We start from the raw sequence: 60,948 nt of genomic DNA on the forward strand, positions 1-60,948 counted from the left end.
GTACTGGTTTATACTGGTCTATACCAGTCTATACCAGTCCATGCTGGTCTATACTGGTTTATACTGGTCTGTACTGGTCTGACCTTGACGGAGATGATGAAGCGCCCCCAACCCCCTTAACTGGTCCTTACTGATCCCACCACCCCATTCCCTGTTTCAGTGACCTGTACTGGTTTATATCGGTTTATACTGCTCTACCCTGGTTTATACTGGTCTATACTGGTCCATACTGGTTTGTACCGGTCTGTACTGGTCTGACCTTGATGGAGATGCTGAAGTGCCCCCAACCCCCTTAACTGGTCCTTACTGGTCCCACCACCCTGCTCGCTGTTCTAGTGACCTGTACTGGTCCATACTGGTCCATACTGGTCCGTACTGTTTTTTTACTGGTCTATACTGGTCTATACTGGTCTATACTGGTCTACACTGGTCTATACTGGTCTATAATGGTCTGACCTTGATGGAGATGCTGAAGTGCCCCCAAGCCCCTTAACTGGTCCTTATCGGTCCCACTGCCCCATTCCCCATTCCAGTGACCCATATTGGTCTATACTGGTCCATACTGGTTTATACTGGTCTATACCGATCTATACTGGTCTATGCTGCTCTGTACTGGTCTGACCTTGATGGAGATGCTGAAGTGCCCCCAACCCCCTTAACTGGTCATTACTGGTCCCACCGCCCTGCTCCCCATTCCATTGACCCATACTGGGTCGTGGTGGCAAGAACCCCAGCAGGAGCCAGGTGGGGTCTTCCTGCCATTGGATGAGTGCTCTGGGAGGTCAGGGCTGATCACAGATCCAGATCACAGCAGCACATTTCCAAGAGCACTGTCAAATGGGAAGGACAAAGCACAATTATTAGGAAGGAATGGAGCTTTTCTCAGTCAGTGTTTCCAGTTTCCTACTCCTGAAGAATCTGGGGGTTGAGAAATGGAAAAGAAACTCTCATGTTGGACAAGTCACTGAGACTCCTGAGCTGTAACTTGGAATGCACAAGTGCTTCTGTAAGCAACTTCCTAAAGTGCTTTCGGCCTCTGCTCTGCTTTTGACAGAAGCAGCATCACTTCTGCTGGACCCATCTGTTTTTTCTTTATCTGCCCTTTTCCACCTGCCTGAGGTTTCTCTCAGGTCAAAGTGAGAGCACAGACATTTGGATGGAGTGCTGACAGGGAAGTCATGAATGGATTTCTGATGTTGAATCTACTGTTTTGAAATCAGAAAATTTGGTGCTGAAGTCATCGTTAGCCTTTGAGAGGGAAACAGGAGAAAAATCGGATAAACTTGTTGCTAAAAATGAGCTGCTTCAAACTGAGGTTGACCACCTTCAAAGTCTTGTTGCGCCAGAGTGCAGAGAGAAAACTGTTGCTAAAAAAACAGGTTCCTGGTTTGGTCAGGCAACTTCATAAACCAGTGTCTTACCCTGGCATTGAGACTTGGGAAACCACAGAGAACCCTGATTCTAAGTCTCAGGAGAGAAAGAAACAAGGAGAATTTGAAGTTCAACTGATGTTTCTAGAGTCTCCCAGCTTTCCTCACATTAATGAAAATAGACTGAGTGATCCCTGTGATAATGAACAAAGGGAAGATTATTCTTTACCTCCCTCAATTTCCTTTGTGCCTGATACTGAATCCACTAAAAAACCTTGGATTCAAAAAGAGAACCCGACCCAGAAAACAACTCAATTCATTCTGATTCAAGTGGTTAAAGAGCAGAAGCATTATGGCGATAAACCTGGACAAATTAAAAGCCAACCAGTGAAATCCTATCAATATATCACATACCTTGGGATTCCACTTTGTTCTCATCAACAGTTAATACAATTTCCAATGGATATGGGGACAAAATGTTGGCAGCAAAATGCCAAAGATGGGATTAAAACCCAGACGAAAAAGAATTAAAATCCCTGGAGAAAAAGAAGAAACCAGTCTTCAACCAAGAGCTTCACCCTGTTACTGTTTTGTTGATATTACCTTTTTGCTTTTTATTCTAATAATCATATTGTATGTTAAAATTTGGATGATTATGAAACAGTCAGCTCACTGATTACCCCCATCAATACTAGACGATGCCCGCAGTATACACCCGTCCCAGACCCTCCAGGAGCCCTCAGATCCCATCCTGGTCCCACAGGACACTCCCAACTTCCCCTCAAACACTCCGAGGCCCCCAGATTGACTCCCAGATCCAGAAAACTCTTGCTGCCTGCCCATAGAGTGCCCAGTGTGGCCCACCAACTGCACCACAAAGCCAAAGCTTCCAGACTTTCTTTCCTGGGAATTAGGGCTGTTGTTTCCTGTTTTCAGCCATGCCTCCCAACTGATAGCCCAACTCCCAAACTGCTAGCATGCCTGTTGATACAGAATTGTTAAAATAAACCTTGCCAGTATATGTTTTCAGACACCGATTATTTAGTGTCGTTTCACTTTAATGTGCCCCAGGGGGATTATTAATAAAAACCTGAGTTACCCCCTCTCCCCTTTTCCTGGGGCGGGTTGTAACACCAATCAGCACTGACTCCGCCCAGTAGGCATAGCAAAGGAAGTTTCCTTTTGGTTTAGGGTTTAGTGTTAGGGTTAGGCTTAGGGTTAGGGTTTAGGGTTAGGTTTTGAGTTAGGGTTAGGGTTAGAAAGGGTTAGGGTTAGGGTTAGGAAATTTAGGGTTAGGGTTAGAGTTAGAGTTAGCAAAAGTTAGGGTTAGTGTTAGGGTTAAGTTTAGGGTTAGCAAAAGACAGGGTTACTGTTAGGGTTAGGGTTAGGGTTAGGGTTAGGGTTAGGGTTAGGGTTAGGGGTATGGGTAAGGGTTAGGGTTAGGAAGAATTTGTCTCAGTGCGCGATCTAACAATCGCGGTTTTAGCCCATTCTGGACATGCAACTGTGCCCAATAAGCCCCTCTCAGGCTATAAGCCCGATTCATTGCCCACCGCTGTCAGAATCTTTTGCTTTTTCTCTTGGGTCTCTGCTTTTGCTGTTGCTGTTCAGTTGCGTGTCTGGCAGAATACCCACCGCCGTCCAGTATGTACTCTGCTTCTATAGAGCACTGTCCCCTAACCCCAACATTAAAAGAGAGACTGGAAGCTATGCGCAAACCCTGTTCCCTAACCCTAACCCTAACCAAGAGACTGCAAGCTATACGCAAACCCTTTTCCCTAACCCTAACCCTAAAAACGAGACTGCAAGTTATGCGCAAACCCTCTTCCCTAACCCTAACCTTAAAAAAGAGACTGCAAACTAGGCGCAAACCCTGTTACCTAACCCTAACCTTAAAAAAGAGACTGCAAGCTATACGCAAACCCTTTTCTCTGAACCTAACCTTAAAAAAGAGACTGCAAGCTATGCACAAACCCGATTCCTTGACCCTAATCCTAAAAAAGCGAATGCAAGCTATGTGCAAACCCTGTTCCCTAACCTTAACCTTAAAAAAGAGACTGCAAGCTATGCACAAAACCAGTTCCCTAACCCTAACTTTAAAAAAGAGACTGCAAGCTACTAGGGTTAGGGTTAGGGTTAGGGTAAGGGTTAGGGTCAGAGTTAGGGTTAGGGTTAGAGTTCGGGTTAGGGTTAGGGTAAGGGTTAGGGGTTAGGGTTGGGGTTAGGGTTAGGGTTAGTCAGAATCTGCCTCAATGCGCGATCTAACTATCGCGGGTTTACCCCATTCCAGGAATGCAGTGGTGCCCAGTAAACCCCTCTCGGGCTATAAGCCTGATTCAGTGCCCACCGCTGTCAGAATCTTTTGCTTTTTCTCTTGGGTCTCTGCTTTTGCTGTTGCTGTTCTGTTGCGTGTCTGGCAGAATACCCACCGCCGTCCGGTATGTACTCTGCTTCTATAGAGCACTTGCCCCACCCACTGGGTGGATTCAAGAGGTGGAGTCCGTGTTGATTGTTCTGCGTCACTGGCTCCGCCTACTGGGCGGAGTCAGTGCTGATTGGTGTTACAACCCGTCCCAGGAAAAGGGGAGAGGGGGTAACTCAGGGTTTTATTATTAATTCCCTTGGGGTGGATTAAAGTGAAACGACACTAAATAATCGGTATCTGAAAACATATACTGGCAAGGTTTATTTTAACAATTCTGTATCAACAGGCATGCGAGCAGTTTGGGTGCTGTCATACCACAATGTGACACAGAGATAACCTTTGGGGGGGGGAAAGAAAAGGCATAAGGGAGAGAAAGGCAGGATAAGAGCAAGGGAGAGAAAGAGAAAGAAAAGTTGAGAGTGGACAGATGTATATAGTCACCGCCCACGGGGTCCAGCGATGCTTCCATGTCTGTCAGTTGAAGTGGTGACCTTGATCTGCCAGGGGTGAAGGAGGGAAGTCCCCATACTCCAAGAAGTTATGAGTTATAGCCATGATTAGTGTCACGGACCATGCCTCGAGCCTCCAACATCTCGAGGGTTGCAGTCTCTCTTCTAAGGTTAGGGAACAGGCTTTGGGCATAGCTTGCAGTTACTGTGTGGACCAATTGTCAGAGACTGAAATGGTTAATGATTTATGCATTCTAGGAGACTTTTCAGGCTTTTGACTTGCATGATACCTCTGATGAGCAGTCGGGCCCCTCCCTCCCTCCAGTGCTGACGGTGTGAAGCCCTGAAAAGGCAAGAGTTGAGCTTACAGGTTTTTTAGGGTTTACAGTTTGTGTTCCTGGAATGGGGTAAACCCACGATGGTTAGATCGCACATTGAGACAGATTCTGACTAACCCTAACCCTAACCCCAACCCTAACCCCTAACCCTTACCCTAACCCTAACCTTAACCCTAACCCGAACCCTAACCCTAACCCTTACCCTAACCCTAACCCTAAACCCTAACCCCAACCCTAACCCTTACCCTAACCCTAACCCTAACCCTAGTAGCTTGCAGTCACTTTTTTTAGAGTTAGGGTTAGGGAACTGGTTTTGTGCATAGTTTGCAGTCCCTTTTTTAAGGTTAAGGTTAGGGAACAGGGTTTGCACATAGCTTGTATTCACTTTTTTAGGATTAGGGTCAGGGAATCGTGTTTGCGCAGAGCAACACTAACCCTAAAAAAGAGACTGCAAGCTATGCGCAAACCCGGCTCCCTAACCCTAAAATAAACCCTAACCCTAACCCTAACCCTAAACCCTAACCCCAACCCTAAACCTAACCCTAACCCTAACCCTAACCCTAACCCTAACCCTGATTCTAAGTCTGAGGAGAGACAGAAACCAGGAGACTTTGAAGTTCAACTGATGTTTCTACAGTCTCTCAGCTTTCCTCACATTAATGAAAATTGGCTCATTGAGCATAATGAGGATGCAACTTCTGCTATGGGGAATTCTAAGCATTCTGGGGTCGGTAAGACAACCTGGTAAGTAACACTTGAGTGAATGGGGGGTTGTCTTGGGGACTTGTTTCCCTTCTCTTTTCTGTCTCTCGGTTTCTCATTTTGTTTGCTACTTTCTTTGGAATAAATGTTGTTTTGTTCAGCTTTCAACTGTGTACTGGTTTCAGTTTTGGCAATCTCCCTGCTGCCACGGTCCAGGGGGATGGGAAATAGGACTGAGCACTGCAATAACGGTTCTTGGCACAGTTGAGGGTTCGTGCAGCAATGCCACTTTATTCAGGGACAACAGGGGTTTAAATAAGGGGTTTAAAGTCTGAGGGGAGGATTCTGAACTGGGGAGGAGCATGGGACTGACAACTCAGGGAAAAGTGTGATAGGGAGACAGGGAAAAGGTGGGTGGAACTTCGGAGTTCCTCTTTACCTCTTTACTCCTGACGGGGTACTGCGATCCCCCTACACCGCTGACTCTGATGTTAGTGGTCTGGGCTGGCCAGCCGTACGGCCAGTCCTTAAAGGCAATTATAGTGACATCCGCCCCCATGTCGAGTAACCCTTCCACCTTGACTTTCTGAGGATGCCTAGGTTGAGAAAAGTAGATGAGACATGTTAGAAGAGGGCGAGAGGTCTTCACCGAGGTTGTCCAGTGGACTTCCCTCAGTGATCCCTCCCTCCGCTCCTCATCTGGGGACACCACGCAGAGCAGCTCGTCGGTGGAGACCATCTTCGCCACGGGGAAGCGGTCCTCCAACTGCACGGGAGGGAGATGCACAGTTAGGCATATAGCTATATTTGTGTTCGTCAGTCCCGTCAGGAGAGTAGGCACTACAATTATTCCCTTAGCCACTGCTGAAAAGTGCGATATCACAGGTAAGTCTTATCTGGATCGACCGGGGCAGATGGTCTAACCCTGGCCTGCTCATAGGAGCTTAGGTGAGTAGACGGGTGAGTAACGGAAAGGATTATCCAATTTAGGGGAACACACTGGTTTTTAACTGAGATAGGGTCTGCTGAATTTAAAGGATCACACTGAACGGGAATGAGGTCTGTCGGAGGCTCTTGGGTAATGGGGTAGCTGGGCGCAGTGTTGGGCGCAGGATGGAGCGGAGAGCAGGGGTTATTTGTGTCGTCGCGCCCCCCTGGGCGCTCTGCTCCCCGTTTCCCTGATGTTCACAGGAGCAAGGGCGAAGATCGGGCAAAGATTGGAAGGTTACCCTTTTCCTCAGCTCTGGGGACCTCCTGGGGGGAAGGGGCTCACCATTGATATTGGTCATTGACCTACAACTAGAAGACCAATGGCGGCCCTTCCCACACCTCCGACATAGGGTCTTAGGCAAATTTGGTTCGGGGACTAACTTAGGACAATGTTTTTTGAAGTGTCCCTTTTCACCACAATTGAAACATGATTGGGGACCCATGAAAGTGGCAGCCAATAGACGTGCTTTATGGGAATTGGAACCTATATTTTTACAAGCGTCTATCATTTCGAGTAGGGAGGGATCCTTTAACATCTTCAAAGCTTTCTGACAGTCCTCATTCGCCTTTTTGAGAACCAATTTATTGAATAAAATTTCCTGGCTCTCTTTTTGGTGGACCTGCCTACTGATTGCCTCTTTTAGCCTGGGTATGAATTCTACAAAAGGTTCTTTTGGGCCTTGGTTAATAAGTGTGAAAGAAGGCGTCTGCACATAGGCATCTGTCACCCTTTTCACGACCTCTAATGCCAATTCTTTAGTCGCTTCTAAAAATTTGGGGTCAATTCGAGCTTGATCCCCCCTACACGAATAGTTCCCCTCCCCATAGAGCATGTCTATTGCCTGCTGAATTGGGATTCCCCTTCTTTCCATTTTGTCATTGACATATGCAGTGATTAATTTTTTCCATTCTACCTCAAATACTGAGGACTGTACTGTTGTAAAGAGTCCTCCTATCACTGCTCTTATGTTGTAACGTATCAGCTTATAGGCCAGGAAGAAGGATTCTAGCAACTCGATGGTGAAGGGTGCCCCCAACCCATACTCGACGATGGCCTTTTTCATATCTTGTAGCATGGGGTACGATATTGGTCTCCACTTGTCGTGACGAGGGAAGAATGAGACGCTCAATATGAGAATCAGCAAGCTTCGTTTATTGATCATTGCTAACAGCTTAATATATGCTTTATAATTAGTTCATACATATTGCAAAAGCTAAGCTCATTATTGGTTCTGCTTAAGTGTTATCTCACCTCTTACTCATTTCTTTGTTGACACAGGTGGTACTCAGTTGCTTTTTGTTTTGCTAATCACAATGTCCTGTTTACCAGCCATCTAACAGGGTACAAGGGCACTGTAACCTCGCTATCTAAGATGTTCCCAAGGCCTAGGCAAGCTGTGTTCTATAGCCAATTCCCTACAAATACCCCCCTTTTTTTATTCTGGGCTAATAATGTTTTCTGTGTTATAGCACTTGCACATTTAACAACACAAGAAAAAGCAATATGAACTATTACTAAAATTACAACAATTGTCAACAACCATCGTAGGTTTTTCTTTAACAAAACTTAAAACCCATTCAGACATAGAACCAAAAATAGATTGAAGCCACAAGTCTATAGGACTAGTTGTTACTGTTACTTTCTTTGTGTGTTCTACTGTTTCACTCAGGTTCTACAGTTCTTTTGTGTACAGGCTAGGCAGTTTGTGCCAGCTGGACAAGTCGTGGTTTTAATAAACACTTAATCTAGATTGAAATAATCTCAACATAAAACAGGTTTGAGTCCCATTACCACTTGTGTTATGTATATACAGTGATCCCATTAAATCTAACTCTTGGGGATCTTTTGCCAGAGTAAGACCTCGAGGGTTAGTACTAAAATAGACAGTACAAGCACGACGACAATCCGGACAAGAGACAACAACTGAGCGAGTAATGGAATGAATTAAGTTAAATCGACATCTGAAGGCTTCTGTATGCTGTGCTCTCAGTTTCTCACCAGTACCCTCCTCCTTGCTCTCAGCCCTGTCACAAAGCTCAGGCAACATGGCCGAGGTGGGTGCTGAGGCCAGGCTGAAGGGCGAACTGACATGCCCCGTCTGGCTGGACATTTACAGGAACCCTATGTCTCTGGGGTGCGGTCACAGCTTCTGCAAGGAGTGCATGCATACAGAAGGAACAGAAATATGCCAGCAGGGCCCTTCCCAGTGCCCACTCTGCCTTTACCCCACAGGCCCCCGTTCAGCCATGAAGACTTGCCTGACCCGCAAGGTCTCCCTGTGCCAAGCCCACCTGAGTAAGCATAGCACAAAGAACACTCAGAAAAAACTACGTCCTGGTGGGGCTCTGTGGTGCCCAGGTTTTGGCTGAGAGAAAATCCCCCAGTACAGTAAACTGCTGGAATGCTACTGTGAGAAGGACAAGGTCCACACCTGCACGCTGCGCTCCGCCCCCAGCTCCCACAGGGACCACAAGACCATCAGCTTAAAGGAGGCTTTTGGCCAAGCACAGCGTGTTTTTCTCAAAACTGTAAAAGAGGTAAAAAACTATGAAACTGCACTGGATCGAAGCATAGGAAACTTGCTGGAACAATCCTCTGCAAAGGAGTTCTTTAGAGTACAAACAACGCTTGAAAATTAAGACTTGGCATAACTGGTTGAGAAATGACTGCTTTTTGTGTACATGAACCCTAAATATTTCCAGGGTACTTTTCACTGCACCGTGTCAGGAGCAACTACTAGGCCAAAGAATTGTAGACTCTTTCTGGTTTCAGCGTCCAACACACCCAGCTAATCCTCAGTGGTTACAGCTAGCAGAAATATCATCTATATAATGACAACAAAGACAGTCAGAAAATTGCATTGGAAACAGAAACCACTGACAAATTATAGAAAAGCCTTTCATTCTATGGGAGAGGGTTTTCTATGGATAACACTCATAAGGTTCTGCACGAATAATAGATGGAACTAAAAATGCACATTTTTTCTCTATCACTGGGATCTAACTGGATTGTGAGAAGATAACCTGTCAAATCAATAATAACAATGGGTTATTCAGCAGAAAGCACAGAAGGGGTCAGTAAGCCAATGCTTACTAACCATGATTGCACCAACCTGTCTGAGATCATGCAAAGGTTTTCATTTCATAGATTTTTTCTTTATCACAAACACAGGGGTAATTAAAGGATTCTGAGATGGTTCAATGTAATCAGAATCAAGCTGCCTTCTGACAAGCTGTTGCAGGGCCAACAGCTGTTCTGTAGGTAGGAGCCATTGTTTAAGTCACACAGGATCTGTATGTTCTATCGAAGCAGTACCTCCTAATATCACAACCTTAACTCTTGGAATGACTATAGAAGTTTGTTTGTTTGTTTGTTTGTTTGGACAATTAACAGCAAGCTTTGAGCATCACAAAGAATACACGTTGCCTTCGTACAACCCTAAACATTCACTAGTCAAATTATGCAAGCAATACATCTGGTATAAAACAAGGATTAATCACAATTAGTGAGGCTATTTTGCTGAGAACACAGCTACAATGGGTAGGGCATGTTTTAAGGAGGAGAGACTAGCCGTTTTACAATTAATATTGCTACCAACTGTTGCACGGGAGGGGTTTTGAAGACAATATATAAGGATTCTTTAAAACAACACTTCAGCTCTGGTCACACTGATCAACATAATTGGTCTGCTCTGGCCTCCAGCCAGGAGGCCTGAAGACACACTATCCACAACACTACAAATGTTTTTGAGAAGGCACGCAGGATGGCCTTGACAGTCTGCCCCTGCAACGAGCTGAGCAAACAAGGCAGCAACATCGACAACTCCTGATTTAAATCCTGGAAAACACAGAAAAGCTCAAAACGACTCTCACTACTGCCATAGCAGATGCAAATGCAATTATTTGATGGTCTAAGGACCTCACCCTGGCACAAACCTGCATTGTCTCTAGCTAGTTATGTAACTAGCAACTTCTGTATCTGTCACAAAACTTGTTTCTCTACAGCATCTTGCAGCTTTTCCACGAATTGTAAGAATGGTTCCCGGGCACCTGGATGCATAGTGGTGTATTTTGTTTCGGGCTCTGCCAACCTTGCAGTCTGCACTAATGTTTGCGGACTTATGGTTTTTACTTGCTCTAAAACTAGTGGTCTCCTGCGCAGCTTACACAGCTAAGGAACAACAGCAGTGGAAAAACTCCACCTGAGACTTAACTTGCATAAATTTCATACAAGGCTGTAATAGAATATTAAATTTTTGTAAGAACTTCTTATTTAACTTCAGTTCAGATCATACAGCTAGCCGGACAGGGCTAGTCTAGAAATAACTAAAACCTCATCACTCACGGTGGGAATTTGAAGAATTCATATACCATTCAGAATAAGGATTCACTATGGTTCAACAGAATCATGTTACACATCTCCAAAATCTTAACACCGGCAGAAGGTATTTTTAAGTTTACACAGTCACACATTCATGTAGCTTTTCTCTTTCACACCACATTCAGGTGGCCACCTCAAACATGCTCCTCAATCACACACATTTTCATGTAGTCATTGACTGTGCACTTCTTATCAGTTTCATAATTCAAAGGAAATTTATGGCATAGCTGTCATCAACAATCTGCAAATCCTGCATAACTCTCTACGTAAAAGACAGATACAGCAGGAAAGAACAGAATATTATCTTGGAAATCTTCAACCCTTCTCATAGAGCAATGATATTCTGTCATAAAGGCAATAAAACTACTTTTGCAGGGGACAAGACTATGTCCCCTTCTGTCTCATCGTTCCGTCTCCAAATCTTCTACCTGCACCCTGCCCCTGGGGGAAACAGCCAAATTTCATGTAAGAGATGCGAAATAGCAAGCTATAGGAAATTCTCAATAACCTTCTGTAATATGCAAAAGGCTAAGCACGGATGTTGCATTATTTCTAATCTTGCTTCAAAGGATTTTTCATCAGTCTCCCTTTCTGTTTTTGAAGAAAACATTTGAGAATGCCATGAGCACGCTGCATGCGTAACACCTCTTGCTGTAAAAACAATGCAATCTTATCTGATTTATAAGTTGGGATATTGTTAATTTTAAGTTGTTTTTTCTCTTTTCCCTTTTTTCTGTGTTTTATCGTCTTTGCCTCCCCCACGCCCCTCATTGCCGAAGGACGAAGGAGGGGGAGGAGGGACCGGGCTCACCCAAAGAAAATCAGCAGAAGGAACTTAATCACAGAGTCTGCTTAAGAAAAGACAAAAACATAGGAGAGGGAGAGAACAACTGCAAACAGTTTCAGAGAGGGGGTGATTGGTCTAACAGGGAAAAGGAGAAACAGCTTTCCCCCTCCTCCAGCTGCACCCCTCAAGGCTTTTGCTACCATCATTAACTCGCCGCTCTAGGAAGAGGAGCGGCACCAGGGAAAAAACACTCGCTGCAAAGAAGGGAAGGGGAACGCACACCCCCCAGGACCATGGCTGACAGCAGTGCGGGGGACACAGAGCCTCCCCATTGCTCGCCGCACCCGGAGACACCGGTGTGCACGCGTGTGGGCGCACCGCTCCGCACAGGCGCCGCGACCACTGCCACTGCTCCGCTGCCCGGCGCCGCCCCGTAGACACCCGCCACAGGCGGACAGACCCGGTGCCAGCACGGGTTCACTCGGCACGGCGGCATAAGCACACAGCGCCGTGAACACAGCCACAAACACGCAGCGCAGTCCCGCAGTACAGTTCAGATGAAAAGCTGGAAATGTCTTAAGGTGGAACTCAGTCATATTGCTTGTAAAGTTCATCTCTGGTCCATCAGCAGTACTTTCACACTGCAGCCGTCATCTCCGATCGTCCTGGATATGCACTGCCGAGATGCTAGCACCGCGCTCATGTTGGCGGGGCCGCTCGGTTGTCCCCGGCTCCGATCCGTGATTTCTTGTCCCACTCCATCTCCCTTCAACTCCGCTCGACTCCCTTTTTACACGATTTCTCTGTATGATGGTATCTAGTAGCATTCTAATGTCCTCATACTGTGCTCTAATGCCTTTTACTATTCCAGATAACAATTGCCAAGTTGTAAGGAGGGAAGCAGCAACTTTTTCTCCCTTAGAGGCAGCAGTAAAGAGCTTATCACTAAGTTCTTTCCAAGTAGAGATAGTAAAGGCAGTTACAGTGTTCGCTTCATATCCCTGGCCCTTACATGAAAGCAGCATCTGCCGCAAAGCCAGTTCGTCTAATTTTTCTTCCTTTTTTAAGCAGGATAGACTTCCATATAGATGCAACATTAGATCCCTTTTGTTCTCGGTGGCTCACCTGTCCAGGCGTCTTGTCTGGTTGGCCTGGCAGTTTCTCCACTTCTGTCATGTTACATTGAGCTCCGACTCCGCATCAACCTCCCACAACTTAACCTCATAACGTCTCCATTCTCTTTCATCAAAAACTGTATTAGGGACCACAAAACAACTTTTAGCAACCCTCGTCGTGAGCAATCTTGGTAATTCTCTTTTCAAAGCTATACCCTTAAGTCCCTACTTTTCTAAAAAGCACTGGAGTAATAAAAGCACCGCTTGTCTTTCCATACCTATAAATCTTCAGTGCGCTGTTGCAACCTTTTACAAGACGTTGGCGGTGTTGTCAGCCAGGACCCTTCTGTAAGGTCACCTGGGGCGTGGAGTCCAGCTCTTTCGCCTCTTGTGCTGCTTCAGGACCGACCGGCTACTGCGTCAGACTGTGGTTTCGGGGGATGCAGATTTAACTTACCCCCTGTTCAGGTTTCGGGGACCGCAGATTCAACTTAGTCCCTTGGGGCATACAGATTTAACTTAGCCCCTGGGGGATGCAGATTTAACTTACCCCCTGTTCAGGTTTTGGGGACCGCAGATTCAACTTAGTCCCTTGGAGCATACAGATTTAACTTAGCCCCTGGGGGATGCAGATTCAACTTACCCCCTGTTCAAGCGTCCGGGACTGCAGATTCAACTTAGTCCCTGTTAGGGCACCATTTGTCGTGACGAGGGAAGAATGAGACGCTCAATATGAGAATCAGCAAGCTCCGTTTATTGATCATTGCTAACAGCTTAATATATGCTTTATAATTAGTTCATACATATTGCAAAAGCTAAGCTCATTATTGGTTCTACTTAAGTGTTGATCTCACTTCTTACTCATTTCTTTGTTGACACAGGTGGTACTCAGTTGCTTTTTGTTTTGCTAATCACAATGTCCTGTTTACCAGCCAGCTAACAGGGTACAAGGGCACTGTAACCTCGCTATCTAAGATGTTCCCACGGCCTAGGCAAGCCGTGTTCTATAGCCAATTCCCTACAGCCACTCTGGGGCCCTTCCTTCCTCTACATAGATGGGAAATGCTTTTAGGAATTCAGTGTCTTTAGCGCTAGCAGCCTCCTCCCTGAAGGCTCTCCAGATATCTGGTAGCTTAAGCTGCCATTTAGGGGAGTGCTGCATTAAGTCTATGTCCGGTTCAGGGTGGCGGCAGGCGGGGTAGGCCTCGGTGGTGTGAGGCCTATGGGCGCAGCCATCTTGCCGGAAGGAGGCCCTGACCTTCGCCTTGACCCTGTCCTTTGCCACCCTTCCGCCCCTTGAAGGTGATGTATCCGGGGAAGAGGCAGGGCTGGAGGAAGTGGGTGTGCTCGTGGGCATGCCGGGGGAGGGATCTCTGATGCAATCAGGTGGAGGCGGAGGTGGCCTGGAGGGTGGGGCTAAGGGAGCCCGCCTCCTCCTTTCCTGCGCTGATTTTTCTCGCGGTGTCCCTTCCCACCTTTTCTCCGCGTGGTCCTTGGGTCCCTCCTCCTCGACGCCATTTTGAATTCGGCGCGATGGTTTCTTCCCCCTCCCGCCATCTTGTGTGTCTGTCTGCTCAGTGTCCGTCTCTGTCTTCTCAGTGTCCCTCTCTGTCCGCTCAATGTCTGTCTTGGGGAGGCTGATATTCTTGTTCATCATCTGGTGCTGTAGCACCATCAGAACTAACCTCCATGCGATGAGCGCCTCTTTAGCTATACGGTCCCCCTTATCGCTGTCCCGCCAGAGGTTGTAGCCTATGGCTTGCCACTGCTCTACGCTGGTGTCCTCGGCAAGCTGGTGACCCTTGTGGTCGAACCATCTGGCGAGTGATTTTGCCAATAGCTTCCAGTCTCTCTTTTAATGTTGGGGTTAGGGGACAGTGCTCTATAGAAGTAGAGTACATACTGGACGGCGGTGGGTATTCTGCCAGACACGCAACAGAACAGTAACAGCAAAAGCAGAGACCCAAGAGAAAAAGCAAAAGATTCTGACAGCGGTGGGCAATGAATCGGGCTTATAGCCTGAGAGGGGTTTATTGGGCAGAGCTGCGTGTCCAGAATGGGCTAAAACCGGGATTGTTAAATCGCGCACTGAGACAAATTCTTCCTAACCCTAACCCTTACCCATACCCCTAACCCTAACCCTAACCCTAACCCTAACCCTAACCCTAACCCTAACCCTAACCCTAACCATAACCCGAACCCTAACCCTAACCCTAACTTTTGCTAACTCTAACTCTAACCCTAACCCTAAATTTCCTAACCCTAACCCTAACCCTTTCTAACCCTAACCCTAACTCAAAACCTAACCCTAAACCCGAACCCGAACCCGAACCATAACCCTAACCCTAAACCTAACCCTAAACCCTAACCCTAAGCCTAACCCTAACCCTAACACTAAACCCTAAACCAAAAGGAAACTTCCTTTGCTATGCCTACTGGGCGGAGTCAGTGCTGATTGGTGTTACAACCCGCCCCAGGAAAAGGGGAGAGGGGGTAACTCAGGTTTTTATTAATAATCCCCTTGGGGCACATTAAAGTGAAATGACACTAAATAATCGGTGTCTGAAAACATATACTGGCAAGGTTTATTTTAACAATTCTGTATCAACAGGCATGCTAGCAGTTTGGGAGTTGGGCTATCAGTTGGGAGGCATGGCTGAAAACAGGAAACAACAGCCCTAATTCCCAGGAAAGAAAGTCTGGAAGCCTTGGCTTTGTGGTGCAGTTGGTGGGCCACACTGGGCACTCTATGGGCAGGCAGCAAGAGTTTTCTGGATCTGGGAGTCAATCTGGGGGCCTCGGAGTGTTTGAGGGGAAGTTGGGAGTGTCCTGTGGGACCAGGATGGGATCTGAGGGCTCCTGGAGGGGCTGGGACGGGTGTATACTGCGGGCATCGTCTAGTATTGATGGGGGTAATCAGTGAGCTGACTGTTTCATAATCATCCAAATTTTAACATACAATATGATTATTAGAATAAAAAGCAAAAAGGTAATATCAACAAAACAGTAACAGGGTGAAGCTCTTGGTTGAAGACTGGTTTCTTCTTTTTCTCCAGGGATTTTAATTCTTTTTCGTCTGGGTTTTAATCCCATCTTTGGCATTTTGCTGCCAACATTTTGTCCCCATATCCATTGGAAATTGTATTAACTGTTGATGAGAACAAAGTGGAATCCCAAGGTATGTGATATATTGATAGGATTTCACTGGTTGGCTTTTAATTTGTCCAGGTTTATCGCCATAATGCTTCTGCTCTTTAACCACTTGAATCAGAATGAATTGAGTTGTTTTCTGGGTCGGGTTCTCTTTTTGAATCCAAGGTTTTTTAGTGGATTCAGTATCAGGCACAAAGGAAATTGAGGGAGGTGAAGAATAATCTTCCCTTTGTTCATTATCACAGGGATCACTCAGTCTATTTTCATTAATGTGAGGAAAGCTGGGAGACTCTAGAAACATCAGTTGAACTTCAAATTCTCCTTGTTTCTTTCTCTCCTGAGACTTAGAATCAGGGTTCTCTGTGGTTTCCCAAGTCTCAATGCCAGGGTAAGACACTGGTTTATGAAGTTGCCTGACCAAACCAGGAGCCTGTTGTTTTAGCAACAGTTTTCTCTCTGCACTCTGGCGCAACAAGACTTTGAAGGTGGTCAACCTCAGTTTGAAGCAGTTCATTTTTAGCAACAAGTTTATCCGATTTTTCTCCTGTTTCCCTCTCAAAGGCTAACGATGACTTCAGCACCACATTTTCTGATTTCAAACCAGTAGATTCAACATCAGAAATCCATTCATGACTTCCCTGTCAGCACTCCATCCAAATGTCTGTGCTCTCACTTTGACCTGAGAGAAACCTCAGGCAGGTGGAAAAGGGCAGATAAAGAAAAAACAGATGGGTCCAGCAGAAGTGATGCTGCTTCTGTCAAAAGCAGAGCAGAGACCGAAAGCACTTTAGGAAGCTGCTTACAGAAGCACTTGTGCATTCCAAGTTACAGCTCAGGAGTCTCAGTGACTTGTCCAACATGAGAGTTTCTTTCCCATTTCTCAACCCCCAGATTCTTCAGGAGTAGGAAACTGGAAACACTGACTGAGAAAAGCTCCATTCCTTCCTAATAATTGTGCTTTGCCCTTCCCATTTGACAGTGCTCTTGGAAATGTGCTGCTGTGATCTGGATCTGTGATCAGCCCTGACCTCCCAGAGCACTCATCCAATGGCAGGAAGACCCCACCTGGCTCCTGCTGGGGTTCTTGCCACCACGACCCAGTATGGGTCAATGGAATGGGGAGCAGGGCGGTGGGACCAGTAAGGACCAGTTAAGGGGGTTGGGGGCACTTCAGCATCTCCATCAAGGTCAGACCAGTACAGAGCAGCATAGACCAGTATAGATCGGTATAGACCAGTATAAACCAGTATGGACCAGTATAGACCAATATGGGTCACTGGAATGGGGAATGGGGCAGTGGGACCGATAAGGACCAGTTAAGGGGCTTGGGGGCACTTCAGCATCTCCATCAAGGTCAGACCATTATAGACCAGTATAGACCAGTGTAGACCAGTATAGACCAGTATAGACCAGTATAGACCAGTAAAAAACCAGTACGGACCAGTACGGACCAGTATGGACCAGTACAGGTCACTAGAACAGCGAGCAGGGTGGTGGGACCAGTAAGGACCAGTTAAGGGGGTTGGGGGCGCTTCAGCATCTCCGTCAAGGTCAGACCAGTACAGACCAGTATAAACCAGTATAGACCAGCATGGACTGGTATAGACTGGTATAGACCAGTATAAACCAGTACAGACCGGTACGAGTCATTGGAATGGGGAATGGGGCAGTGGGACCAGTAAGGGCCAGTTAAGGGGGTTGGGAGCACTTCAGCATCTCCATCAAGGTCAGACCAGTACAGACCAGTATAAACCAGGGTAGAGCAGTATAAACCAGTATAAACCAGTACGGGTCCCTGGAACAGGGAATGGGGTGGTGGGACCAGTAAGGACCAGTTAAGGGGGTTGGGGGTACTTCAGCATCTCCGTCAACGTCAGACCAATATAGACCAGTATAGACCAGTATAGATTAGTATAAACCAGTATGGACCAGTATAGATCAATATAAACCAGTACGGGTCACTGGAACACGGAATGGGGTGGTGGGACCAGTAAGGACCAGTTAAGGGTGTTGGGAGCACTTCAGCATCTCCATCAAGGTCAGACCAGTACAGACCAGTATAAACCAGGATAGACCAGTATAAACCAGTATGGACCAGTACGAGTCACTGGAACGCGGAATGGGGTGGTGGGACCAGTAAGGACCAGTTAAGGCAGAACTCCGCTGGGACTTAGTGGTTTGGGGCTGGGCGTGTCCCTTCTTTAGGTGGGCGTGGTCTCTCCCTGGTGGGCGTGTCCCATCCCAAGGTGGCCATAGCCTCTGCAAGTGGGCGTGTCTTTTGCATCCTCTCCCCCTCCCTGAACTGGGAGCTCAACTGGGACTTACAGGGTTTTGGGTGGGCGTGTCCCCTCCCAATGATGGACCCACTTTCAGCCCCTCCCCCCACCTTTAAGGGCCCCCCCAAAGCCCCTCCCCCCCCTTCCTGCACCTCCCCAACCCTCAGGGTCCCTCCTGTCCCTCCCCCACCCTCAGAGTCCCTTCCTTCCCCTCCCCCCAGTGAACCTGCTACCCCTCCCCCACTCTCAGGAGCCCTCCCTACCCCTCCCCCACCTTCAGGGGCCCTCAGGACCCCTCCCCCAACCTCAGAGACTCTCCTGCCCCTCCCCCACCCTCGGGGAACTTCCTACCCTTCCCCCACCCTCAGGGACCCTCAGGGCCCCTCCTTCACTTTCGGGGTCCCTCCCTGCCCCTCCCCAACCCTCAGGACCCTCCTGCCCCTCCCCCCACCTCGGGGTCCCTCCTGCCCCTCCCCCACCCTCAGGGACCCGCCTACCCCTCCCCCACCCTCAGGGACGGTCCTGCCCTTCCCCCACCCTCAGGGAACCTCCTGCCCTTCCCCCACACTCAAGGACCATCCTGCTCCATCCCCACCCTCAGTGTTCCCTCCTTCCCCTCCCCCCCCCACTGGGGCCCTAACTGGTCCCTTACTGGTCTGTACTGGGAAGGGAGAGGGGAGGGGCCGCCCCCTCGAGGCCCCTCCCCCCCAGTGACATCACCGGGTCCCAAAAATAGCCCCGGGGACCCAAACTGGAGGGGGGACCTGGAGCCGCTCCCAGTGTGACCAGTTCAGGTACTGGGAAGGACTGGGAGGGAACTGGGAGGGACTGGGAGGGACTGGGAGGGGGCAGGGCTTCCCCCCTCCCCCCCCTCTGTGTCCTTGGGGTGACCTTGGGGAGGGAGGGGGATGGGCCGCTCCCAGTGGCTCCCAGTAGCTCCCAGTAACCCCAGTGACCCCCCAGTAGCTCCCAGTAACCCCAGTGTCCATCCCAGTAACCCCAGTGACCCCCCCAGTAGCTCCCAGTAACTCCAGTGTCCATCCCAGTAACCCCAGTGACCTCCCCAGTAGCTTCCAGTAGCTCCCAGTAACTCCCAGTGTCCCCCCCAGTGCCTCCCAGTATGTCCCAGTTTAACCCAGTTCCCCCCCACCGTGGGCCCTGGGCCGGGTGGGGGAGGGGCGGGCTCACATTTCCATGGCAACATCCCTTTCCCTCTGGCCCAGTTTCTCCCAGTTCCTCCCCGTTTAACCCAGTTTTTCCACATTTTTCCACATTTTTCCACATTTCCCCCCATTTTCCCCATTTTTCCCAGATTTTTCCCCATTTTCCCAGTTTTTTCCCAATTTTTTCCCTATTTTCACAGATTTTTTCTCCATTTCCCCCCATTTTCCCAGATTTTCCCCCCATTTTTCCCACATTTTCCCAGATTTTCACACATTTTTCCCCATTTTCCCCCTTTTTTTCCTCATTTTTCCATATTTTCCCATATTTTTCCCCATTTTCCCCAGAATTTCCCACATTTTCCCCCATTTTTCCCCATTTCCCCGGATTTTTCTCACATTTTTCCCAGAATTTTCCGCAATTTCCCCATTTTCCCACATTTTCCCAGATTTTTCACCATTTTCCTGATTTCCCCCCCATTTTTCCCACATTTTCACAGATTTTTCTCCAGATTTTCCCCACATTTTTCCCCCATTTCCCCACATTTTCTTGGATTTTTGGGTCCCCAGTTTTCCAAATTTCCCAAATTTCCAGAAGTGGGAAAAAATGGGGGGAAAAAACCAGGAATTTTGGGGAAAATGGGGAAAACTTGGGGAAAAAAGTGGGAAATTTGGTGAACACGAATGAAAAATTGGGAAAAACGGGGGGAAATTTGAGAAAAAAGTGGGAAATTTAGGGAAAATTCATAAAAGTGTGGAAAAACGGGGGAAATTTAGGAAAACTGCGGGAAAATCCGGGAAAATGTGGACAAACGGGGGAAATTTTGGGGAAAAAGTCAGAAATTTGGGGAAATGGGGGATTTTGAGGGGAAATGGAGGGAAAACTGGGAAAAAAGTAAGAAATTTGGGGAAAAGGGGTGAAAAATCAGGAAAAATGGGGGATAATTGGGAAAAATTAGGGGAAATTTAGGAAAAAATTGGGAAAAAATGACGGAATTTGGGGAAAATGGGGTGAATTGAGAAAAAAATGGGGGAATTTGGGTAAAATTGGATGAAAAATTGGGGAAAGTTGGGGAGAATGGGGGGAAATTTGGGGAAAATGGGAAAAAATGGGGGAAATTTGGGAACAATGAAAGGAATTTGGAAAAAAATGGGGAAAAATTGAGAAAAATGGGGAAATTTGGGAAAAATGGGGGAAATGGGAGGAAAATTGGGGAAAGAGTGGGAAATTTGGGAGAAATGGATGAAAAATTGGGAAAAATGAGGGGAAATTTGGGAAAAACTTGGGTGTCCCCACCAGGTTCGGCCCCGCAATGGCCCCGATAGCCCCGGGATCAGGTGAGACCCCTACCCCATGCCCTGACCCCTCCCCCTCCCCGAGGTCACTGCCCTGACCCCCCGAGTCCAGGCTGTCACCCCTCCCCCACCCTGTGGCCCCTCCCACACTTTATGGCCCCTTCCCCATTCTGTGGCCCCTACCCCATTCTGTTGCCCCTACCCCACTCTGTGACCCCTCTCCCACTTCATGGCCCCTCCCCCACTCTCTGACCCCTCCCCCACTCTATGGTCCCTCATCCACTTTATGACCCCTCCCCTACTCTCAGACCCTTCCCCCACTTTATGGCCCCTCCCCCACTCTGTGGCTCCTCCCCCACTCTGTGACCCCTCCCCCACTTTACGGCCTCTCCCCCACTCTGTGACCCCTCCCCCACCGACACCTTCTCCCTGCAGAGAGAACAGACAACACACTATTTCACTTCTCACTTTAACAAAGCTCTTTTCTCCTTCAAGCCCTTCAAAGGCGCCAAGGCCACATAGGAGGCCACACACAAACAGTACTCCTCTTCCCACTTGACTACACCTTCTCCCTCACTGTTCTACAGGGAACACCAGGAATCTGCTCGCAGAGGCCTCTCCTTTCCCATCAGTAGCTCAGCACAAGGAGTTAAAGGAGCTCAAGCCTTAGGCCACAAGAGCTGACAGCGAGGAAACTTTGGGAGCAAACTAATGCTGCTAACACGGACCCAGCTGAATCCAGCACACAATCACAGAATCCAAGAGTCCTTCAGCTTGGAAAAGACCTCCAAGCTCACTGAGTCTTGTGCAGCCCCTCCCCGACCGCCTGCAGGGACTGGATGATGCTTTGCACAAGCACCAAAAGGAATGTTGTGAAAGCCATGGCCTGCAGGAGGACACAGAGAAGGGCTTGGTTGGGGCTGGGAAGGAGGGAGCTGACGCTGGGGGAGGGGGGATGGAGCCTCGGGGATGTGGCGCAGCAAGGACAGGGGCCCAGGCAGCTGGCAGGCGGCAAGGCCTCACCCCCTGCCCCAGCAGCAGCACCGGGCCCTGCCCAAGGCGCTCCTGCCAGGGGCTGGGCCCTGCAGGCAGGGGCAGAACCCACTCCCTGGGGCGGCCTTGCTGCCCTGGCCCTCGTCCGACCCAGCCTCTCCCTGCGTGCGTGCTCCCCACAGTACAGGCTGCACTGGGCCGCATCCCCTGATGGGCCCTGCAGAGCTGCCCCACGGGGACACTTCCCTTTTATGTCACAGGTGCCACAGCCTGTCCCAGCCAGCCCTGCCCATTGTCCCCACCCCGGCTCAGTGACTCACAGTGACCCCTGGCAACCAAAGAACCAAAGCCCCACACCCCCAGAGTGCAGCCCTACCCATGTGCAAGGGGCCCCCAAAGGGTTCCCTGCACAAAGCAGCCCCTCCAAACCCTTGTCAGATAGAAAACTGGGGGACGTGACCCTTGGATGCTTTTAGTACAGAGATACAAGCTTTTCTTGAATAATGGAGGGGGTCACTTTTTAATTATTAATATTTACAGTTATCCATTTGGGGACAGGATGTCCTACAGGCTAATGTGGTGTCACATTTGGAGTGAAAAGTACTTTTCAAAGAAACCCAGGGTGCATGGGTGATGCAGAGGAAGCTGCCAAGTCACCCAATGTGAAGCTCAACACTGCTTTGCAACAGCACTGCCCTTTCACACACATCTTTGGCAAAGACAAAGATGTCAGGCTTTAGTTTCTAAATCAGTAACACTTGACAAGACCTCTTTAGGAACTGACAGCAAGAGAACATAGGAGCAGCTTAGGGTTGGCAAGTGTAGGAGCCAAGAAGAGAAGGGCTGATGGGTATGTCATGAACACTGACAGTTGGATGGTCGTGGAGCCAACCAAGGACTGCCAGACACAAAAGACATCACCTGCTGGACTTGGCCCAAACACCAGCCCCCTCCTCTCCCTTCTCAACCACTCAACCACAGCCTGCACACACCCACACCTGCCAGGGCAAACTGGTTGTTTCTCTTCTCTTTTCTGCCTGGGGGCGAAGGAAGAAGGACAGGGAGGGCATTTGCCTTCGGGCCAGAGGGAAAGGGAAGGAGATCCCCCCAAATCCATCCCTGGCAGGATGGGGGCGGGAGAAGACATTGGGGGACCCCCAAGAATATTTTCGAGGGGAAGAAAGGATGGGGGCACCCACAGGGGGTTCGGGGGGGGAGGGACCCAGGAATCTTGTGGTGGGACACTGGGGAGTTCCCAGTAGTTTCTTTGGGGGGGGGACCCCCAGCAGTCCGGGGTGGAAAAATGGACGGAGGAATCCGCCATAAAGGGTTGGTGACACCCAAAAGACTCTAGGAGGGGGTCGGGAAGGACCCCGGAGTCCTGAAGAGTGTTTGGGGGTCCCCAGGAGGGAGTCTGGGGGTCTGAGGTGGTCCCAGGAGATTTTCAAGGGTTAAGGGGATGCACAGGAGATTTGGGGGAGAAGGGGGAAAGGCGGAGGGTCCCCAGGAGTCTTGAGGGGGATCTTGACAGTTCCCGAGAGTCTTGGGGGAGATTCAGAGGGGTCACCAGGAGCCCCCGGACCCCCTGAACTCACCCCACACCACCATGGCCTCGTTGGGGCTGCACGTGAAAAACAGCGCGGCGGGGGGAGACCCTGGGGCCGGGATCGATCGGGACCAATCGGGTTCAATCCCGATCCTCCCCTCCACCGCCATCACCGCCCCGCTCCCGGCAGCCCCCGCGGAAGTTTTGACGTTCTATTGGGTGACTCACCGGCACAAGGACAGGGGCCCAGCAGAATTTGGCAATGACGTCATTCCAGCAGAGCCGTTCTATTGGCTGCGACCCACGAGGGAGCCCCAAAACCTGTTCATGGCTTGCGGGGGAAGGACAGCCGGCACGGCCGGGAACGGGGGTGCAGAGGGTGTTCAAGTGCCCAGGAAAGGGGCAAAAAACCTTCCCCTCTCCCTCCCAGTGCCCCTTGAACCCATCCCAGTGTCTCCCCTCTCCCCCAGTGCCCCCTCAGCCCATCCCGGTCTCTCCCCTACTCTCCCAGTGCCCCCGTCCATCGAGGTCCCAGCCCGGCCCTGCCCCCTGCTCTGCTCCGGCCTGGATTTCTCCCCTGCAGGGGCAGCTGAGGTGGCTCCAGGGCAGGCGGGAGCTTTCGGGGCAGGGGGTGGCTCCTGACATGCTGCTGGAACCGCCCCTGTCTGGGCGGGCCCGTCAGCCTGGGGCACCTCCTCACCCGAGCCTGGGGGACGGGCCGGCAACTGGGAGGGGCTTTGGGAAGGAATGGGGAGGCTGAGAAGGGCTTGGAGGTCGTGGGGGTAACTGGGAAGGTGTTTGGGGGAGTTTGGGGGTTTGGGAGGGAGGTTGGGGAGATTGGGGCAGCTGTGAGGGGTTTTGGGGAATCGTCAGGGATGTGGGAAGGAACTGGGAGAGAGTTTGGGGGCATACTCAAGGGGAAGGGGGCAACTAGGAGAGGGTTTGAAAGGTCCTGGGAGGGTTGGAGGTAACTGGGAGAGGTTTGGGGGCATCTTGTGGGTTTTTGTGGGTCTGGGAGGCAGTCTGGGGGCCTCGGAGGGTTTAAGGGGAAGTTGGGAGTGTCCTGTGGGACCGGGATGGGATTTGAGGGTTCCTGGAGGGGCTGGGAGGGCTTTATGCCTTTATACTGCGGGCATTGTCTAGTATTGATGGGGGTAATCCGTGAGTTGACTGTTTCATAATCATCCAGATTTTTAACAAGACTTTGAAGGTGGTCAACCTCAGTTTGAAGCAGCTCATTTTTAGCAACAAATTTATCCGATTTTTCTCCTGTTTCCCTCTCAAAGGCTAACGATGACTTCAACACCACATTTTCTGATTTCAAAGCAGTAGACTCAACATCAGAAATCCATTCATGACTTCCCTGTCACCACTCCATCCGAATGTCTGTGCACTCACTGTGGCCTGAGAGAAACCTGCCTGTTTGCAGCGCACTGACTGGGCAACTTTTCTTTTTGCAGGTGGAAAAGGGCAGATAAAGAAAAAACAGATGGGTCCAGCAGAAGTGATGCTGCTTCTGTCAAAAGCAGAGCAGAGGCCAAAAGCACTTTAGGAAGTTGCTTACAGAAGCACTTGTGCATTCCAAGTTACAACTCAGGAGTCTCAGTGACTTGTCCAACATGGGAGCTCCTTTTCCATTTCTCAACCCCCAGATTCCTCAGGAGTAGGAAACTGAAAACACTGACTCAGAAAAGCTCCATTCCTTCCTAATAATTGTGCTTTGTCCTTCCCATTTGACAGTGCTCTTGGAAATGTGCTGGTGTGATCTGGATCTGGGAGCAGCCCTGACCTCCCACAGCCCTGACCACACACACCTCATGCAACGGCAGGAAGAACCTGCCTGGCTCCTGCTGGGGTTCTCACCACCCACCGACAGCTTCTCCCTGCAGAGGGGTGGGCAACTACCCAGGCAGGATGAGACGTGACCCCAGCCGGCAGCAAAGTCCCTGCCCTGGCACAAAGAACCCCGGAGCACAGGGACCCTGCTCTGCAGGACAGCCCCGGGCATCCCTGGCTGCACCCCCACCTTCCCACCCCGCAGCCATCCCTGGGAGAAGGAGCCCACCTGCGCTGTCCCTCTGACGGTGCTGCAGGGAAGGCCTGCCCTGGAGAACATCCTCCTCCGGCGCAACAGAGAAACTGGGAGAGTCCTGACAGATGTGCAAGGCTGTGGGATGTGGTAGCTTTAGGAGATTCCTCCAGGAACACAAGCGACATTGCCCTGCACCTGTAGACTCACTCTGCAGAGGAGTGTGAAGTTGTGTCCCCAAGTTGTGTCTCAGCTGAACACCTCCCATCTTTCTGCTGCCTTTAACCTCCCTTTGCCTTTCTTCTCTTCTCTCGTGCCTACAGGCAGTGCCCTCGGCCCTGCTGGGCTGTGCAGAGGAGCTGCTCCTGGGCAGAGCTGTCTCTCTGCAGTGCTGCCCGCTTGCCAGGATTTCCCTGTGTGCCAGGAGCCCGGCCCAGCTGAGCAACACAGCAAGAGCCAAAGGCAGCCCTTTCTCTGCCCCTCTGGGTTCCCTGCAGGTGTCCCTGGGGCTCCAGGGGAACCTGCTGTGGAACAGACTGAAGGAAACAATGATGTTCCCTCTTCTCACCTCTTCAGTGACACTTCTTTCCAGCAGTGACACTTCTTTCCAGCAGTGACATTTCTCCTCTTAGAAAATTACCAGGGTATGATGATCACCTTTTCTAGTTTCATCATTACACAGGACACCAGGAGGGTGACAGCAAAGGATCTGGTAACTCCCTGGCACAGCGGGGGTTTTCCTGGAGTCACACAGAGAAATGTGTCAGGGCTCTGAGAGGTGTCCAACCCTGAGCTGGATTGATGCACACCCGGGGGTGTTCAGAGACACGAGTCCTTCCCTGGCACACACACAGGCAGTTCATTGCAGCAGGGGCAGTGTCTCCCTGGGCTCCTGCTACCACTCCCAGAGCCCGGAGCCACCTCAGCCCTGTAATGCCCTGCCCACTCCTACACTTCAGATGAACATTGGGGTTTTCTAGTCACTGGAACTGCCCAGACCAGCCCCTCCCTGGTCCCCCCATCTCCCTGCCCCGCCCCAGCCCAGCAGAGCAGCACAGTCGTTTCTGGTCCTGCAGCAAGAAAGGGAGGCAATAGAGGACAGGGACAGTGACTGCATGTCTGGACTGCTCAGGAGATCATCAGCTCAGGCGGCAGCTCCTGCAGCCCCAGGGCCAGACCCGCTTCCCAGTGGCCCAGGCAGCTGCTGCCACGTGGGCACAAGCTCTGCTGCCCAGGAGGGTCCTGTAGTGAAGGGCTTTGCAGATGGCCACGTAGCGGTCATAGGACATGATGGTGAGAAGGGCAAGCTCCGCTGTGATCAAGAAGAAAAGCAAAAAACACCTGTGCAGCTCATCCTGAGTAGGACATGCCCCTGGTGTTCCAGAGGGAATTGGCCATGGCTTTGGGGAGAGTGGTGCAGATGCAGCCTGGGTGTGTGAGGGAGAGGTGGAGCAGGAAGAAGTCCCTGGGGGGTGTGCAGGTGGTGGTGGCAGGCTACGACACTGAGGATGAGGCCGTTGCCCAGGAGGGCAGCCAGGGAGATGCCCAGGAAGAAGCAGAAGTGCAAGAGCTGCAGCCAGGAGGAGGAAGTGGGGGATGGAGCTGCTGTTGGACATGAGCTTCCTCCGGGCATCAGGAAATGTCCAAGGAGGAAAAGGCAGTGAAAACTTTGGGACAGGTTTCCTAGATCAAACCCATGAATTCCTCTGAGCATCTACCCTCATCCCAAGTATCTGCAGTCACACATATATAGATTCTGGACTGCAGAAGACAGGCTTAGCATGACTTTAAGATGATTTCTTCTCAATTTTTTGATTTATTTTTCTACTGCCAGGTCTGAGAGGGGCATCGTGGAACCAAAGGAACCCTGAGACATTTCAGAATCCCACATGTGTTGGGTCTGTCTGAGCTGGAGTTCATTTTCTCACTGCAGGCGTCACAGTGCTGTGCTTTGCATTGGGAGCTACAAAGGGGTTAATCACACCAGTGCTTTGGCAACTGCTGGGGCTGGTGCAGCATCTGCATTGTCAGCTTCGTCCCCTGAATCGGGGGCAAGATCATGGGAGGCGATACAGACAGGTCAGTTGAGCCAAATGGACCAAAGGGACATTGCAGAATATATGGCGTCAGCTCAGCTACAAGAGCTCAGGAAAGGAACAGGAAAGGGGGAAAATCCATTTTTTTACAATACATGCCTTCTGAGCGGTTTCTCTGTGTGGTGAAGCCCTGCTTCCCATGAAGTGGCCAGGTATCGCTGCTGACAGGAAGTAGAGAGAAAATCTTTTTATTTTCCTCTTCACTTATGCATGCGCCAACTTTGGCTTTTGCTTTAGTAAAGTCCCTGATCTCAAGGTAGAAATAATTTTCCATCTTATTCTGTCTCTTCTGTCTGGCTGGGAAGGGCAGCAATAGAGCAGCTTGGTGGGCACCTGGCATCCAGGTAAGGTCAACCCACTGCAACATTGCAGGGTCTCATGGAACCAAAGGACTGCTGGGAGACTGGGGGAACTCACGGAATCAAGTGGCCGTCGTGGCACTGCCCCGCATCATAGAAGCAAATGTTCCCTGGGAAACTACAGAAACCAGGGACTTAAGGGACATCATTGGGATGTGCGGGACCTCATGGAATTAAACAAACCGTGGGATATCTTTGGAACTTCATGGAATCAAAGGGATAAAACAAAAGAATTAAACCCCATGACCAGAAACCATTGGATCGAACATTTCTTTAATATGCCAGCTGGGGATTCATGGGGGTACTCTGCCATGCATGAATCAAAGAATCAGTATAAATTTCGGAGTATAAATACAGTGATACTTGAAAGACCCTTCCCTTCACAAGCAGTCCAAAATTCTCTTCTGATTTTAGGGTCAAATAACCTCTTGGATTTTATTCGTGGAGCAAGACTGCCATCTAGCGTCCATTTCTTCTGGGAGGGGCAGTCCTTTTCACAGAGTGGTCTTCTCCCTTAGCAGGCCTCGTAGCGTCTCTGATTGATCTATCCGACCCCTAACCCCTAAACTAAATGCTTTAGGACCAGCTAAGACGTGTCTTAGAACTTCCCATTTGCTTAAACAATGTATAATTGACTTTCTTCTTAACAGAACAATCTCTTATTAAACAAGTTTTCTGAGGCCTGTAAGCTAATTTCTTGAAGATGGGCATATGATACGCTCTCTATTAGTTTCCATGTATCATCTACATTCTCTCTCCTACAACTAATTGTAGTCTTAAAAGAAAAGAAAAGACTGCTACCATACCAAGAAAGCAAACCCCTTTGTTGATTAGGATTTTTATCTAAGAAAAACTTCTGATTTACGAAGCCATTAAGGATGGAGATCCTCTCTCATTTCAGTGCCATTGTGACAATATGGGGCCTCATGTAACACATGGAACACAGAACACTGCACATTCCCAAGCAATCAAGGGGCCATTGTAACACTCCAGGGCCTCATGGAAGACGGAGGCCCCGCAGAGAGACTTCAAATCAGAGCTTTGGGCAATCCTCAACCAGAGGAAGTTCAACAAGGGGAAGTGCCAGATTCTGTCCCTCTGATGGGGCAACTCCGAATGTCCGGACAGACTGGGAATGATATTCTGCATAGCAGCGCTGGAAAATGGCCTCTGGGGTCCTGGTGGATGGCCAGTTGGCCAAGAGTCAGTGGTGCTCTGGCGGGGGCTCACTGCTCGGTCACAGGAGGGTTTTCAGACACACGAGTCCTTCGCTTGCACACAGACACAGACAGTTCATGGCAGCAGGGGCAGTATCTCCTGGGGTTCCTGCTGCCACGCCAGGAGCCTGGATGCACCTAAGCCCTTGTGGGGTGCCACCTGCTCTGCCACTATCTGAGATGCCCCACCTCCTGAGAGATGGAAACGCGGAGCTCTGTCCAAGAGAAGCGCATCCCAGGGCTGCATGCATGGGCTTTGCCAGGATTTAGAACCGTAAATGCAATGTGACACCGAGACACTCTTTGTCCCACATAACTTCAAGGTCTCCCCAGGAGGTTGATGGCAATTGTTCTTGCTCAGGGTCATCTCCCCACACCAACAGCAGGTGTGTGCTCAAGACTTGTCTGTGCAATGCAAACAGATACACCCTGTCTAGTTCTTCCGGTCTCTCCAAGGAAGGCAAAAGAATCTCTGTGTGCCGGGTGAGAAGCCAGTGCTGGAAGTTGTGGTTCTATTGTGAGTGCCAAGAGCAGATGGTAGGTCTGTGATGAATGCCCTGAGGAGATGACCTGGGTTTTCCAGTGCACATGGCAGTAGATCACACCCTGCTTTGGTGGTCATTTATGTCCTATGGAGGTGACAGAGATGGGAAAGAGAATGAAATTTTTGAATGTGCCTCTGAGTGCCCCTCAACCTGCTGCAAATGTGCAGATTCCAGTACATCCAGTTCAGGTGTGAGAGGCTGTTCCCTGGTCCTCTGAACAAGAAGAGCTGGACGAGGGACACAGCAGAACTCGCTTACTGGGACTACATCTCCATGAATCCCAAAGCAAGTGCGAGGGGTTATGCCACGTCCGAGTTTTCTCAGGGGAAGGTGTTTCTCCCATGCACTGCCTCCCCGTGGCACTGGTGCCACAGCCCCCGACAAAACCACAAGTGGTCTTTGCCCCTAGCAAAAGTGCTCCTACTGCTAGCAGGGATGTTCCACGGGAAAGGCCAGGAGAGGTTGAGCCCGGAGGGCACTGAGCCCGGAGGGATGTTCTGCCTCTCATGCCCCTCGACCATTCTCGCAAGCCCAGCCCGGCCCCGCCGGTTCTACGGTGCAGAGCATGGACCGCAGCCGCGCTGCCGCCGCTGTCGCCTGGCCTCCACCTCCAGCCAGCACCCGAGGAGAGCCCGAGAGGCGTGGCAGCAGGAACCCCAGGAGATACTGCCCCTGTTGCCATGAACTGTCTGTGTCTGTGTGCAAGCGAAGGACTCGTGTGTCTGAAAACCCTCCTGTGACCGAGCAGTGAGCCCCCACCAGAGCACCACTGACTCTTGGCAAACTGGCCATCCACCAGGACCCCAGAGGCCATTTTCCAGCGCTGCTATGCAGAATATCATTCCCAGTCTGTCCGGACATTCGGGGTTGCCCCATCAGAGGGACAGAATCTGGCACTTCCCCTTGTTGAACTTCCTCTGGTTGAGGATTACCCAAAGCTCTGATTTGAAGTCTCTCTGCGGGGCCTCCGTCTTCCATGAGGCCCTGGAGTGTTACAATGGCCCCTTGATTGCTTGGGAATGTGCAGTGTTCTGTGTTCCATGTGTTACATGAGGCCCCATATTGTCACAATGGCACTGAAATGAGAGAGGATCTCCATCCTTAATGGCTTCGTAAATCAGAAGTTTTTCTTAGATAAAAATCCTAATCAACAAAGGGGTTTGCTTTCTTGGCATGGTAGCAGTCTTTTCTTTTCTTTTAAGACTACAATTAGTTGTAGGAGAGAGAATGTAGATGATACATGGAAACTAATAGAGAGCGTATCATATGCCCATCTTCAAGAAATTAGCTTACAGGCCTCAGAAAACTTGTTTAATAAGAGATTGTTCTGTTAAGAAGAAAGTCAATTATACATTGTTTAAGCAAATGGGAAGTTCTAAGACACGTCTTAGCTGGTCCTAAAGCATTTAGTTTAGGGGTTAGGGGTCGGATAGATCAATCAGAGACGCTAGGAGGCCTGCTAAGGGAGAAGACCACTCTGTGAAAAGGACTGCCCCTCCCAGAAGAAATGGACGCTAGATGGCAGTCTTGCTCCACGAATAAAATCCAAGAGGCTATTTGACCCTAAAATCAGAAGAGAATTTTGGACTGCTTGTGAAGGGGAGGGTCTTTCAAGTATCACTGTATTTATACTCCGAAATTTATACTGATTCTTTGATTCATGCATGGCAGAGTACCCCCATGAATCCCCAGCTGGCATATGAAAGAAATGTTCCATCCAATGGTTTCTGGTCATGGGGTTTAATTCTTTTGTTTTATCCCTTTGATTCCATGAAGTTCCAAAGATATCCCACGGTTTGTTTAATTCCATGAGGTCCCGCACATCCCAATGATGTCCCTTAAGTCCCTGGTTTCTGTAGTTTCCCAGGGAACATTTGCTTCTATGATGCAGGGCAGTGCCACGACGGCCACTTGATTCCGTGAGTTCCCCCAGTCTCCCAGCAGTCCTTTGGTTCCATGAGACCCTGCAATGTTGCAGTGGGTTGACCTTACCTGGATGCCAGGTGCCCACCAAGCTGCTCTATTGCTGCCCTTCCCAGCCAGACAGAAGAGACAGAATAAGATGGAAAATTATTTCTACCTTGAGATCAGGGACTTTACTAAAGCAAAAGCCAAAGTTGGCGCATGCATAAGTGAAGAGGAAAATAAAAAGATTTTCTCTCTACTTCCTGTCAGCAGCGATACCTGGCCACTTCATGGGAAGCAGGGCTTCACCACACAGAGAAACCGCTCAGAAGGCATGTATTGTAAAAAAATGGATTTTCCCCCTTTCCTGTTCCTTTCCTGAGCTCTTGTAGCTGAGCTGACGCCATATATTCTGCAATGTCCCTTTGGTCCATTTGGCTCAACTGACCTGTCTGTATCGCCTCCCATGATCTTGCCCCCGATGCAGGGGACGAAGCTGACAATGCAGATGCTGCACCAGCCCTGCTCAGCAGTTGCCAAAACACTGGTGTGATTAACCCCTTTGTAGCTCCTAATGCAAAGCACAGCCCTGTGACGCCTGCAGTGAGAAAATGAACTCCAGCTCAGACAGACCCAACACATGTGGGATTCTGAAATGTCTCAGGGTTCCTTTGGTTCCACGATGCCCCTCTCAGACCTGGCAGTAGAAAAATAAATCAAAAAATTGAGAAGAAATCATCTTAAAGTCATGCTAAGCCTGTCTTCTGCAGTCCAGAATCTATATATGTGTGACTGCAGATACTTGGGATGAGGGTAGATGCTCAGAGGAATTCATGGGTTTGATCTAGGAAACCTGTCCCAAAGTTTTCACTGCCTTTTCCTCCCTGGACATTTCCTGATGCCCGGAGGAAGCTCATGTCCAACAGCAGCTCCATCCCCCACTTCCTCCTCCTGGCTGCAGCTCTTGCACTTCTGCTTCTTCCTGGGCATCTCCCTGGCTGCCCTCCTGGGCAACGGCCTCATCCTCAGTGTCGTAGCCTGCCACCACCACCTGCACACCCCCCAGGGACTTCTTCCTGCTCCACCTCTCCCTCACACACCTGGGCTGCATCTGCACCACTCTCCCCAAAGCCATGGCCAATTCCCTCTGGAACACCAGGGGCATGTCCTACTCAGGATGAGCTGCACAGGTGTTTTTTGCTTTTCTTCTTGATCACAGCGGAGCTTGCCCTTCTCACCATCATGTCCTATGACCGCTACGTGGCCATCTGCAAAGCCCTTCACTACAGGACCCTCCTGGGCAGCAGAGCTTGTGCCCACGTGGCAGCAGCTGCCTGGGCCACTGGGAAGCGGGTCTGGCCCTGGGGCTGCAGGAGCTGCCGCCTGAGCTGATGATCTCCTGAGCAGTCCAGACATGCAGTCACTGTCCCTGTCCTCTATTGCCTCCCTTTCTTGCTGCAGGACCAGAAACGACTGTGCTGCTCTGCTGGGCTGGGGCGGGGCAGGGAGATGGGGGGACCAGGGAGGGGCTGGTCTGGGCAGTTCCAGTGACTAGAAAACCCCAATGTTCATCTGAAGTGTAGGAGTGGGCAGGGTGGGAGCATTACAGGGTTGAGGTGGCTCCAGGCTCTGGGAGTGGTAGCAGGAGCCCAGGGAGACACTGCCCCTGCTGCAATGAACTGCCTGTGTGTGTGCCAGGGAAGGACTCGTGTCTCTGAACACCCCCGTGTGTGCATCAATCCAGCTCAGGGTTGGACACCTCTCAGAGCCCTGACACATTTCTCTGGGTGACTCCAGGAAAACCCCCCGCTGTACCAGGGAGTTACCAGATCCTTTGCTGTCACCCTCCTGGTGTCCTGTGTAATGATGAAACTAGAAAAGGTGATCATCATACCCTGGTAATTTTCTAAGAGGAGAAATGTCACTGCTGGAAAGAAGTGTCACTGAAGAGGTGAGAAGAGGGAACATCATTGTTTCCTTCAGTCTGTTCCACAGCAGGTTCCCCTGGAGCCCCAGGGACACCTGCGCGGAACCCAGAGGGGCAGAGAAAGGGCTGCCTTTGGCTCTTGCTGTGCTGCTCAGCTGGGCCGGGCTCCTGGCACACAGGGAAATCCTGGCAAGCGGGCAGCACTGCAGAGAGACAGCTCTGCCCAGGAGCAGCTCCTCTGCACAGCCCAGCAGGGCCGAGGGCACTGCCTGTAGGCACGAGAGAAGAGAAGAAAGGCAAAGGGAGGTTAAAGGCAGCAGAAAGATGGGAGGTGTTCAGCTGAGACACAACTTGGGGACACAACTTCACACTCCTCTGCAGAGTGAGTCTACAGGTGCAGGGCAATGTCGCTTGTGTTCCTGGAGGAATCTCCTAAAGCTACCACATCCCACAGCCTTGCACATCTGTCAGGACTCTCCCAGTTTCTCTGTTGCGCCGGAGGAGGATGTTCTCCAGGGCAGGCCTTCCCTGCAGCACCGTCAGAGGGACAGCGCAGGTGGGCTCCTTCTCCCAGGGATGGCTGCGGGGTGGGAAGGTGGGGGTGCAGCCAGGGATGCCCGGGACTGTCCTGCAGAGCAGGGTCCCTGTGCTCCGGGGTTCTTTGTGCCAGGGCAGGGACTTTGCTGCCGGCTGGGGTCAGGTCTCATCCTGCCTGGGTAGTTGCCCACCCCTCTGCAGGGAGAAGCTGTCGGTGGGTGGTGAGAACCCCAGCAGGAGCCAGGCAGGTTCTTCCTGCCGTTGGATGAGGTGTGTGTGGTCAGGGCTGTGGGAGGTCAGGGCTGCTCCCAGATCCAGATCACACCAGCACATTTCCAAGAGCACTGTCAAATGGGAAGGACAAAGCACAATTATTAGGAAGGAATGGAGCTTTTCTGAGTCAGTGTTTTCAGTTTCCTACTCCTGAGGAATCTGGGGGTTGAGAAATGGAAAAGGAGCTCCCATGTTGGACAAGTCACTGAGACTCCTGAGCTGTAACTTGGAATGCACAAGTGCTTCTGTAAGCAACTTCCTAAAGTGCTTTCGGCCTCTGCTCTGCTTTTGACAGAAGCAGCATCACTTCTGCTGGACCCATCTGTTTTTTCTTTATCTGCCCTTTTCCACCTGCAAAAAGAAAAGTTGCCCAGTCAGTGCGCTGCAAACAGGCAGGTTTCTCTCAGGCCACAGTGAGTGCACAGACATTCGGATGGAGTGGTGACAGGGAAGTCAGGAATGGATTTCTGATGTTGAGTCTACTGCTTTGAAATCAGAAAATGTGGTGTTGAAGTCATCATTAGCCTTTGAGAGGGAAACAGGAGAAAAATCGGATAAATTTGTTGCTAAAAATGAGCTGCTTCAAACTGAGGTTGACCACCTTCAAAGTCTTGTTAAAATTTGGATGATTATGAAACAGTCAACTCACGGATTACCCCCATCAATACTAGACAATGCCCGCAGTATAAAGGCATAAAGCCCTCCCAGCCCTTCCAGGAACCCTCAAATCCCATCCCGGTCCCACAGGACACTCCCAACTTCCCCTTAAACCCTCCGAGGCCCCCAGACTGCCTCCCAGACCCACAAAAACCCACAAGATGCCCCCAAACCCCTCCCAGTTACCTCCAGCCCTCCCAGGACCTTTCAAACCCTCTCCTAGTTGCCCCCCTCCCCTTGAGTATGCCCCCAAACTCTCTCCCAGTTCCTTCCCACATCCCCGACGATTCCCCAAAACCCCTCACAGCTGCCCCAATCTCCCCAACCTCCCTCCCAAACCCCCAAACTCCCCCAAACACCTTCCCAGTTACCCCCACGACCTCCAACCCCTTCTCAGCCTCCCCATTCCTTCCCAAAGCCCCTCCCAGTTGCCGGCCCGTCCCCCAGGCTCGGGTGAGGAGGTACCCCAGGCTGACGGGCCCGCCCAGACAGGGGCGGTTCCAGCAGCATGTCAGGAGCCACCCCCTGCCCCGAAAGCTCCCGCCCGCCCTGGAGCCACCTCAGCTGCCCCTGCAGGGGAGAAATCCAGGCTGGAGCAGAGCAGGGGGCAGGGCCGGGCTGGGACCTCGATGGACGGGGGCACTGGGAGAGTAGGGGAGAGACCAGGATGGGCTGAGAGGGCACTGGGGGAGAGGGGAGACACTGGGATGGGCTGAGGGGGCACTGGGAGGGAGAGGGGAAAATTTTTTGCCCCTTTCCTGGGCACTTGAAAACCCTCTGCACCCCCCTTCCCGGCCGTGCCGGTTGTCCTTCCCCCCCAAGTCATAAACAGGTTTTGGGGCTCCCTCGTGGGTCGCAGCCAATAGAACAGCTCTGCTGGAATAACGTCATTGCCAAATTCTGCTGGGCCCCTGTCCTTGTGCCGGTGAGTCACCCAATAGAACGTCGAAACTTCCGCGGGGGCTGCCGGGAGCGGGGCGGTGATGGCGGTGGAGGGGAGGATCGGGATTGAACCCGATTGGTCCCGATCGATCCCGGCCCCAGGGTCTCCCCCCGCCGCGCTGTTTTTCACGTGCGGCCCCAACGAGGCCATGGTGGTGTGGGGTGAGTTCAGGGGGTCCGGGGGCTCCTGGTGACCCCTCCAAATCTCCCCCAAGACTCTCGGGAACCGCCCAGATCCCCCTCAAGACTCCTGGGGACCCTCTGCCTTTCCCCCTCCTCCCCCAAATCTCCTGTGCATCCCCTTAACCCTTGAAAATCTCCTGGGACCACCTCAGACCCCCAGACTCCCTCCTGGGGACCCCCAAACACTGTTCAGGACTCTGGGGCCACTCCCGACCCCCTCCTAGAGTCTTTTGGGTTTCAACAACCCTTTACGGCGGATTCCTCCGTCCATTTTTTCCACACCGGACTGCTGTGGGTCCCCCCCCCAAAGAACCTACTGGGAACTCCCCAGTGTCCCACCACGAGATTCCTGGATCCCTCCGCCTCCCGAACCCCCCTGTGGGTGCCCCCATCCTTTCTTCCCCTCAAAAATATTCTTGGGGGTCCCCCAATGTCTCCTCCAGCCCCCATCCTGCCAGGGATGGATTTGGGGGGATCTCCTTCCCCTTCCCTCTGACCTGAAGGCAAATGCCCTCCCTGTCCTTCTTCCTTCGCCCCCAGGCAGAAAAGAGAAGAGAAACAACCAGTTTGCCCTGGCAGGTGTGGGTGTGTGCAGGCTGTGGTTGAGTGGTTGAGAAGGGAGAGGAGGGGGCTGGTGTTTGGGTCAAGTCCAGCAGGTGATGTCTTTTGTGTCTGGCAGTCCTTGGTCAGCTCCATGACCATCCAGCTGTCAGTGTTCATGACATACCCATCAGCCCTTCTCTTCTTGGCTCCTACACTTGCCAACCCTAAGCTGCTCCTAAGTTCTCTTGCTGTCAGTTCCTAAAGAGGTCTTGTCAAGTGTTACTGATTTAGAAACTAAAGCCTGACATCTTTGCCAAAGATGTGTGTGAAAGGGCAGTGCTGTTGCAAAGCAGTGTTGAGCTTCACATTGGGTGACTTGGCAGCTTCCTCTGCATCACCCATGCACCCTGGGTTTCTATGAAAAGTTCTTTGACACCACATTAGCCTGTAGGACATCCTGTCCCCAAATGGATAACTGTAAATATTAATAATTAAAAAGTGACCCCCTCCATTATTCAAGAAAAGCTTGTATCTCTGTACTAAAAGCATCCAAGGGTCACGTCCCCCAGTTTTCTATCTGACAAGGGTATGGAGGGGCTGCTTTGTGCAGGGAACCCTTTGGGGGCCCCTTGCACATGGGTAGGGCTGCACTCTGGGGGTGTGGGGCTTTGGTTCTTTGGTTGCCAGGGGTCACTGTGAGTCACTGAGCCGGGGTGGGGACAATGGGCAGGGCTGGCTGGGACAGGCTGTGGCACCTGTGACATAAAAGGGAAGTGTCCCCGTGGGGCAGCTCTGCAGGGCCCATCAGGGGATGCTGCCCAGTGCAGCCTGTGCTGTGGGGAGCACGCACGCAGGGAGAGGCTGGGTCGGACGAGGGCCAGGGCAGCAAGGCCGCCCCAGGGAGTGGGTTCTGCCCCTGCCTGCAGGGCCCAGCCCCTGGCAGGAGCGCCTTGGGCAGGGCCCGGTGCTGCTGCTGGGGCAGGGGTGAGGACTTGCCGCCTGCCAGCTGCCTGGGCCCCTGTCCTTGCTGCGTCACATCCCCGAGGCTCCATCCCCACTCCCCCAGCCCCAATCAAGCCCTTCTCTGTGTCCTCCTGCAGGCCATGGCTTTCACAACATTCCTTTTGGTGCTTGTGCAAAGCATCATCCAGTCCCTGCAGGCGGTCGGGGAGGGGCTGCACGAGACTCAGTGAGCTTGGAGGTCTTTTCCAAGCTGAAGGACTCTTGGATTCTGTGATTGTGTGCTGGATTCAGCTGGGTCCGTGTTAGCAGCATTAGTTTCCTCCCAAAGTTTTCTCGCTGTCAGCTCTTGTGGCCTAAGGCTTGAGCTCCTTTAACTCCTTGTGCCGAGCTACTGATGGGAAAGGAGAGGCCTCTGCGAGCAGATTCCTGGTGTTCCCTGTAGAACAGTGAGGGAGAAGGTGTAGTCAAGTGGGAAGAGGAGTACTGTTTGTGTGCGGCCTCCTATGTGGCCTTGGCGCCTTTGAGGGGCTTGAAGGAGAAAAGAGCTTTGTTAAAGTGAGAAGTGAAATAGTGTGTTGGCTGTTCTCTCTGCACGGAGAAGGTGTCGGTGGGGGAGGGGTCACAGAGTGGGGGAGAGGCCGTAAATTGGGGGAGGGGCCACAGAGTGGGAGAGGGGTCCCAGAATGTGGGAGGGGTCACAGAGTGGGGGAGGAGCCACAGAGTGGGGGAGGGTCCATAAAGTGGGGGAAGGGTCTGAGAGTGGGGGAGGGGCCATAAAGTGGATGAGGGGCCATCGAGTGTGGGAGGGGTCAGAGAGTGGGGGAGGAGCCATGAAGTGGGAGAGGGGTCACAGAGTGGGGTAGGGGCAACAGAATGGGGTAGGGGCCACAGAATGGGGAAGGGGCCATAAAGTGTGGGAGGGGTCACGGGGTGGGGGAGGGGTGACAGCCTGGATTCGGGGGGTCAGGGCAGTGACCTTGGGGAGGGAGAGGGTTCAGGGCATGGGGTAGGGGTCTCACCTGATCCCGGGGCTATCGGGGCCATGGCGGGGCCGAACCTGGTGGGGACACCCAAGTTTTTCCCAAATTTCCCCTCATTTTTCCCAGTTTTTCATCCATTTCTCCCAAATTTCCCACTCTTTCCCCAATTTTCCCATTTCCCCCATTTTTCCCAAATTTCCCCATTTTTCTCAATTTTTCCCCATTTTTTTCCAAATTCCTTCCATTGTTCCCAAATTTCCCCCATTTTTTCCCATTTTCCCCAAATTTCCCCCCATTTTCCCCAACTTTCCCCAATTTTTCATCCAATTTTACCCAAATTCCCCCATTTTTTTCTCAATTCACCCCATTTTTCCCAAATTTCCCCATTTTCCCCAAATTCCGCCATTTTTTCCCAATTTTTTCCTAAATTTCCCCTAATTTTTCCCAATTATCCCCCATTTTTCCTGATTTTTCACCCGTATTCCCCAAATTTCTTACTTTTTTCCCAGTTTTCCCTCCATTTCCCCTCAAAATCCCCCATTTCCCCAAATTTCTGACTTTTTCCCCAAAATTTCCCCCGTTTTTCCACATTTTCCCGGATTTCCCCCCAGTTTTCCTAAATTTCCCCCCATTTTTCCCCATTTTTATCAATTTTCCCCAAATTTCCCACTTTTTTCCCCAAGTTTTCCCCATTTTCCCCAAAATTCCTGGTTTTTTCCCCCCATTTTTTCCCACTGGGGAAATTTGGGAAATTTGGAAAACTGGGGACCCAAAAATCCAAGAAAATGTGGGGAAATGGGGGAAAAATGTGGGGAAAATCTGGAGAAAAATCTGTGAAAATGTGGGAAAAATGGGGGGGAAATCAGGAAAATGGTGAAAAATCTGGGAAAATGTGGGAAAATGGGGAAATTGCGGAAAATTCTGGGAAAAATGTGAGAAAAATCTGGGGAAATGGGGAAAACTGGGGGAAAATGTGGGAAATTCTGGGGAAAATGGGGAAAAATATGGGAAAATATGGAAAAATGAGGAAAAAAAGGGGGAAAATGGGGAAAAATGTGTGAAAATCTGGGAAAATGTGGGAAAAATGGGGGGGAAATCTGGGAAAATGGGGGGAAATGGAGAAAAAAATCCGTGAAAATGGGGAAAAAATTGGGAAAAAACTGGGAAAATGGGGAAAAATTGGGAAAAAACCTGGGAAATTCTGGGGAAAATGGGAGAAAATCTGGGAAAAATGTGGAAAAAATGGGGGGGAAAGGGGAAAAAATGGGGGGGAAATGTGGGAAAATCTGGAGAAAATGGGGAAAAATCTGGGAAAATGGGGGAAAAATGGGAAAAAATCTGGGAAAATGTAGGAAAATTGGGAAAAATCTGGAAAATGGGGGGAAATGGGGAAAAATTCAGGAAAATGTAGAAAAATGGGGGAAAATTGGGAAAAATGGGGAAAATGGAGGGAAATGTGGAAAAATGGGGAAAAATGTGGAAAAACTGGGTTAAACTGGGAAGAACTGGGAGAAACTGGGCCAGAGGGAAAGGGATGTTGCCATGGAAATGTGAGCCCGCCCCTCCCCCACCCGGCCCAGGGCCCACGGTGGGGGGGAACTGGGTTAAACTGGGACATACTGGGAGGCACTGGGGGGGACACTGGGAGTTACTGGGAGCTACTGGAAGCTACTGGGGAGGTCACTGGGGTTACTGGGATGGACACTGGAGTTACTGGGAGCTACTGGGGGGGTCACTGGGGTTACTGGGATGGACACTGGGGTTACTGGGAGCTACTGGGGGGTCACTGGGGTTACTGGGAGTTATTGGGAGCTACTGGGGGGCTTACTGGGAGTTACTGGGAGCTACTGGGGTGGACACTGGGGTTACTGGGAGTTACTGGGATGGACACTAGGATTACTGGGAGTTACTGGAGCTACTGGGATAGACACTGGGGTTACTGGGAGCTACTAGGAGCTACTGGGGGGGTCACTGGGGTTACTGGGGGGGTCACTGGAGATACCGGAGGCATTACTGGGGTTACTGGGAGCTACTGGGAGCCACTGGGAGCGGCCCATCCCCCTCCCTCCCCAAGGTCACCCCAAGGACACAGAGCGGGGGGAGGGGGGGAAGCCGTGCCCCCTCCCAGTCCCTCCCAGTCCCTCCCAGTTCCCTCCCAGTACCTGAACTGGTCACACTGGGAGCGGCTCCAGGTCCCCCCTCCAGTTTGGGTCCCTGGGGCTATTTTTGGGACCCGGTGATGTCACTGGGGGGGAGGGGCCTCGAGGGGGCGGCCCCTCCCCTCTCCCTTCCCAGTACAGACCAGTAAGGGACCAGTAACGGCCCCAGTGGGGGGGGGAGGGGAAGGAGGGAACACTGAGGGTGGGGATGGAGCAGGATGGTCCTTGAGCGTGGGGGAAGGGAAGGAGGTTCCCTGAGGGTGGGGGAAGGGCAGGACCGTCCCTGAGGGTGGGGGAGGGGTAGGTGGGTCCCTGAGGGTGGAGGAGGGGCAGGAGGGACCCCGAGGTGGGGGGAGGGGCAGGAGGGTCCTGAGGGTTGGGGAGGGGCAGGGAGGGACCCCGAAAATGAAGGAGGGACCCTGAGGGTCCCTGAGGGTGGGGGAAGGGTAGGAAGTTCCCCGAGGGTGGGGGAGGGGCAGGAGAGTCTCTGAGGTTGGGGGAGGGGTCCTGAGGGCCCCTGAAGGTGGGGGAGGGGTAGGGAGGGCTCCTGAGAGTGGGGGAGGGGTAGCAGGTTCACTGGGGGGAGGGGAAGGAAGGGACCCTGAGGGTGGGGGAGGGACAGGAGGGACCCTGAGGGTTGGGGAGGTGCAGGAAGGGGGGGAGGGGCTTTGGGGGGGCCCTTAAAGGTGGGGGGAGGGGCTGAAAGTGGGTCCATCATTGGGAGGGGACACGCCCACCCAAAACCCAGTAAGTCCCAGTTGAGCTCCCAGTTCAGGGAGGGGGAGAGGATGCAAAAGACACGCCCACTTGCAGAGGCTATGGCCACCTTGGGATGGGACACGCCCACCAGGGAGAGACCACGCCCACCTAAAGAAGGGACACGCCCACCCCCAAACCACTAAGTCCCAGCGGAGTTCTGCCTTAACTGGTCCTTACTGGTCCCACCACCCCATTCCGCGTTCCAGTGACCCGTACTGGTCCATACTGGTTTATACTGGTCTATCCTGGTTTATACTGGTCTGTACTGGTCTGACCTTGATGGAGATGCTGAAGTGCTCCCAACCCCCTTAACTGGTCCTTACTGGTCCCACCACCCCATTCCGTGTTCCAGTGACCCGTACTGGTTTATATTGGTCTATACTGGTCCATACTGGTCTGTACTGGTCTGACCTTGATGGAGATGCTGAAGTGCTCCCAACCCCCTTAACTGGTCCTTACTGGTCCCACCACCCCATTCCGTGTTCCAGTGACCCGTACTGGTTTATATTGGTCTATACTGGTCCATACTGGTTTATACTAATCTATACTGGTCTATACTGGTCTGTACTGGTCTGAAGTTGATGGAGATGCTGAAGTGCCCCCAACCCCCCTAACTGGTCCTTACTGGTCCCACCGCCCCATTCCCCGTTCCAGTCACCTGTACTGGTCCATACTGGTTTATACCGGTGTATACTGGCCCATACTGGTCTATACGGGTCTATACTGGTTTATACTGACCTGACTTTGATGGAGATGCTGAAGTGCCCCCAACCCCCTTAACTGGTTCTTACTGGTCCCACCACACCATTCCCTGTTCCAGGGACCCGTACTGGTTTATACTGGTTTATACTGCTCTACCCTGGTTTATACTGGTCTGTACTGGTCTGACCTTGATGGAGATGCTGAAGTGCCCCCAACCCCCCTAAATGGTCCTTACTGGTCCCACTGCCCCATTCCCCATTCCAATGACTCGTACCGGTCTGTACTGGTTTATACTGGTCTATACCGGTCTATACCAGTCCATACTGGTCTATACTGGTTTATACTGGTCTGTACTGGTCTGACCTTGACGGAGATGATGAAGCGCCCCCAACCCCCTTAACTGGTCCTTACTGATCCCACCACCCCATTCCCTGTTTCAGTGACCCGTACTGGTTTATATCGGTTTATACTGCTCTACCCTGGTTTATACTGGTCTATACTGGTCCATACTGGTTTGTACCGGTCTGTACTGGTCTGACCTTGATGGAGATGCTGAAGTGCCCCCAACCCCCTTAACTGGTCCTTACTGGTCCCACCACCCTGCTCGCTGTTCTAGTGACCTGTACTGGTTCATACTGGTCCATACTGGTCCGTACTGGTTTTTTACTGGTCTATACTGGTCTATACTGGTCTACACTGGTCTACACTGGTCTATACTGGTCTATAATGGTCTGACCTTGATGGAGATGCTGAAGTGCCCCCAAGCCCCTTAACTGGTCCTTATCGGTCCCACTGCCCCATTCCCCATTCCAGTGACCCATATTGGTCTATACTGGTCCATACTGGTTTATACTGGTCTATACCGATCTATACTGGTCTATGCTGCTCTGTACTGGTCTGACCTTGATGGAGATGCTGAAGTGCCCCCAACCCCCTTAACTGGTCCTTACTGGTCCCACCGCCCTGCTCTCCATTCCATTGACCCATACTGGGTCGTGGTGGCAAGAACCCCAGCAGGAGCCAGGTGGGGTCTTCCTGCCATTGGATGAGTGCTCTGGGAGGTCAGGGCTGCTCACAGATCCAGATCACAGCAGCACATTTCCAAGAGCACTGTCAAATGGGAAGGGCAAAGCACAATTATTAGGAAGGAATGGAGCTTTTCTCAGTCAGTGTTTCCAGTTTCCTACTCTTGAGGAATCTGGGGGTTGAGAAATGGAAAAGAAACTCTCATGTTGGACAAGTCACTGAGACTCCTGAGCTGTAACTTGGAATGCACAAGTGCTTCTGTAAGCAACTTCCTAAAGTGCTTTCGGTCTCTGCTCTGCTTTTGACAGAAGCAGCATCACTTCTGCTGGACCCATCTGTTTTTTCTTTATCTGCCCTTTTCCACCTGCCTGAGGTTTCTCTCAGGTCAAAGTGAGAGCACAGACATTTGGATGGAGTGCTGACAGGGAAGTCAGGAATGGATTTCTGATGTTGAATCTACTGTTTTGAAATCAGAAAATGTGGTGTTGAAGTCATCGTTAGCCTTTGAGAGGGAAACAGGAGAAAAATCGGATAAACTTGTTGCTAAAAATGAGCTGCTTCAAACTGAGGTTGACCACCTTCAAAGTCTTGTTGCGCCAGAGTGCAGAGAGAAAACTGTTGCTAAAACAACAGGCTCCTGGTTTGGTCAGGCAACTTCATAAACCAGTGTCTTACCCTGGCATTGAGACTTGGGAAACCACAGAGAACCCTGATTCTAAGTCTCAGGAGAGAAAGAAACAAGGAGAATTTGAAGTTCAGCTGATGTTTCTAGAGTCTCCCAGCTTTCCTCACATTAATGAAAATAGACTGAGTGATCCCTGTGATAATGAACAAAGGGAAGATTATTCTTTACCTCCCTCAATTTCCTTTGTGCCTGATACTGAATCCACTAAAAAACCTTGGACTCAAAAAGAGAACCCGACCCAGAAAACAACTCAATTCATTCTGATTCAAGTGGTTAAAGAGCAGAAGCATTATGGTGATAAACCTGGACAAATTAAAAGCCAACCAGTGAAATCCTATCAATATATCACATACCTTGGGATTCCACTTTGTTCTCATCAACAGTTAATACAATTTCCAATGGATATGGGGACAAAATGTTGGCAGCAAAATGCCAAAGATGGGATTAAAACCCAGACGAAAAAGAATTAAAATCCCTGGAGAAAAAGAAGAAACCAGTCTTCAACCAAGAGCTTCACCCTGTTACTGTTTTGTTGATATTACCTTTTTGCTTTTTATTCTAATAATCATATTGTATGTTAAAATTTGGATGATTATGAAACAGTCAGCTCACTGATTACCCCCATCAATACTAGACGATGCCCACAGTAGACACCTGTCCCAGCCCCTCCAGGAGCCCTCAAATCCCATCCTGGTCCCACAGGACACTCCCAACTTCCCCTCAAACACTCCGAGGCCCCCAGATTGACTCCCAGATCCAGAAAACTCTTGCTGCCTGCCCATGGAGTGCCCAGTGTGGCCCACCAACTGCACCACAAAGCCAAAGCTTCCAGGCTTTCTTTCCTGGGAATTAGGGCTGTTGTTTCCTGTTTTCAGCCATGCCTCCCAACTGATAGCCCAACTCCCAAACTGCTAGCATGCCTGTTGATACAGAATTGTTAAAATAAACCTTGCCAGTATATGTTTTCAGACACCGATTATTTAGTGTCGTTTCACTTTAATGTGCCCCAAGGGAATTATTAATAAAAACCTGAGTTACCACCTCTCCCCTTTTCCTGGGGTGGGTTGTAACACCAATCAGCACTGACTCCGCCCAGTAGGCATAGCAAAGGAAGTTTCCTTTTGGTTTAGGGTTTAGTGTTAGGGTTAGGGTTAGGGTTAGGGCTTAGGGTTAGGGTTAGGGTTAGGGTTAGGTTTTGAGTTAGGGTTAGGGTTAGAATGGGTTAGGGTTAGAGTTAGGAAATTTAGGGTTAGCGTTAGAGTTAGCAAAAGTTAGGGTTAGGGTTAGGGTTAGGTTTAGGGTTAGCAAACGACAGGGTTACTGTTAGGGTTAGGGTTAGGGTTAGGGTTAGGGGTATGGGTAAGGGTTAGGGTTAGGAAGAATTCGTCTCAGTGCACGATCTAACAATCGCGGTTTTAGTCCATTCTGGACACGCAGCGGTGCCCAATAAGCCCCTCTCAGGCTATAAGCTCGATTCATTGCCCACAGCTGTCAGACTCTTTTGCTTTTTCTCTTGGGTCTCTGCTTTTGCTGTTGCTGTTCTGTTGCGTGCCTGGTAGAATACCCACCGCCAGTATGTACTCTGCTTCTATAGAGCACTGTCCCCTAACCCAAACATTAAAAGAGAGACTGGAAGCTATGCGCAAACCCTGTTCCCTAACCCTAACCCTAACCAAGAGACTGCAAGCTATGCGCAAACCTTTTTCCCTAACCCTAACCTTAAAAGTGAGAATGCAAACTTATGCGCAAACCCACTTCCCTAACCCTAACCTTAAAAAAGCGACTGCAAGCTATGTGCAAACCCTGTTCCCTAACCTTAACCTTAAAAAAGAGACTGCAAGCTATGCACAAAACCAGTTCCCTAATCCTAACTTTAAAAAAGAGACTGCAAGCTATGCGCAAACCTGATTCCCTGACCCTAATCCTAAAAAAGCGAATGCAAGCTATGTGCAAACCCTGTTCCCTAACCTTAACCTTAAAAAAGAGACTGCAAACTATGCACAAAACCAGTTCCCTAACCCTAACTTTAAAAAAGAGACTGCAAGCTACTAGGGTTAGGGTTAGGGTTAGGGTAAGGGTTAGGGTTGGGGTTAGGGTTTAGGGTTAGGGTTAAGGTTAGGGTTAGGGTTAGGGTTAGGGTTCGGGTTAGGGTTTAGGGTTAGGGTTAGGGTTAGGGTTAGGGTTAGGGTTACGGTTAGGGTTAGGGTTAGGGTTAGGGTTCGGGTTAGGGTTAAGTTTAGGGTTAGGGTAAGGGTGAGAGGTTAGGGTTGGGGTTAGGGTTAGGGTTAGTCAGAATCTGTCTCAATGCGCGATCTAACTATCGCGGGTTTACCCTATTCCAGGAATGCAGTGGTGCCCAGTAAACCCCTCTCGGGCTATAAACCCCATTCAGTGCCCACCGCTGTCAGAATCTTTTGTTTTTTCTCTTGGGTCTCTGCTTTTGCTGTTGCTGTTCTGTTGCGTGTCCGGCAGAATACCCACCGCCGTCCGGTATGTACTCTGCTTCTATAGAGCACTGGCCCCGCCCACTGGCTGGAGTCAAGAGGTGGAGTCCGTGTTGATTGTTCTGCGTCACTGGCTCCGCCTACTGGGCGGAGTCAGTGCTGATTGGTGTTACAACCCGCCCCAGGAAAAGGGGAGAGGGAGTAACTCAGGTTTTTATTAATAATTCCCTTGGGGTGGATTAAAGTGAAACGACACTAAATAATCGGTGTCTGAAAACATATACTGGCAAGGTTTATTTTAACAATTCTGTATCAACAGGCATGCTAGCAGTTTGGGTGCTGTCATACCACAATGTGACACAGAGATAACCTTTGAGGGGGGGAAAGAAAATGCATAGGGGAGAGAAAGGCAGGATAAGAGCAAGGGAGAGTAAGAGAAAGAAAAGCTGAGAGTGGACAGATGTATATAGTCACCGCCCACGGGGTCCAGCGATGCTTCCATGTCTGTCAGTTGAAGTGGTGGCCTTGATCTGCCGGGGGTGAAGGAGGGAAGTCCCCATACTCCAAGAAGTTATGAGTTATAGCCATGATTAGTGTCACGGACCATGCCTCGAGCCTCCAACATCTTGAGGGTTGCAGTGTCTCTTCTAAGGTTAGGGAACAGGCTTTGGGCATAGTTTGCAGTTACTTTGAGGACTAATTGTCAGAGACTGAAATGGTTAATGATTTATGCATTCTAGGAGACTTTTCAGGCTTTTGACTTGCATGATACCTCTGATGAGCAGCCAATAGAACGGTTCTGCTGGAATGACGTCATTGTCAAATTCTGCTGGGCCCCTGTCCTTGTGCCGGTGAGTCATCCGATAAAACGTCGAAACTTCCGCGGGGGCTGCCGGGAGCAGGGCGGTGATGGCGGGGGAGGGGAGGATCGGGATTGAACCCGATTGGTCCCGATCGATCCCGGCCCCAGGGTCTCCCCCCGCCGCGCTGTTTTTCACGTGCGGCCCCAACGAGGCCATGGTGGTGTGGGGTGAGTTCAGGGGGTCCGGGGGCTCCTGGTGACCCCTCCGAATCTCCCCCAAGACTCTCGGGAACCGCCCAGATCCCCCCCAAGACTCCTGGGGACCCTCCGCCTTTCCCCCTCCTCTCCCAAATCTCCTATGCATCCCCTTAACCCTTGAAAATCTCCTGGGACCACCTCAGACCCCCAGACTCCCTCCTGGGGACCCCCAAACACTGTTCAGGACTCCGGGACCCCTCCCTCCCCCCTCCTAGAGTCTTTTGGGTTTCAACAACCCTTTACGGCGGATTCCTCCGTCCATTTTTCCACCCCGGACTGCTGTGGGTCCACCCCCCCAAGAAACTACTGGGAACTCCTCAGTGTCCCACCCCAAGATTCCTGGGACCCTCCCCCCCTGAACCCCCTGTGGGTACCCCCATCCTTTCTTCCCCTCGAAAATATTCTTGGGGGTCCCCCAATGTCTCCTCCAGCCCCCATCCTGCCAGGGATGGATTTGGGGGAATCTCCTTCCCCTTTCCCTCTGGCCTGAAGGCAAATGTCCTCCCTGTCCTTCTTCCTTCGCCCCCAGGCAGAAAAGAGAAGAGAAACAGCCAGTTGGCCCTTGCAGGTGTGGGTGTGTGCAGGCTGTGGTTGAGTGGTTGAGAAGGGAGAGGAGGGGGCTGGTGTCTGGGCCAAGTCCAGCAGGTGATGTCTTTTGTATCTGGCAGTCCTTGGTCAGCTCCACGACCATCCAGCTGTCAGTGTTCATGACATACCCATCAGCCCTTCTCTTCTTGGCTCCTACACTTGCCAACCCTAAGCTGCTCCTAAGTTCTCTTGCTGTCAGTTCCTAAAGAGGTCTTGTCAAGTGTTACTGATTTAGAAACTAAAGCCTGACATCTTTGCCAAAGATGTGTGTGAAAGGGCAGTGCTGTTGCAAAGCAGTGTTGAGCTTCACATTGGGTGACTTGGCAGCTTCCTCTGCATCACCCATGCACCCTGGGTTTCTTTGAAAAGTACTTTTCACTCCAAATGTGACACCACATTAGCCTGTAGGACATCCTGTCCCCAAATGGATAACTGTAAATATTATAATTAAAAAGTGACCCCCTCCATTATTCAAGAAAAGCTTGTATCTCTGTACTAAAAGCATCCAAGGGTCACGTCCCCCAGTTTTCTATCTGACAAGGGTATGGAGGGGCTGCTTTGTGCAGGGAACCCTTTGGGGGCCCCTTGCACATGGGTAGGGCTGCACTCTGGGGGTGTGGGGCTTTGGTTCTTTGGTTGCCAGGGGTCACTGTGAGTCACTGAGCCGGGGTGGGGACAATGGGCAGGGCTGGCTGGGACAGGCTGTGGCACCTGTGACATAAAAGGGAAGTGTCCCCGTGGGGCAGCTCTGCAGGGCCCATCAGGGGATGCTGCCCAGTGCAGCCTGTGCTGTGGGGAGCACGCATGCAGGGAGAGGCTGGGTCGGACGAGGACCGGGGCAGCAAGGCCGCCCCAGGGAGTGGGTTCTGCCCCTGCCTGCAGGGCCCAGCCCCTGGCAGGAGCGCCTTGGGCAGGACCCGTTGCTGCTGCTGGGGCATGCGGTGAGGCCTTGCCACCTGCCAGTTGCCTGGGCCCGTGTCCTTGCTGCGCCACATCCCCGAGGCTCCATCCCCGCTCCCCCAGCGCCAGCTCCCTCCTTCCCAGCCCCAACCAAGCCCTTCTCTGTGTCCTCCTGCAGACCATGGCTTTCACAACATTCCTTTTGGTGCTTGTGCAAAGCATCATCCAGTCCCTGCAGGCGGTCGGGGAGGGGCTGCACAAGACTCAGTGAGCTTGAAGGTCTTTTCCAAGCTGAAGGACTCTTGGATTCTGTGATTGTGTGCTGGATTCAGCTGGGTCCGTGTTAGCAGCATTAGTTTGCTCCCAAAGTTTCCTCGCTGTCAGCTCTTGTGGTCTAAGGCTTGAGCTCCTTTAACTCCTTGTGCTGAGCTACTGATGGGAAAGGAGAGGCCTCTGCGAGCAGATTCCTGGTGTTCCCTGTAGAACAGTGAGGGAGAAGGTGTAGTCAAGTGGGAAGAGGAGTACTGTTTGTGTGTGGCCTCCTATGTGGCCTTGGCGCCTTTGAGGGGCTTGAAGGAGAAAAGAACTTTGTTAAAGTGAGAAGTGAAATAGTGTGTTGGCTGTGGGAATGGGAAGAGAAGAGGAACGGAGAATGGGAAGGGAAAGAGGAATGGAAAGACATCTGCTGATGCTGTCGTTTGTTATGTTTGCATGTAGCAGGGTGTGGTGGAAGAAAAAACCAATTGGGAAAGATATGTGGCATGGAGAAGCATCTATGGGAACTAGATGGACTTTTATACACTGGACAATTCATCCACCGGACTGACAGTTGTTCCCCAGTTTTACCCCAGTTTATTGTTGTATTGTCATGGAGTTTTATGTACCCCAGTTTACTGTTGAATTTTTATGAAGTTTGTTATACCTCCATATTGTTCCCCTTTCTCCCTCAGATTTTCCCGTCCAAAGTTGTTTGTCACCCTGTCCTCCCCTGCTTTCCCGCTCCTCTGCCACTGATTGGCTACAGTTTGCTGCAGTGCAAAGGGAACTCCCATTGGCCCTTTCTCCTGGAGACTCCCAAGTTCCACCCGCCTTTTCCCTGTCTCCCTATCACACTTTTCCCTGAGTTGTCAGTTCCATGCTCCTCCCCAGTTCAGAATCCTCCCCTCAGACTTACCTTATTTAAACCCCTGTTGTCCCTGAATAAAGTGGCATTGCTGCACGAACCCTCGACTGTGCCAAGAACCGTTATTGCAGTGCTCGGTCCCATTTCCCATCCCCCCGGACCATGGCAAGTGGCGCCCAATGTGAGGCACAGTTGAGGACTCTCATATTGAGAGAACTCCTGTGTCCTCACCTGGGTTCAGGTGACGCCAGGAGAGGCGATCGTCCTCGCCGGTCCTCCTCAGCAGAACGGACGGCTGTGGGCTCAGCGGTAGCTGCACGGGTCGACGCACCAGACAGGTGAACTGCTGAGGACATTCCTCACCCTACCCTAACACCCACAAGCCGGCAGAACACCAAAGGGAGGACTTTCCATCAAGAGACTGTTGTTGAGACCCGACTAACATCAACATGGGACTCACACTCTCAACCTCCCAAAAATTTGTATACAGGCGCCTAAAAGACTTTGTAATAGAACACGGTCACCCCTTAGATAAAAAATTGGCAAAATCACTCGCCAGATGGCTCGACCACAAGGGTCACCAGCTTGCCGAGGACATCTGCGTAGAACAGTGGCAAGCCATAGGCTACAGCCTCTGGCGGGACAGCGATAAGGGGGACCGTATAGCTAAAGAGGCGCTCATCGCATGGAGGTTAGTTCTGATGGTGCTACAGCACCAGATGATGAACAAGAATATCAGCCTCCCCAAGACAGACACTGAGCGGACAGAGAGGGACACTGAGCAGACAGACACACAAGATGGCGGGAGGGGGAAGAAACCATCGTGCCGAATTCAAAATGGCGTCGAGGAGGAGGGACCCAGGGACCACGCGGAGAAAAGGCGTGAAGGGACACCGCGGGAAAAATCAGCGCAGGAAAGGAGGAGGCGGGCTCCCTCAGCACCACCCTCCAGACCGCCTCCGTGTCCACCTGATTGCATCAGAGATCCCTCCCCCAGCATGCCCACGAGCACACCCACTTCCTCCAGCCCTGCCTCTTCCCCGGATACATCACCTTCAAGGGGCGGAAGGGTGGCAAAGGACAGGGTCAAGGCGAAGGTCAGGGCCTCCTTCCGGCAAGATGGCTGCGCCCATAGGCCTCACACCACCGAGGCCTACCCCGCCTGCCGCCACCCTGAACCGGACATAGACTTAATGCAGCACTCCCCTGAATGGCAGCTTAAGCTACCAGATATCTGGAGAGCCTTCAGGGAGGAGGCTGCTAGCGCTAAAGACACTGAATTCCTAAAAGCATTTCCCATCTATGTAGAGGAAGGAAGGGCCCCAGAGTGGCTGTAGGGAATTGGCTATAGAACACGGCTTGCCTAGGCCGTGGGAACATCTCAGATAGCGAGGTTACAGTGCCCTTGTACCCTGTTAGATGGCTGGTAAACAGGACATTGTGATTAGCAAAACAAAAAGCAACTGAGTACCACCTGTGTCAACAAAGAAATGTGTAAGAGGTGAGATCAACACTTAAGCAGAACCAATAATGAGCTTAGCTTTTGCAATATGTATGAACTAATTATAAAGCATATATTAAGCTGTTAGCAATGACCAGTAAACGAAGCTTGCTGATTCTCATATTGAGCATCTCATTCTTCCCTCGTCACGACAAATGGCGCCCGAACAGGGACTAAGTTGAATCTGTGGTCCCCGACGCTTGAACAGGGGGTAAGTTAAATCTGCATCCCCCAGGGGCTAAGTTAAATCTGTATGCCCCAAGGGATTAAGTTGAATCTGTGGTCCCCGAAACCTGAACAGGGAGTAAGTTAAATCTGCATCCCCCAGGGGCTAAGTTAAATCTGTATGCCCCAAGGGACTAAGTTGAATCTGCGGTCCCCGAAACCTGAACGGGGGGTAAGTTAAATCTGCATCCCCTGAAACCACGGTCTGACGCAGTAGCCGGTCGGTCCTGAAGCAGCACAAGAGGCGAAAGAGCTGGACTCCACGCCCCAGGCGACCTTACAGAAGGATCCTGGCAGACAACACCGCCAACGTCTTGTAAAAGGCTGCAACAGCGCACTGAAGATTTATAGGTATGGAAAGACAAGCGGTGCTTTTATTACTCCAGTGTTTTTTAGAAAAGTAGGGACTTAAGGGTATAGCTTTGAAAAAAGAATTACCAAGATTGCTCACGACGAGGGTTGCTAAAAGTTGTTTTGTGGACCCTAATACAGTTTTTGATGAAAGAGAATGGAGACGTTATGAGGTTAAGTTGTGGGAGGTTGACGCGGAGACGGAGCTCAATGTAACATGACAGAAGTGGAGAAACTGCCAGGCCAACCAGACAAGACGCCTGGACAGGTGAGCCACCGAGAACAAAAGGGATCTAATGTTGCATCTATATGGAAGTCTATCCTGCTTAAAAAAGGAAGAAAAATTAGACGAACTGGCTTTGCGGCAGATGCTGCTTTCATGTAAGGGCCAGGGATATGAAGCGAACACTGTAACTGCCTTTACTATCTCTACTTGGAAAGAACTTAGTGATAAGCTCTTTACTGCTGTCTCTAAGGGAGAAAAAGTTGCTGCTTCCCTCCTTACAACTTGGCGATTGTTATCTGGAATAGTAAAAGGCATTAGAGCACAGTATGAGGACATTAGAATGCTACTAGATACCATCATACAGAGAAATCGTGTAAAAAGGGAGTCGAGCGGAGTTGAAGGGAGACGGAGTGGGACAAGAAATCATGGATCAGAGCCGGGGACAACCGAGCGGCCCCGTCAACATGAACACAGTGCTAGCATCTCGGCCGTGCATATCCAGGACGATCGGAGATGACGGCTGCAGTGTGAAAGTACTGCTGATGGACCAGAGATGAACTTTACGAGCACTATGACTGAGTTCCACCTTAAGACATTTCCAGCTTTTCATCTGAACTGTACTGCGGGACTGCGCTGCGCGTTTGTGGCTGTGTTCATGGCGCTGTGTGCTTATGCCGCCGTGCCGAGTGAACCCGTGCTGGCGCCGGGTCTGTCCGCCTGTGGCGGGTGTCTACGGGGCGGCGCCCGGCAGCGGAGCAGTGGCGGTGGTCGCGGCGCCTGTGCGGAGCGGTGCGCCCGCACGCGTGCACACCGGCAACTCCGGGTGCGGCGAGCAACGGGGGGGCTCTGTGTCCCCCCACTGCTGTCAGCCATGGTCCTGGGGGGTGTGCGTTCCCCTTCCCTTCTTTGCAGCGAGTGTTTTTTCCCTGGTGCCGCTCCTCTTCCTAGAGCGGCGAGTTAATGATGGTAGCAAAAGCCTTGAGGGGTGCAGCTGGAGGAGGGGGAAAGCTGTTTCTCCTTTTCCCCGTTAGACCAATCACCCCCTCTCTGAAACTGTTTGCAGCTGTTCTCTCCCTCTCCTATGTTTTTGTCTTTTCTTAAGCAGACTCTGTGATTAAGTTAAGTTCCTTCTGCTGATTTTCTTTGGGTGAGCCCGGTCCCTCCTCCCCCTCCTTCGTCCTTCGGCAATGAGGGGCGTGGGGGAGGCAAAGACGATAAAACACAGAAAAAAGGGAAAAGAGAAAAAACAACTTAAAATTAACAATATCCCAACTTATAAATCAGATAAGATTGCATTGTTTTTACAGCAAGAGGTGTTATGCATGCAGCGTGCTCATGGCATTCTCAAATGTTTTCTTCAAAAACAGAAAGGGAGACTGACGAAAAATCCTTTGAAGCAAGATTAGAAATAATGCAACATCCGTGCTTAGCCTTTTGCATATTACAGAAGGTTATTGAGAATTTCCTATAGCTTGCTATTTCGCATCTCTTACATGAAATTTGGCTGTTTCCCCCAGGGGCAGGGTGCAGGTAGAAGATTTGGAGACGGAACGATGAGACAGAAGGGGACATAGTCTTGCCCCCTGCAAAAGTAGTTTTATTGCCTTTATGACAGAATATCATTGCTCTATGAGAAGGGTTGAAGATTTCCAAGATAATATTCTGTTCTTTCTTGCTGTATCTGTCTTTTACGTAGAGAGTTATGCAGGATTTGCAGATTGCTGATGACGGCTATGCCATAAATTTCCTTTGAATTATGAAACTGATAAGAAGTGCACAGCCAATGACTACTTGAAAATGTGTGTGATTGAGGAGCATGTTTGAGGTGGCCACCTGAATGTGGTGTGAAAGAGAAAAGCTACATGAATGTGTGACTGTGTAAACTTAAAAATACCTTCTGCCGGTGTTAAGATTTTAGAGATGTGTAACATGATTCTGTTGAACCATAGTGAATCCTTATTCTGAATGGTATATGAACTCTTCAAATTCCCCCTGTGAGTGATGAGGTTTTAGTTATTTCTAGACTAGCCCTGTCCGGCTAGCTGTATGATCTGAACTGAAGTTAAATAAGAAGTTCTTACAAAAATTTAATATTCTATTACAGCCTTGTATGAAATTTATGCAAGTTAAGTCTCAGGTGGAGTTTTTCCACTGCTGTTGTTCCTTAGCTGGGTAAGCTGCGCAGGAGACCACTAGTTTTAGAACAAGTAAAAATCATAAGCCAGCAAACATTAGTGCAGACTGCAAGGTTGGCAGAGCCCGAAACAAAATACACCACTATGCATCCAGGTGCCCGGGAACCATTCTTACAATTCGTGGAAAAGCTGCAAGATGCTGTAGAGAAACAAGTTTTGTGACAGATACAGAAGTTGCTAGTTACATAACTAGCTAGAGACAATGCAGGCTTGTGCCAGGGTGAGGTCCTTAGACCATCAAATAATTGCATTTGCATCTGCTATGGCAGTAGTGAGAGTCGTTTTGAGCTTTTCTGTGTTTTCCAGGATTTAAATCAGGAGTTGTCGATGTTGCTGCCTTGTTTGCTCAGCTCGTTGCAGGGGCAGACTGTCAAGGCCATCCTGCGTGCCTTCTCAAAAACATCTGTAGTGTTGTGGATAGTGTGTCTTCAGGCCTCCTGGCTGGAGGCCAGAGCAGACCAATTATGTTGATCAGTGTGACCAGAGCTGAAGTGTTGTTTTAAAGAATCCTTATATATTGTCTTCAAAACCCCTCCCGTGCAACAGCTGGTAGCAATATTAATTGTAAAACGGCTAGTCTCTCCTCCTTAAAACATGCCCTACCCATTGTAGCTGTGTTCTCAGCAAAATAGCCTCACTAATTGTGATTAATCCTTGTTTTATACCAGATGTATTGCTTGCATAATTTGACTAGTGAATGTTTAGGGTTGTAGGAAGGCAACGTGTATTCTTTGTGATGCTCAAAGCTTGCTGTTAATTATCCAAACAAACAAACAAACAAACTTCTCTAGTCATTCCAAGAGTTAAGGTTGTGATATTAGGAGGTACTGCTTGGTTAGAACATACAGATCCTGTGTGACTTAAACAATGGCTCCTACCTACAGAACAGCTGTTGGCCCTGCAACAGCTTGTCAGAAGGCAGCTTGATTCTGATTACATTGAACCATCTCAGAATCCTTTAATTACCCCTGTGTTTGTGATAAAGAAAAAATCTATGAAATGAAAACCTTTGCATGATCTCAGACAGGTTGGTGCAATCATGGTTAGTAAGCATTGGCTTACTGACCCTGTCCTAGTTAGGACAGCTGAGATCAGTTCATCATGGTGGGTGTAACCCAAAACTGTATTCTATAGCCTTCCATGTCATTTCCCAGAAACTAGACTATTGTTGTCAATAGACTATTCGCACCCTCTGCCCATAGAGCCTGACTCCTCAGGCTATAAACTAGGTGTTAAGAGGCCTGTGAGATAGAAGGATATTTCTGTCCTCACACCCTTTGTGAAACTCCCCACCCTGAGGAGAGTACCAAGCATTCCTGCCTGAACTGGAGGATATATAACCTTGGAGTTTTGGAACATTTTTCAACCCACTCCTGGGATCCAGAGGACGGCTGCATCTCATCGCTCTCAACCAGACTTAGACCATCACTGGACTGCGATCACCAGTTCTGGCCAGACTGCAGCAGCTCTCCCACCAGCAGGTTCTTCCCCTCTCCCTTTACTTTGGACTCAAAGAGGGCCCAAGGAACACCACTTTGTTCATGCCCCAGGGCACTGGGTTATACATTTGGGTTTTTGTGGGTTGAGACCAATTGTTTGTTTGTATTATTGTACTTACTGTATCATTTTAATAAATTGTTATTCTGACTTATAATCTCTCCTTTGAGTTGAGTTCATTCCCCCTGCTGGTTAACTTTTAAACCAGCACAGACCCCTTCTGTGCTTTCTGCTGAATAACCCATTGTTATTATTGATTTGACAGGTTATCTTCTCACAATCCAGTTAGATCCCAGTGATAGAGAAAAAATGTGCATTTTTAGTTCCATCTATTATTCGTGCAGAACCTTATGAGTGTTATCCATAGAAAACCCTCTCCCATAGAATGAAAGGCTTTTCTATAATTTGTCAGTGGTTTCTGTTTCCAATGCAATTTTCTGACTGTCTTTGTTGTCATTATATAGATGATATTTCTGCTAGCTGTAACCACTGAGGATTAGCTGGGTGTGTTGGACGCTGAAACCAGAAAGAGTCTACAATTCTTTGGCCTAGTAGTTGCTCCTGACACGGTGCAGTGAAAAGTACCCTGGAAATATTTAGGGTTCATGTACACAAAAAGCAGTCATTTCTCAACCAGTTATGCCAAGTCTTAATTTTCAAGCGTTGTTTGTACTCTAAAGAACTCCTTTGCAGAGGATTGTTCCAGCAAGTTTCCTATGCTTCGATCCAGTGCAGTTTCATAGTTTTTTACCTCTTTTACAGTTTTGAGAAAAACACGCTGTGCTTGGCCAAAAGCCTCCTTTAAGCTGATGGTCTTGTGGTCCCTGTGGGAGCTGGGGGCGGAGCGCAGCGTGCAGGTGTGGACCTTGTCCTTCTCACAGTAGCATTCCAGCAGTTTACTGTACTGGGGGATTTTCTCTCAGCCAAAACCTGGGCACCACAGAGCCCCACCAGGACGTAGTTTTTTCTGAGTGTTCTTTGTGCTATGCTTACTCAGGTGGGCTTGGCACAGGGAGACCTTGCGGGTCAGGCAAGTCTTCATGGCTGAACGGGGGCTTGTGGGGTAAAGGCAGAGTGGGCACTGGGAAGGGCCCTGCTGGCATATTTCTGTTCCTTCTGTATGCATGCACTCCTTGCAGAAGCTGTGACCGCACCCCAGAGACATAGGGTTCCTGTAAATGTCCAGCCAGACGGGGCATGTCAGTTCGTCCTTCAGCCTGGCCTCAGCACCCACCTCGGCCATGTTGCCTGAGCTTTGTGACAGGGCTGAGAGCAAGGAGGAGGGTACTGGTGAGAAACTGAGAGCACAGCATACAGAAGCCTTCAGATGTCGATTTAACTTAATTCATTCCATTACTCGCTCAGTTGTTGTCTCTTGTCCGGATTGTCGTCGTGCTTGTACTGTCTATTTTAGTACTAACCCTCGAGGTCTTACTCTGGCAAAAGATCCCCAAGAGTTAGATTTAATGGGATCACTGTATATACATAACACAAGTGGTAATGGGACTCAAACCTGTTTTATGTTGAGATTATTTCAATCTAGATTAAGTGTTTATTAAAACCACGACTTGTCCAGCTGGCACAAACTGCCTAGCCTGTACACAAAAGAACTGTAGAACCTGAGTGAAACAGTAGAACACACAAAGAAAGTAACAGTAACAACTAGTCCTATAGACTTGTGGCTTCAATCTATTTTTGGTTCTATGTCTGAATGGGTTTTAAGTTTTGTTAAAGAAAAACCTACGATGGTTGTTGACAATTGTTGTAATTTTAGTAATAGTTCATATTGCTTTTTCTTGTGTTGTTAAATGTGCAAGTGCTATAACACAGAAAACATTATTAGCCCAGAATAAAAAAAGGGGGGTATTTGTAGGGAATTGGCTATAGAACACAGCTTGCCTAGGCCTTGGGAACATCTTAGATAGCGAGGTTACAGTGCCCTTGTACCCTGTTAGATGGCAGGTAAACAGGACATTGTGATTAGCAAAACAAAAAGCAACTGAGTACCACCTGTGTCAACAAAGAAATGAGTAAGAGGTGAGATAACACTTAAGCAGAACCAATAATGAGCTTAGCTTTTGCAATATGTATGAACTAATTATAAAGCATATATTAAGCTGTTAGCAATGATCAATAAACGAAGCTTGCTGATTCTCATATTGAGCGTCTCATTCTTCCCTCGTCACGACAAGTGGAGACCAATATCGTACCCCATGCTACAAGATATGAAAAAGGCCATCGTCGAGTATGGGTTGGGGGCACCCTTCACCATCGAGTTGCTAGAATCCTTCTTCCTGGCCTATAAGCTGATACGTTACAACATAAGAGCAGTGATAGGAGGACTCTTTACAACAGTACAGTCCTCAGTATTTGAGGTAGAATGGAAAAAATTAATCACTGCATATGTCAATGACAAAATGGAAAGAAGGGGAATCCCAATTCAGCAGGCAATAGACATGCTCTATGGGGAGGGGAACTATTCGTGTAGGGGGGATCAAGCTCGAATTGACCCCAAATTTTTAGAAGCGACTAAAGAATTGGCATTAGAGGTCGTGAAAAGGGTGACAGATGCCTATGTGCAGACGCCTTCTTTCACACTTATTAACCAAGGCCCAAAAGAACCTTTTGTAGAATTCATACCCAGGCTAAAAGAGGCAATCAGTAGGCAGGTCCACCAAAAAGAGAGCCAGGAAATTTTATTCAATAAATTGGTTCTCAAAAAGGCGAATGAGGACTGTCAGAAAGCTTTGAAGATGTTAAAGGATCCCTCCCTACTCGAAATGATAGACGCTTGTAAAAATATAGGTTCCAATTCCCATAAAGCACGTCTATTGGCTGCCACTTTCATGGGTCCCCAATCATGTTTCAATTGTGGTGAAAAGGGACACTTCAAAAAACATTGTCCTAAGTTAGTCCCCGAACCAAATTTGCCTAAGACCCTATGTCGGAGGTGTGGGAAGGGCCGCCATTGGTCTTCTAGTTGTAGGTCAATGACCAATATCAATGGTGAGCCCCTTCCCCCCAGGAGGTCCCCAGAGCTGAGGAAAAGGGTAACCTTCCAATCTTTGCCCGATCTTCGCCCTTGCTCCTGTGAACATCAGGGAAACGGGGAGCAGAGCGCCCAGGGGGGCGCGACGACACAAATAACCCCTGCTCTCCGCTCCATCCTGCGCCCAACACTGCGCCCAGCTACCCCATTACCCAAGAGCCTCCGACAGACCTCATTCCCGTTCAGTGTGATCCTTTAAATTCAGCAGACCCTATCTCAGTTAAAAACCAGTGTGTTCCCCTAAATTGGATAATCCTTTCCGTTACTCACCCGTCTACTCACCTAAGCTCCTATGAGCAGGCCAGGGTTAGACCATCTGCCCCGGTCGATCCAGATAAGACTTACCTGTGATATCGCACTTTTCAGCAGTGGCTAAGGGAATAATTGTAGTGCCTACTCTCCTGACGGGACTGACGAACACAAATATAGCTATATGCCTAACTGTGCATCTCCCTCCCGTGCAGTTGGAGGACCGCTTCCCCGTGGCGAAGATGGTCTCCACCGACGAGCTGCTCTGCGTGGTGTCCCCAGATGAGGAGCGGAGGGAGGGATCACTGAGGGAAGTCCACTGGACAACCTCGGTGAAGACCTCTCGCCCTCTTCTAACATGTCTCATCTACTTTTCTCAACCTAGGCATCCTCAGAAAGTCAAGGTGGAAGGGTTACTCGACATGGGGGCGGATGTCACTATAATTGCCTTTAAGGACTGGCCGTACGGCTGGCCAGCCCAGACCACTAACATCAGAGTCAGCGGTGTAGGGGGATCGCAGTACCCCGTCAGGAGTAAAGAGGTAAAGAGGAACTCCGAAGTTCCACCCACCTTTTCCCTGTCTCCCTATCACACTTTTCCCTGAGTTGTCAGTCCCATGCTCCTCCCCAGTTCAGAATCCTCCCCTCAGACTTTAAACCCCTTATTTAAATCCCTGTTGTCCCTGAATAAAGTGGCATTGCTGCACGAACCCTCAACTGTGCCAAGAACCGTTATTGCAGTGCTCAGTCCTATTTCCCATCCCCCTGGACCGTGGCAGCAGGGAGATTGCCAAAACTGAAACCAGTACACAGTTGAAAGCTGAACAAAACAACATTTATTCCAAAGAAAGTAGCAAACAAAATGAGAAACCGAGAGACAGAAAAGAGAAGGGAAACAAGTCCCCAAGACAACCCCCCATTCACTCAAGTGTTACTTACCAGGTTGTCTTACCGACCCCAGAATGCTTAGAATTCCCCATAGCAGAAGCTGCATCCTCATTATGCTCAATGAGCCAATTTTCATTAATGTGAGGAAAGCTGAGAGACTGTAGAAACATCAGTTGAACTTCAAAGTCTCCTGGTTTCTGTCTCTCCTCAGACTTAGAATCAGGGTTAGGGTTAGGGTTAGGGTTAGGGTTAGGTTTAGGGTTGGGGTTAGGGTTTAGGGTTAGGGTTAGGGTTAGGGTTAGGGTTTATTTTAGGGTTAGGGAGCCGGGTTTGCGCATAGCTTGCAGTCTCTTTTTTAGGGTTAGTGTTGCTCTGCGCAAACACGATTCCCTGACCCTAATCCTAAAAAAGTGAATACAAGCTATGTGCAAACCCTGTTCCCTAACCTTAACCTTAAAAAAGGGACTGCAAACTATGCACAAAACCAGTTCCCTAACCCTAACTCTAAAAAAAGTGACTGCAAGCTACTAGGGTTAGGGTTAGGGTTAGGGTAAGGGTTAGGGTTGGGGTTAGGGTTTAGGGTTAGGGTTAGGGTAAGGGTTAGGGTTAGGGTTCGGGTTAGGGTTAAGGTTAGGGTTAGGGTAAGGGTTAGGGGTTAGGGTTGGGGTTAGGGTTAGGGTTAGTCAGAATCTGTCTCAATGTGCGATCTAACCATCGTGGGTTTACCCCATTCCAGGAACACAAACTGTAAACCCTAAAAAACCTGTAAGCTCAACTCTTGCCTTTTCAGGGCTTCACACCGTCAGCACTGGAGGGAGGGAGGGGCCCGACTGCTCATCAGAGGTATCATGCAAGTCAAAAGCCTGAAAAGTCTCCTAGAATGCATAAATCATTAACCATTTCAGTCTCTGACAATTGGTCCACACAGTAACTGCAAGCTATGCCCAAAGCCTGTTCCCTAACCTTAGAAGAGAGACTGCAACCCTCGAGATGTTGGAGGCTCGAGGCATGGTCCGTGACACTAATCATGGCTATAACTCATAACTTCTTGGAGTATGGGGACTTCCCTCCTTCACCCCTGGCAGATCAAGGTCACCACTTCAACTGACAGACATGGAAGCATCGCTGGACCCCGTGGGCGGTGACTATATACATCTGTCCACTCTCAACTTTTCTTTCTCTTT

General features: G+C 50.2%; 1 long non-coding RNA gene across 1 annotated transcript; it reads right to left on the reverse strand.

The window, feature by feature from the left end:
• Positions 1-31,734: 31,734 nt before the first annotated feature.
• Positions 31,735-40,346, reverse strand: LOC127471739 (uncharacterized). The gene is made up of 3 exons (XR_007904756.1): positions 40,300-40,346; positions 38,177-38,214; positions 31,735-31,829 (listed from the first exon to the last, which is right to left on the reverse strand). It is a non-coding gene; the product is annotated as an uncharacterized LOC127471739 (long non-coding RNA).
• Positions 40,347-60,948: the final 20,602 nt, after the last annotated feature.

The sequence above is a fragment of the Manacus candei genome, unplaced genomic scaffold, assembly GCF_025592945.1.
Source record: "Manacus candei isolate 608988 ecotype Guabito, Panama unplaced genomic scaffold, ASM2559294v1 h1tg000003l, whole genome shotgun sequence".
Taxonomy (NCBI): domain Eukaryota; kingdom Metazoa; phylum Chordata; class Aves; order Passeriformes; family Pipridae; genus Manacus; species Manacus candei.